This window comes from Lepisma saccharinum, chromosome 17 (genome assembly GCF_977018435.1).
Source record: "Lepisma saccharinum chromosome 17, izLepSacc3.1, whole genome shotgun sequence".
Classification (NCBI taxonomy): Eukaryota; Metazoa; Arthropoda; class Insecta; order Zygentoma; family Lepismatidae; genus Lepisma; species Lepisma saccharinum.
In genome coordinates, this window is record NC_139245.1 from 12490598 (window position 1) to 12562686 (window position 72089).

Below are 72089 nucleotides of genomic sequence, written 5' to 3' on the forward strand. Positions count from 1 at the left end.
CCAATAAACACGTGAGAGGAACGGAATTGCGTGGAGTGGGGGAGAGCGACTGCAGTTGCCAGCCTTCCCAGCAGCGTGCCCTTCTTCGCTCTGGCCAATAGATTTCCCTCGCTTCTCTGACGCTATGCGCTGCCTTGCTCCATAGTTAGCCTGGAAGGGTATACATGGTAACTTTGTTAAGGAAGTACAAACTGTTTAAAATGAGTACGAAACGATGGGATCCCATGCAGTTGACACGTTCTTTAGTCAAAAGTACATGATTTAACTAAAAGAGTAAATAATAAGTTCACATGAAAGACTTGAAAGCATTCGCGTGATGCCTCTCAGGGTATGGGGTAATATCTCTCTGTTAGTTCGTCAAATAACATCAAAGTTAAGTTTGCACTAAGAAAAAGGAAGTCTATTTTACTTCTTTGCAAACTAAATACTTATATGCCTAACGTATAATCCATTTCACTCAAAGAAATTAAACTTCTTATAATTCAACTTGATCACTCTATTCAAAAACCGAGCCCGAACTTCTCAAAGTCAAGACAAATTCTTCTTCTTCTTCTTCTTTTGTCCCTGTCAGCATTATCTTGTCGACTTTGGACATCGTTATTGTTTTTTTTTATTTCTTTTAATGTTTTCTTCTAAAGTTGGCAGTTAGTCTCACAAATTAATCGGAATCACAAATATATAACAATTATGATAAATAATTCACTTTTTTTGTCCATTTTGCTGTTTCTTAAAAATCACTTTATATTTCAAGTCTACATTTTCGAGAATATGCATACAGCATCCATATTAATGAAGGGGATAAATCTGTTAAAATGGATGATAGTGATATTGGAAATGGAATTTTTAAACGTTGAAAACCTTTGTAGAGTATGATTTGTTGATCTGAATAGATTGGACATTCTAGAATTAAATGTTGAGCATCAGGATTATTATTGCCACATTTACAATTTTCTTGAGTTTTAATTTTTATTTTTGCTAAATGTGCTGGTGTACGTACGTGTCCTGTTCTTAATCTATTAATAAAAACTATGACTTGCCGTGGGAGTGTGTATGAATTAAACCAAGGGACTTTAGATTTAAATTCTGCAATCCATCTATATGTGTTGCCCACAAACTTAAATTGATCTTTGCACCATTCATTCCATTGTTCCATAAGTTTGATTTTTACTCGTGGTAATAAATCAGTATACATTAACCTATTGAAACTTATGAGTTGTAAATCTCTGGCCTGTTTAGCGTATATGTCCACTCTATCATTTCCTACATTAGTATCATGTGCTTTGACATAACTGAATTGTATGTCAATGTTTCTTTTGCAAGCAAGTTGAATTTGTTGAATAATTAAAATAATAAGATATGATTGGTGACATAATTTGGGATAGGATGTAGATAATGCTTGAAGAACACTCAGCGAATCTGTAAGGAGAAGGATTTTTTTAAAGTCTTCCGCTATTCCATATTGTAAGGCTTTGTATAGGGCGTAACTTTCCGCAGTAAAAATAGATGAATCTATAGGTAATCTAAATTGTTGATAAATGTTTTTCTCTGGGATGTAATAGGCACATCCTACACTATTGTTATTCTTAGAACCATCGGTGTAAATCATTACATGCATTGGCCATTTTTCTATGTACAATGCATGTAAACCTAGATCTCTGAAGTGGATTGAACATTGAATATATAATGGAATATCTAGTTGATAGATCAAAGGATGTAAGAGAGTGAAAGTATTAGATCGAAGTTCTGGAAATAAGTAATGACAGTATACAAGGAAATATGAGGTGGTATGAGGATTTATTACATCGGCTTCAGCCCATTGTTTTTGTATTTCAAACAATTTATTAAATGGATGAGGATGATTTTCCCATGATTTAAGGAGGAATTTTATTGTTAATTGAATCCGCCTGTGACTCAAAGAAGTCTCTTTACTCTCCATATAAACACTTACATTGGGGCTTGATTGCATAAGACCTAGACAAATTCTCAATGCTTTTCTTTGTAATATATCTATTTTGTCGAGTAGATTGGATTTTGCTCCCCCGTAGCTGAAAGCTGCATAGTCGAAAAATGAGCGAAAGCAATTTCTATAAAAGAGAAGTAAAATTTTTGGGTGGCCTCCCCATTTTGTTGTTGTCATGCTACGAATTATGTTTAAAAACTTTTGACCTTTGTTTAACAAATATAAAATGTGTGTATTCCATGTAAAACGTCTATCAAAATGTACACCTAAATATTTGTGAGAATCTGTCACTGGGATGTCAGAAATTTGTAAAATATTATTGGGATAACTATCTGTGCGTTTGTTATTAAAGCAAATGATTTTGGATTTATTTTCACTAAGGGTTAATCCTGCATTATGAAACCATTCTCTAATGGTGTTAATTAATCTCTGTGTTTTAATTATACCTTGGGTTGCATCATCTGTAGTACAGTAAAAACAGAAATCATCTGCGTATTGTACTATCTGGAACGGATAAAGAGGTAAGGAGTGAATTTCATTTGTGTAAATATTAAATAATAAAGGACTTAAAGGTGCACCTTGGGGAATTCCTATGCTAGTGAAACGAGGGTCACTAATTGTTTCTGAGAACCATCCATATATCTTTCTATTGGAATATAGGTTCCATATGATTAACGATAATTGAGGATGAATGAAAAGATTTTCTAATTTGTTACAAAGCATATGTAAATTGATAGAATCATATGCTTTTTCCACATCTATAAAAAGACTATAACAGTGTGAACGACTAATTTTGCTATTTTGAATTGCAGTGCTTAGGATAGCTATTGCATCTTGACTGCCATAATTGATTCTAAAGCCAAGTTGAGTAGGATAAAAGAAACGTTGACGTTCTAGTGTCCAGGTAATTCTGAGGTATATCGTTCGTTCGAATATTTTTTCCAAAACTGAAATTAACATTATGGGTCTGTAAGATGTAGCACAATGTGGTGATTTATTTGCTTTTAAAACTGGGAGAACTATATAATCTTTCCACTCCCTCGGTACTATACCGGTACGGAATCAGGGGATGCTCGTTGCTATGTGAAGTACGTATGCATTACGACATCTGGGAGGATCGGGTTTGACGGTGCTCGTTGCTATGTGCAATAAGTTTGGTGCGGGGTACATTTAGCTACTAACACGTCGCGAAAATCGGAACAAGTAGGCTATTGATTTTGTATCGTTCGATTTATTTTTATTGTATTTTTGTACTTGTAGACTGCAATCATGTCTACTTGTGCTGTAGCAAGCTATGATAACTATAACCAGAAAACTAAAGGAACTGACTAAAATATCATAGATTTCCAGTCAATAATTGCGTAAGTAAACAGTGGATTCATGCTTGTAGACGAAATGTAAAAAATGCAAGTGTGCAGTGCCAATTATTGTGAAGAAGACTAAGTGCGAGATCTAAAAGCAGAATTTCTGTATTTTCCACCAAAGAACGTGCCGAAGCCAACTGCAGTGCCATCTCTAAAATTATACCCTATTTAAGAAATTTACCTACTTTAGTACCAAAAAATCGAGGAAGACGTGCCCTAAACAAGCTAAAGACTATGCTGCCAGAAAAGAGAAAAATATATAGACGAAGGTATATACACAAACTGCAAGCAATGTTTCGTAGTTGGACAACATATTCGATCGTTTACAAAGGAGAAACACACGTCTGCATTCAGAAGCAAATAAATTAAAGATTACAAACAACCTCTATCAACCTGCTTTAACTGAATAAAGAAGTTCAAAATCTACAACGTAACCTAACCGACAGTACCACAAGAAAAGTCATCAATATCTTGAAAATGTGTTCAACTAGTGCGAAGTACGTAGTGAGCGTAACTGATTTGTTATGTACATTTTATGTAAGTCGGATTTATAATTACTAACAAATTCATTTATTTAACACAAACTGATGTTGATTGTGATTTGTATGTTCATTTTATTGTGAAAAACGTTGTCGAAAATGTGCATTTCGAAGATCGCGTACTAACTTCCACGCTATTGGAAATTAAATTCACTTAGTACATCTTCAATTCGATTTACATAGAGTTGTATGCACGATGGTAAATATTGCATGAGTGAATATTACACCCATCATTGAAATTTTTGCAACTTTGTTCAATTTTGGTATTTCACAAATACATTGTAAATAATTTTGTACCCTTGTACTCAATATAAACCAATGGATGTTACATTATTTCTTTGTAGTACATTTCTGTCAAAAAGAGCAAGATCTAAGATTAGTGTAATGCAAGTTATTTCGTTAATGTAAAGTACAAATGTGTGTCGCATATCAGCCTTGGAGTATATTTTCCGGTTATACAACTCAGACACACATGGAAATGGAAATGAAAAATCTGCGGACAAAGTCCTTTAACGAATAATAATTCGTACACTTGCACAGTCAATCATTGTGAGTTTATGTAACTTTTCTCCTTTATTGTTTAATTAAACTAAGAACTAAGATATTTTCATCGATATTCTCAAAGCGTTTCATTTACCGTGTGATCATAAATCTATTTCTATAGGCTTGAATTTAATAGGTTAAGACATTTAAGTTTGATGTTCCTAGCACTCATCAAGTATTTAGAGTAGGTTAAGTTAGTTAAATTAGTACTTGTACACTTTGGCTCGTCTTCTGCACGCGTTTGTATGTAAAGTTCTTAATACGAAACAATACTTTTCAGAACTATGACAACGATAACTTGCAGCCAAATTTGAACCAGAGAAATTTAAAATATCTGCAAATTACAAACTGGAATTGCGTTTTCAAAGTCTGAAACTACTATCTTACAAACTATTTCGTCATTCTTCCTCCACATAAAACTTTCCAAAAAAAATTTGCTTGTTGAACTTTGATCCGTAAATTATTGTACAGTAAGTAAATAAATATATGAAGAAGGTTGAGGATTCTTTCGAATTCAGAGTAAGTTTCAAATGCAGAGTAAAATTTTATCTAGATTGTATATTGCATCTTTCACTTGATGATTTGAAAAATAAAGTTACATATTGGAGAACGGCAAAGATTGGATTTTAAGTATATCAGTATAATGTTAATACTTTCTGATGTTATGTAAAATTTGAAATGTTCTTGGAAATGATTGCAACATTCTGAATGAATAAGAAGGAACGATTCAGTCAGAAAACTAAATACGTATTAGGCTTTTGTACTACGTTGTGTTAAATGTTGTAAATTGATTATACCGGACTATTATCGGATTAAAAATTAGGGATATTCAAGTTTTGGACTGAATTAAAAGTTAACCAGTAGAACCACATAAAAACGAGTTACATCAAAATTCAGCTTATTCAATTCTGTGTCAATCTATGGTTACCAATTTTTGTTTGATTATGCCTTCTATTTTTATCGTCGTGAGAACAAAATAGGATTTTTTTTTAGTTTGGCAAACTATCGCTCTCTTTGAAATTCTATAAATAAAGAACGGTTCTTTTTTATTTATAGATTATATATTATATAATTTATTTATTTATTATCCAAACTCTAATATCCATAATTTATAATCCGACAGTACTCTTGTGACGTTCTGTGAGGTCCGTAGTACCTCAGAGGCCTCTGACGATCTCCGTGGGGGAGTTGTTAGAACAGCGCACTACGACGCCAGGGGTCCCGGGTTCGAATCCAATCGGGTAAGACATTGATTTGTCCGTAATGAGAAAATTGAGAATTTAGTAAATGTGAAAGTATATGTGGAAACAAAGATTGATTGATTGATTTGCCTTACTTTACTTCCCTTCTTGTGCCAGTTCTGGCTAATTTGCGAAGATAGGATTGAGTGATGAAATTATGCAATTGATGAATGAACACTCACAAACATCCATGCCCAGGCCAGGATTCTAACCCGGACCCCTGGCGTTGAAGCGCGATGTGCTAACCACTACGCCAAGGAGGCCTCTTGTGGAAACAAAGAAAGAGAACGACCGGGGGGGGGGGGGACTACCTCTTATGGGTTTTCCTTTCATATTTAAAAAAAGACAGAAAAGCAAAAATTAACGAAATCTGTCAATCAATTCTTTCTTTGTAACTCTTTCACTATGCAATTCTTCTTTAGCAACGTTTTTTATTAAAATCATAATACGATTTATGAAATGATGAAATCTGTAATGCTAATGAGAACACGTACAACCTTCTTTTCTTTGTAATATATCGATCAGGTTTCAGAAACATGAATTTTTACAATATTTTTGCATGCGCAATTTTCCCTCTTTTAAAAGTAACATGTTTTAATCATTAAAGGAATACCTCAATACCATCCCGAAGTATGATAATTAATATTTACCCCTCAAAGTAATGAAACACTTTTCCTCTCTGAAACTCGCATAGAAATGATAACGGCCGTTTGCTTCGGCCAAGCCCCGAACGAACATAACCGAAGGGGCACCGAGCATAACCGATCCTCCCACATGACGTCACGCGCTCGTGCATGATCGGCAATTTTCGGATGGCGCTACCTTATATATTAAATTACCTTGGTACGGAATATGTTATTGTAAAAACATCTCTAATATAAAAGACAAACCACAGATTAACAAAACGAACTCGTAATTGCCATGACAACAGCTCTTAACAAGATAAGTATATACAGGTTAGTCACTATCCTGACATTATCAGTGATAGGTAAATTACAGAAATTAAGATTAAAGAACAATAAACATTTGTACAAGGGAAAAGATAATTAATAACAATAAATATTAGTGCAATGGGAAAGGACATGTCACAGTGACGGCGATTAGGGGGGGCGAGGGGAAGAAGTTACCCCCACCACTTTTGCCCCCGCACTACGCTAAACCTTACCTACAAAGTGAAATATACTATCCTTGCCCCCCGCCGGTTTTGGAACCCAATCTCTGCCACTGACTCCATGCATTATTCTTCTTGTGGTATACAAGCAGAACTACAGTAGAGTCAAGCTAGGAACCGGTGTGCAATCACAGCGCAGAGCAGTTATTTTGACAAAATCCTGTTTCCCTAATGGCTGCTTCGGGGAGAAGGGCTTTTATTGTTGCCACTTCTTCCCCAAGCACTAGGCCTAATTGGTTGTTTGACCGTGAGTTCCATCGTAGGTAAACGCGGGAACAGAGGGTCACTGGTAAATAGGCGGGTCCCGCGCCGGGAGATACTCGTACCGCGATTTCACTATGAATCAAAGTTGAAAATATACGCAGATCAGGAATGGGTCTACGCTAAAATGCAGTAAACTTGTGAAACCCTACATGCAGTAATGTAGTATAGATAAAAAATGTTTACATTTGACTCCCTCGTATATATTTCTAAAGACTGCCAGGTCTCGTGTCGATAACATCTCTAATATAAATATTACACTTCCTTTGCACAATTCTAACTCCGGTCTGGTCCAGCTGTGGTGTGTTTATCGATGAGCGAATGCTCGTGAGCGTGTAAGCAATTGCACAAGTGATTCATATGTCATAATCGTTTGCAGATCATTCTAATCATTTATTGCTTTAGTGGCCCACTTAAGGAGAGCGGGGACAACTGTCGTTTAACCTTTGAAGTTGGATTCCATCTCTCGATATTCCTCGAGCGTTTGAGGAACGCCAGCACATTCACTGGTCGTCGGCAGCTGTCTGGATAAATTTGTTCAAAGGCGGGGAAAGCTGTTTTGGAATATCCGTGTTCTATACCGTGTACGCTTTTAGAAGGAACACGAGTTCAGCCAATACGCAGCCAGTGCTATTGCGCTGTTGCCAAACTTACTAACTGCTAGCGGAAGGGAAAGAGAGAATTCGCTGTGTCCAATATTCAACTATATTTTTTATATAATGCATACACAGTATATATGAGTACAGGGGTGCCCATCCACCCCAAGGCCAATGGCGCAATCCCCCCCAAAATCATGTCATGCGTCCCCTCCCCCAAATTATATTATTCGCGCACTCAAACCATATGGTAATCCCACAAAGTAAAGCTCAGGGAGATAATATAATACGGTTCCTCTTTGAAAGAACTCATCCCCCCCCCCCCGTTTTCTTGGGGTAAATATAATTATTTTAGTAACCCACAACAAAAATTACGTGGATTTTATCTTCAGTGCAAATTTAACTTGTTAAAGTAAAATTTTTCTGTGACGTGAAGTTAGAAAGCGGATTCGATATATTTTTGTTCCAAATGATGCACCTGGTTTAAAATAAGCAGTATACCAACAGAAAGCATTAAGTGTTATTAATGAATATCGAGAATATCGCTTATGTCTTGTAATGCACCTATAGTATAAAACTTCACATTCACCTCAGCATAGCGCCAAAGAAACACGCATTCCTGCGAGCGAAGCGAGCAAGAAAATCTTTATATCCATCTCTTTGGAGGTTTTCAAAAATATTAATTTAATAGGGTGTCAATACTTTCTTAGGATCCCGAGATAATTAATTAGTCTTTCCCAGCTTCTCTTTTGGCACGTTCGGGGTCTAAACGTCGCTAAATACAGTCTGCAAAATTTAATGTTCGAGCTCTCTCTCCACTACAGAAATTCCTTGACGACCTAAGATTTAACATTTTATCAAAAGCTTCCTATCTCCCCCTTTAAATTTAATACTCAATCCTACCACCATAATTTCCAAGCAACAATTTTAGATTACTGTTGATATTGAAGAGTGGATATTGCCTCCTCCAAAAAATTAATTCTCAAGTCTCCACACAAGAATTTCCGCAACAGTCTAAGACAATAGTAATACCCAAGAATTGGATACCCCCTCAATTTAATGCTCAATCCCCCTCTAACTAAAATAGCCTCCATAAACTAAGACCTAGAGTTGGATACTGTACCCCCCAACGTTCAATTCAGAATCCCCCCCCAGAACCACGTGTAAAATAAGGCCTAATATTTTGGAGATGGATATTTCCCCCACCCCCTCCCTTCGATAACCCCCCCAAACACTTTCTTTTCTTCATCTAATGGATTAAATATGGTGCATTTAATAAGGTGTAAAGGTTTTACATATATTTTGGAAAAATATATAAATGTTGAATTTTATATTACTTAAAGGGAAAAAATCCTCCCAAAAAAATTTCGATGGCGAATCCTGCGCCATAATCCCCCACCGTGGGCACCCCTGTATGAGTACAGTTAAATAATATAGTTAATATTTCCACACAGGATTATAATATCATATCACTGCAGCATATAAGAACTCAAATTGACTCGCACGCCACAACAATGAAGGGTTATTGTGTATACAGGGTGATTCTAAAGGTATAGTACAAACGAAAACCACAGATACCTCCCATGAAATAGAGACGAAAGTTCCCCTTCCACTTTGCCGAGAGATGCCTCCGTGAGGAGCTAGACAACGCCGAAAACGTGTGAAAATGAACTTCACACCTCTGTACAGCCAGTACCAGTGAAGATAGAAAGGCGGAACAAACGAAGTCAAAAGAAACACCAAAGTCGGCCATCCGAAAAACACTAGGCGGCAGCTGCGCAACGCATGCGCGTGGGGTTCCACAAAGGAAATAGGAGTGTCCCGCAAGACAAGTGAAGGGAAAGAGTAGCGATCGACAACGGTAGGGACAAAAGAAGCAATGAAGCATGAAGTAACAATTGCACAGCGGGAAACAAACACATGCAGCGCGTGGGGAGTCCCCAAACACAGTGGGGAGACACCGCAGCAAGAACAAAGCACGGTTCAACAAAAGAGAAAGAGGACCGGACGGGGAATGGTACCTGTCAAGGAGACAACAAATGCGGGACGAGGGATTCCCCGTAGCAGCACCGAGGGGATGTCACACAGAGGTCGTGCGCCAGCAGGACAAACACAGCAACTATGGGCACAGGAGGTTTATTGCCACGCAAAGGTGCACTTACAGATAGGAATAGTGCGTAGTACGTAGTCGTACCCCGGACTGACGTTGTTACAAAAGTTGCTCAAATTGACGACCACCACATTCAATGCAGGCATTGCAGCGTCGCAGGAAATTCTGGCGAACCCTATCAAAAATCCCTGGCATGGTACACACCTCGGCCGATGCTGCAAGTATCCGCGCTACCAATGTTTCCTTGTCAGGCACCGGGGTCTCGTAGACGAGTGTTTTCACATGGCCCCACAAGAAGAAATCCATTGGTGTGAGGTCAGGCGAACGGGCGGGCCAGGGGACGGGGCCCTCTCTGCCGATCCAGCGCTGTGGGTAGGTACGGTGCAAAAGGGTTCGCACTGTGCCATCAAAATGTGCAGGCGCTCCATCCAATTGAAAGCACATACGATGTCGCACGTTGAAGGGTACATCTTCTAGCAGCTCTGGAAGGACTGATGCAAGAAAGGTGCGATAGAGGCGGCCATTTAAACGTGGTGGCAGCAGGTATGGACCGATAATCTGTTCATCGATGATACCTGCCCAGATATTCACTGCAAACTGGGTCTGATGGTGCACCTCGACTGCTGCATGTGAATTTTCATAATGGCTGTTTCGGCACTTGAAGATGCCCTCACGGGTGAATGTTGCCTCGTCCGTGAAAAGCACATGGCGCAAAAAACGGGGATCGTCGGTACAAAACTGCAACAGTCGTTGACAGAATTCCACACGTCGTGGGTAATCCCCAGCCTGCAACGCGTGGACTCGCTGTGGATGATAGGGATACAGCAGATCATCATGAAGGACACGCCACACTGTCGACTGTGATACTCCCACTGCACGTGCAATGCTACGGGTGCTAGTGGACGGTGTGTCGTCCACGCGAGCAAGTACGTCCTCCTCGACCGCCGCGGTGCGCACATGTCTTGGGTGACCGACATGATGGCCTGCACGTAACACACCCGATTCACCAAGGGTACGGTCCACGTTCGAAAACAACATGCTGTCGGGTTGTCGCCTCTCCGGATACCGTCCGCGATAAAGGCGTGCAGCTGCTCGGCCATTGCCATCTGCAAGGCCGTAGACAAAATGCATGTCCCTCAGTTCTACAAATGTGTAGCGTTCCATGGTACGGTGAGGATAGTGACAATTATTGAATACTGTACTGCAGTGCACAGGTGGCACACACACACACACTGGTCACAACGGCTTCGAAACAACGTACTCAATTGTCGTACGTCAAGCACACCACCACCGCACCGGCTCTTTCACTGACACGCTCCCTGACGCTGCACTTCCAATCAGCCCACACGTCCGCACGGCGCTGTTTTACAATCAGCTGACGTTCCTGAGCCACCCGTGCCTGTACTCTTCACTACCTGACCACTGCCGTCAGGTGGGGCCATGTACTCTGGGGCCTTGTCATCGTGGAACACATGTAGCGTCCTTCATTCTTGCCCCATTTACCCACAACACGTACTTCGTCCGTCTTGCTCGAGCCGACGGGGAGCACTACGTACGATCGTGTGGTGTTTGTGTATACCAATGTGGGGTAACCCAGCAGTTGAACAGACGTGCATACCCCCACGTAGCTTCATTACACGATTGTCCCACGCAGTTTATCTGTCCAGCCTTGCTCGGCCCGGTCTCACACCCACGCGGCAGTGTGCGGCTGCGGTGGTGTGAGGCCACGCTTGGTTTCGGAGCGGAAGGCTGCGGCCGAGGAGGGACTCGAGTTGTTCGGCTGGGGTTGCGCTCGGAAGCAAGCAGCCGCGTCAGGTCTGGGAACGGTGGAACTGGTGATCGGGATGGAAACATTCCGACCTCGTCCATTAGTGTCGTCCACCGTACGGAGTGGTGGGGTCCGTACGACACTCCAGCAGCCTTTCGCCCGATCCCACCCAGCGATGTGCCTCCGGCTTCATTTCTAAGAGGCTCATTGGGCCCCATCACGACGTTTGTTACAACGTCAGTACGGGGTGCGTGGTCCTATCTGTACGTGCACCTTTCATTAGCAATAACCTCCTGTGCCCGTAGTTGCTGTGTTTGTCCTGCTGGCGCACGACCTCTGTGTGACATCCCCTCGGTGCTGCTACGGGAAATCCCTCGTCCCGCATTTGTTGTCTCCTTGGCAGGTACCATTCCCCGTCCGGTCCTCTTTCTCTTGTGTTGCATCGTGCTTTGTTCTTGCTGCGGTGTCTCCCCACTGTGTTTTGGGGACTCCCCTTGCGCTGCACCGCCAGCGCCGCCATTTCTGCCCCGAACCATGTACGCGTCTGTTGCCTGTCGAGTGTCACGGACCACTTTGCTTGCATTCTCGGTGTGTTTTTACATCCTACGTCGTCCTCCCGTGGTTCTGCAACCCCGCACTACTTTTCTCGACTGCACTGCTTCAGTCATGGTGTTTGTTTCCCGCTGTGCAATTGTTACTTCATGCTTCATAGCTTCTTTTGTCCCTACCGTTGTCGATCGCTACTCTTTCCCTTCACTTGTCTTGCGGGACACTCCTATTTCCTTTGTGGAACCCCACGCGCATGCGTTGCGCAGCTGCCGCCTAGTGTTTTTCGGATGGCCGACTTTGGTGTTTCTTTTGACTTCGTTTGTTCCGCCTTTCTATCTTCACTGGTACTGGCTGTACAGAGGTGTGAAGTTCATTTTCACACGTTTTCGGCGTTGTCTAGCTCCTCACGGAGGCATCTCTCGGCAAAGTGGAAGGGGAACTTTCGTCTCTATTTCATGGGAGGTATCTGTGGTTTTCGTTTGTACTATACCTTTAGAATCACCCTGTATTGAGATGAATTTAACACCCATAGTTTTCCCAAAACACAACTCAGCTGCTTTAACACAGTGGCAACAGAGGGAAGGACAATGAAAGGGTAATTGTCTGTGTGTGTTGAGACGTGTTGTTTCTCAGTGTTTCTTCAAGAAACTATGACTCCGGCTGTAGACGACGGAATTTTATGGGACTTGGACAGCCAGGTTCAAAATGTCTTACCCCATCTTTTGATGAACCATAAACTTAAAGTGGCGAATTTTATGAAAACTTCTTGCGCACAAGAAAAATACAGAACCCTGCGTATAACTTTCGCGCCGAAGTTTCCTAACTGTACAACGTTGCACTCCTGCCATTGGCTAATCACCACGGACAGGCTATGTTTGGCCCCGCCTGATATCGCTTCTAAAACCGTACGCCGTATAGCTGAGGTTTAAGTTGAGTTCTTTTGAATGTTAAAAGGGACATACTCTGAATGGAACAAAGTCCAGGGAGTAGCGGTTTTTTGTAGCGGTTTATTATTTTGTTTCGTGTAGAGTATTTAGTTGGGATAGTTTAGTTAAAGCACAGCACACTTTGTTCTATTCTGAGATAGGTCTTTTGGGGGAAACGTGAATATTAAAATTAGATATTTAATTGAAATTGCTATAATCTCTTTTCATTAACTTAAGTGTTACGAAGTCTTAGTTAGAAATACATCTTAATTTAAAGATTTAATTGTATAATTTAATTTCTGTAAAATTGTTTTTTGGTTACTTATTGAATATAGATTGGGGTTTATATTCTTATTATTATCATCATTTATGTAGTCTGAAGCCCTTCAGGCATGTTGTTCAATAAAACTTTTACTATCAAGCCTTATGTATAATTCCTCTAAACCTACAATTTTGCGGCTTAAGCCTTCCACTGCCCCTTTTAATGAATATTTCTGCTAGGTTAATGTACCGACTTTAGTTGCAAGCCTTGGATCCTAATGAAGGACAATATTTCTTAGTGAATAATTTTAAAGGACGTGTAATACGAAGCTGGTCATAAAGTATAGTCAATGAATTTAGTAGTGCTGCGTAATATATACCGCGCAATGTCGATGATGCACTCATTTTAACGTTTTGTAAAATTAATTAGAAAAGTTTTCACTTTCACTATATCTCTTGTCTAGTCTTTCGGCGGGCGACCTACATGCTGGCGAGGGAGGGGAGCGGGGAATACGCCGCAGACCAATCAGACAACAGCGGTGGCGGCGAGAGTTACGACGTGGCGGAAGGAAGTACTACGCGCACCTCGTTCTACAGGCTGCTGCGTTTCTTATCGCGCTGGATCGCCCTTGCCAGCATGTAGGGCGGCCGCCGAAAGACAGGACAAGAACATTAAGAAAAAATGATTGATTTGTTTTATTTTACTTCCCTTCTTGTGCCACTTTTGGCTACTTTGCGAAGATGGAGCTGAGTGATGATATGATGAAATTGATGAATGGACACTCACAAACATCTATGCCCAGGCCAGAATTCGAACCCGGGACCCCTGGCGTCGTAGCGCGATGTGAAGAGCATTAAGAAGAAATAATTATTAATTACACGAAGTAATGGGAACGTGTACATCAGGGTGCGAAATCCCGGGGGGAATTCCCCCACACCAACGATCTTGTCCTAAAATTTCCCCCCCACCAAGCCTTTCCGGGGGGGAGAGTTTTTGTTCTAACAACAAACGATAAGCAATTAGTTTTGAAGTCAAATATACTTTACTGGAATAATATCGAAAACACACAAAGAACGAACAACAAAGAGCCTCATCTCTAAGGACACTGAAACCAGCAATCCTCAGAACATAGAAATTATTCCGACTTATTTCTTCTCCATTTCTCATCGGCTTTCGTCAGTTACCGCAAAGTATATAAATATATTAATAGTACAAAGCACGTAATAGCATTTAGATGTGAATTTTATATAGGAAACTATTATCTTCTTTTAATGTCTCTTAATTTTTGCCTCTCCCCCCTTAGTCACGCAAATTATTGTTCATAGCATTATTAAAAGGCCAGTTGATTTAATCTATTGTATACCTATTTCATAATATAATTTAATAATTGACACACATTTAATGACATTATAGTGTGTGTGTGTGTGTGTGTGTGTGTAGTGGGTGAGTGGGTGTCTGTCTGCTCCTTCTCCCCCACCAATCCGCAGTAATTTCGCACCCTGGTCTACATAAAAATAGAATCGAATAATGTTGGTCGAACTGCACCTTGGGCAAAAACTCTGTATAAAGAAGAAAGTCAGACGGCTGTACAGTGGAATGCATAAGTATTGCCAAGTAAATTGTCCATCACCATGTTTATTCGTTTCGTTTTACGCAATGGGAGCCTCAATAATTAAAACTAAACATAAAAAATGCTATAGACAACTTCTGTGCTATCATACGTAATGCTTATAACTAGAGCCCGGAAGTTTGGCAAAATGCCTCTTTTTATCTACTGCATATATTGATAATTTTTTTCCGGATATACGTTTCTTATGTTGTTTCGAATGTTTTGGAAGCCTTTTCATTTTGCCTATTTGGGACCCCACTGCCTATTTTTAATTATAATGCCTTTTTTGCCTTTTTCAATGAAATTTGACATTTTTTAAAAAAAATGTGTATATATATTATTTTTCTCCCAAAAAACGTTGTTGGCATTTATTTTTCTTCCGTTTATTATGTGAATAATTTTCGCCTTATTTAAGTAATATTGAACTCACGCATTGCTGAAAATTTAAGGAAGTTGCATCTGAGCTTAGTTTACCTCCGCAACCAGTCTTGACCAGATGTGGAACCTGGATATCTGCAGCTATATATTATGCTAACAACCTTGAAAAAATTAGTGAGGTGATAGATGCTCTTCCAGAAAATGAAGCGGCTTCAATTCGTGAAGTGAAAAAACTCCTGTGCTATTCAAGTTTATTTTTGCACATTATGGTGCATTGCCAGAGACAATTACAATTATAGCATTCATGAAAATCTACGAGGAATCTATGCAGCAGATGATGGAAGTGCCAGGAGAAAAGGGGTCAGCTGTTGCGGAAAAGTGCAAACGGGTAGTGAGTGCAAATGAGGACTTGAAACAATTGAAAACAATTTGTGATATTCTAAAAGGTGAAAATGCTGTTACCAAAATGAGTCCAGCTACATTAGCTTGTTATATATATGCTCCAATAATTCTTTTGTATTATTGAAATGTTAAAGTATATTTTTTATTTTATATTTTTCTGTCGAAATAGAAAGATCATTTTCTATTATGAAAAACATTCTCTCTGACAGACGACTATCAACGAATGTTTAGAACTTAAAAAGCACCTTGTAGTTATGTGCAATCAAGACGGAGAAAATTGAAATGCGCCCCTGTGCATAGCACCACGCCATGAAGGCGTATAGGGGGTGTGGGGGTAACGCCCCACACTTTCTTGATCCGGTCGTGAGTGGGGGTGATGTGATCAGCATCACGCCCCTGACCGCCTTTACCCCCCAGGGTTTCCCCCAGGTACCCATGTTATTCGACGCTGGGTGGGCGCCGGGGCCGCTTTCACCGTTAGAAAAGTTCCCGGATTTGAACCGGCCGGGGATCGAACCCGGGACCTTTAGCATGGAATGCTCTTCCCAATTTAGATTTTAACATTTTGCCAGAAATTATAGATAAAAGTAAGCGACTTCTAAATGTGCCTTTTTTCGGTTTATTTTGCCTTTTTTTCATTTTAGTGCCTATTTACCACATTATAAATGCCTTTTTGCCTGCCTATTTTAACGAAAATAAACGGGCTCTACTTATAATCCTTAAAAAGAAGTAGGATGCATGAGAAAAACTCATGAAAGTTGTCATGAACAGTTTAAAGTGGGATCCGAACCACTGAGCAATGTACACTTCTCCAAAAAAAAGTTATCTAGCCACCCTAAAATATTTCTATGTCCAGAAATTGTTAATGTGGCAGCTTAGCTCACGAGCATAAACAGAAAGTACCCGACTTTACAACAGGTTCCTTTACTAGACGAAAAAAAACAGTGGTGAAAGATTTAAATGTTTGCTTGTAACATAAAGTCCGAAAATATACTCACTGGACAATTCTATTATTTTCTTCACAAAGTAATATGAACTGTGATAAATATGTAACGAAAGTATTGTTTGTCAGAATGCAATAGAAAGTATTTGGTCAAACATTGAATGCGATCACAACGCTACCTATGGTTTCTGTGCCTTTCACGTGCTATAAAGTAGTCTGCCATCGTTCAAATAACGGTTTGGAATCTTAATCTTTGTGACTGCCGGAAAAATGACATGAATAGAAATAGAAGCAAAGTAAAGCTGTAATGCATTACTTTTAGATGTGAAGTAACTTTGAGTAACGTACGCAACTCTGCCTTATGGTAGAAATGAAGGACATGAAGTCCATCAGCCAACCAGCTTTGACTTATGGTGTTTTTCTCTCTTTAATATCTTCAAAGTTACGTTACTTTTCCAACACCCTGTAGCTATGCATGTCAGTTCTGCATAAACAGATATACCCGGAACTGATTTGCAGGATTTCGAACTGCTTAAATGGCCGAACCTCGGAAACGCCAGCTCCAGCCGAAAGCGAGCGGTGGCGTGTTCGCGTGCGAGAAGACAAGTTGTCACTGCTGTTTCCTCTCGCCGTTCCAATTTTAGAACGCCGGAATTGCTCGAAGATTTGCAATCAGCGAATTTGCATTACATTGAGTCGGGATTACTTTACAAGGATGTAGGCAACGATTCCTATTTAATCCACTGCTCGAATTTATGCAGACGTTTTTACTGACAGCAAGATGGATGGAGAACATCCAAGGATTCCAACATTATTTCAGTCTAAACGATGCTTTCCAGCACTCTAACACAGTATCCTGCATTAGAAATGTTGTACAGGGTGTTCCTAAATAAATGTTCACATTAATCACCGCCATTACTTTGTCCCTTAGCTATTTAAATGCGAACTATGCCATATCCTATATCTTTTTTATTGTTATTTAGCGTCACTTTTCTGCCACTTTTGGCTAATCGTGACAATGAGGATGAGTGAAGATATGATGAATGGACGCTCACAAAGAACACCTAGGAACCCGTAGAGCTTCGTAGAGCGACGTGCTAACCACTCCGTCATGGAGGTCGGCAATGGTTCTTTATTAGCATGGAGTGTTTATTGGACATTATTCATTGTCTAGTGCTTAACTATACTTATTCTAACATTACATTTCGAAAGAGCTCCACTTCTCTAGTCTTCAGGTGAACGAATTTCTTTTTTGCCGGTGCTGGGAATCGAACCTACGACAGATCTGTGATTTTACTACAAATCCTGTGAGCTAACAAACTACACCACGTGTGTACTCTGTATATACCTATTCTGATGTACCACATTGTATAATTTGAAGTTTATACACTTTAATATAATGTGTTGCCTGAGTTAATATGTTTGTATCAATTGACACATTTTGAGTTCCGTGTGTATTCTCGATCTCAGCTATAATGAAGGTGACGTGATCAGCATCACGCTTCGGTCGCCTTTACCCCTACACCTATGACAGGTATAATTGATTAGAGGCTGGATGAGCCCTACAGCCTCTTCTCCGCAAGGACATCGTCAGAAAATTCGCATTTGCGACTACCCTCCTCAGGAACTGAACTCAGTTCTCCCGTTTGGCAGTCAGGCGCCCTACCGACTAGGCCATCGCTGCTCTTATGCAGGACATGACAAATTTCATTTAGTTATTTGACGTTGCTTTTCCGCCTCTTTATGTTCAACGCGACAAAAAAGGATGAAAGACTAAATTGGTTAATTTTAGTTCGGTCTGCACGGTACTGTTAGTGACATTACAATAATATTGTTCAAAAGTTCATCCTATTTCTACATAACTAAAGAATAAACAACCTCATTTCATCAATTTCATACAACAACTTTTTTTCGCATTCTACGAGATTTGGCAACAACGTATGCCGAGAAGCAACCTATAACGGAAACGCAAACAGCTTCTTAAATTAATTCATTTCTGTTCATGAAATATTAAAATATTTCTTATGTACGCAATCCTTTTCTTACGCTTGACGTGTTCGGAAGTGAACAAAATGCATGGATGACCTCCTTGTGGGTTTCAAAAAGGCCGAACTTCAAAACAACGTGCATATTAAACTTGACTTCTCTTCAGCGGATCTAAATAATCTTTCCTAATTTCTACAGTTCGAGTTTCCTTCCTGTACACTCCTGTTCAGATAAATGGCGCACTCTAATAATATTAAATGTGCTTCTTTTTTTGCACACGAAGTGCGAGTTCAATAAGTCAAGGTCACTTTCAACTAATATTCCATCTGCTATTGATCGCAAATATGATGGAATTTATCGTCGCTCGTTTCATATGGTGCGTCAATGTGTAATGGATATTTCAAAGTATAGCCTATACTCAGAGGCGAAGCGTGACATTTTTACGTAGTCATCGCAAGACTTGCCAAACGTCAGGGTCAATCTTTCAACCCGGGAAGGAGGAGGGAGCATTCCTACATTGATAATGATGATAACAACAACAAGTGTCCGTACATGACGTGTGAAGTAGAGATGGCTAAATATATTCTTAATTTTTAAAAAAAAATGGAAAAATTGTTAAACGTCTCTCTCCGAAATTCGGATTGCTTCCGAAATCCGGGTAGTAGAATTTTTGAATCGAGATTTTTAGTTTTTCCGGAATCCTGATATTTTTGGCCATCCCTGGTGTGAAAGTAAGATATGTCAGGGAAAAGGTTGTGTTTGAGTAAGTATGTCTATCACCACGAGAACGAAAATCTTGATCAATCTTGTCATTTGTAAGCATAGTAAACACAAAACAGCTGAAAGAACTTCGTGTTTTTGTATACCAAGAACATTTTTCTCCAAAAAAACGATATTTGAACCGCAGGATCCAAAAAAATTAAAAGAAGAATACTATGAAGAAAATAGAATGGATCCAGAACTGCTCTTTTTTCAGTTCTTTCTAGCACTAACCGTGTGAAAATTTATGCTTTTGCTTACTTATATATTTTTCTATGCACCATTACTTTCATCATGTATTCTGTGTTAAGTTGCGTTGCGATGCTCTTTTCTCTTAAAAAAACAAGAGCGTTGCATGCTTTACAGTGCTGGACATTCTGAGAAGTTTCATCTTGATGTCACAGAAACCCTGCCGTGGTTGTAAACAAGGAGGCTGAAAGAAAAGGTCTCCCATGACCAGACCTTCAAAAGCGGGGGAAAAGCGGTCGAAGGACATTGGATTCGCAGACCTGCTGCGATGAGCTGGCCCGCCTGACACCATTGCACTCGACGGAAACGCAGCGGGACGGTTGGGCACGGGAGGAGGGGGGTGTAGAACTGGGCTCTCCTTTCGATGCGCTAAACTTAGCGAATCTCTTGCGTATTTCTAGCTGTTTAATGGTGTTACTTGACTAATTTCGCTCAAATATGCGAATATTCTGACTTATGTTTTCTTCTTCCCTAAAATATTTAAAAAGCAATATGTTTATTATTTTGCTTTGTCATCGCCGCATCTCCCGATGACCGGACGCCTCGCCTCTACCTATACTGAACTATTTCGAAACGCGTCTGAAAATTAATATGTGGCAGGAAAAATAAACAAAAATAACAGTCTTTCTTTAGGAATGTTTTGCATTTGTTTCTATTAAGCTACATCTTGCGATGAAAAATCCAATGATATAGAATAAACCAAAACCACGTGATATCTTTGTTTGGACTCAATCGTGCCGAGTTGTCTGCTGTTGACGTCACCACTATACTCTATCCCGGGAATCTCTGGAGCAAGGTCGCGCAGAAGGATTGGAGGGATGCAAACAGCTAGGAGCTGCAGTCGTTTCCCCCCTCCACGCCATCCTGTTCCCTCGTACGTGTTCATTAGTCGAGCCCTCTCGACTTGCGCAGAGACTTGCTCTCGTTGGCTCGTTCCAGAGATTCCCCGGACAGAGTATAATAAATTATGGTCCCCAAACAGCTAAAAACTAGAGAAACTAAGACGTCTTTGTAAGATGATCTGAATTGCAAGAGAAATAGTAGAAAATTGTAAGATTACATTAGTGTATATTCATTCTTATCTCTTCAAATTTTATTCTTTTCTGATAAAAAGATTACATTAGTGTACATATATTCATTCTTATCTCTTCAAATCTTAACTTTTTTCTGATAAAAAGATTACATTAGTGTATATTCATTCTTATCTCTTCAAATCTTAACTTTGTTTTCTGATAAAAAGATTACATTAGTGTATATTCATTCTTATCTCTTCAAATTTTAACTATTTGTTCTGATAAAAAGATTACATTAGTGTATATTCATTCTTATCTCTTCAAATCTTAACTTTTTTTCTGATAAAAAGATTACATTAGTGTATTAGCAAAATTAACGAAATTGAAACAAACAGCAAATATAAAAATATCAGAGATTTATATAAAGGTGTAAATGAGTTTAGAAAGGGGTGGCAACCTAAAGTAAACTTGATACAAGATAAAGACGGTGATTTTCTAGCTGAACCAAGCGATATTCTAAATAGATGGAAGAACTACTTTAATGACCTTTTAAATGTCCATGTAGGAGATAAATCATAAGTAAATGAAGTCCACACAGCAGAACCTTTAGTTCCAGAACCTAACTTGACTGAAGTTAAAGATGCTATTAAAAGGCTAAAGAATAACAAAGCACCTGGCATTGATTTAATACCAGCTGAGTTAATTAAATATGGTGGAAATTCATTAATATGTCAAATTCATAAATTAATTTGTTTAATATGGAATAAAGAAGAAATCCCTCAACAGTGGAAAGAATCCATAATTGTTCCTGTGTTTAAAAAAGGTGATAAAATGAACTGCAATAATTACCGTGGAATTTCCATACTCTCAACAACATATAAAATATTATCTAACATTCTTTTAACAAGACTAACCCCATATGCTAATGAAATTATAGGTGATTATCAATGTGGATTTAAACGTAACAGATCAACTACAGATCAAATTTTTCACATCAGACAGACACTTGAAAAAAAGTGGGAATATAATCAAAATGTCCATCAGCTATTCATTGATTTCAAAAAAGCATATGATTCGGTTAAAAGAGATAAATTATATAATATATTAGTAGAGTTTGGAATACCTAAGAAGCTTGTTAGTATGATAAAAATATGCACCAGTGAAACAGAAAGTAAAATTCGTGTGGGTATTAATATGTCTGACAAATTTACAATTCATGATGGGTTAAAACAAGGAGATGCATTATCTCCATTGCTCTTTAATTTTGCCTTAGAATATGCTGTTAGGAAGGTAAAATAAACTAAAGAAGGACTAAAATTAAATGGTGTGACTCAGTTGTTAGCATATGCAGATGATGTAGACTTACTGGGGGATGATGTGAATACAATTAAGATTAATGCTAAAATATTTTTCAAAACTGCTAAAGAGATAGGTTTGGAAGTTAACAAAGAGAAAACTAAATATATGCTTACAGGCCGAAACCAAGTGTTAGGTAATAATCAAAATCTAATTATTGATAACAACTCGTTTGAACCAGTTTCCAAATTCAAATACTTAGGAGTAATGTTAACAAATGAAAATTATATTAAAGAGGAAATAAAAAGTAGGCTTAATTCAGGAAATGCATGTTACTTCTCTCTTCATAAACTTTTATCTTCTCGTTTAATATCTAAGAAACTAAAAGTTAAAATATACAAAACAGTAATTTTGCCTGTAGTATTATATGGATGTGAAACTTGGTCCCTTACATTGAAAGAGGAACATAAATTGAGAGTATTTGAAAATAAGATCCTTAGGAAAATCTTTGGACCTAAAAGGGATGAGGAGACAGGTGAGTGGAGAAGGTTACATAATTTAGAACTACATAATTTGTATTCATATCCAGATATTATTAGAATAATTAAATCAAGAAGACTTAGGTGGGCAGGCCATGTGGCACGAATGGGAGAGGAAAGAGGAGTTTACAGGATTCTTGTTGGGAAACCTGATGGTAAGAGACCTGTAGGAAGGCCAAGACGAAGATGGAGGGACAACGTTGAGATGGACCTAAGGGAAATTGGTAGGGATGGAAAAGAGTATATAGAACTTGCTCAAGATAGGGACAGATGGAAGGCCTGTGTTGCTGCAGCCATGAACCTTCGGGTTTAAGAAGGCTAGGGAGTTAGTTAGTTAGTTAGTATATTCATTCTTATCTCTTCAAATTTTAACTTTTTTCTGATAAAAAGATTACATTAGTGTAGATTCATTCTTATCTCTTCAAATCTTAACTTTTTTTCTGATAAAAACACTATTATTTTGGGGTTGTTGATCTGAAAAGTAACAACCCATTAGGCACAATATTTAACTCCAAAGTTGGGATCAGCTATAGAATGGTCATCTGAATATATTTAATTCACTTGAGATCAACAACAGGAAATTATCTGGCGATACAATTGCACTGTAGTGAACGTTCATAAGTCCCCACCTCCTCGATTTTACCCATCTATTCTGTGCGCAGCTGATCGCTCTCTCTCTCTCTCTCTCTCTCTCTCTCTCTCTCTCTCTCTCTCTCCCCTTCCCTCTCTGACGCCAATTTTGCTCAGCATGAATCAGTGAAATTACTTCTATTCTTAACTTCGTCTGTGGTTTCTCGACAGGAAGTCGACAGAATTTTCATTTGGACTAGAGGCATTAAAGGGCAATGACTCAGGACTAAAGTATTTTCTTTATCAAAAATGTTGAGTAAGAGCATTACTCTAAATGTCCTTTACACTAGTAGGTTGATTTTGAATTGATTGTTAAGTCCATTTTATGCACAGGAAGGCTAAGCGGCACTGGACCTACAGCTTAAAGTGGGACCCGAACCAGTCAGTGGCGTATGCTGAGTCTAGGGCCTGGGCTATCTTACTATGACACCTGGTCCTAGGCTATGGAGAAAGGGAGAAGACTAGACTCATTCTTGACGTCTTCAAGCAAGCCCCGTTGCAAACTTATAAAAAATCAGGTTGCCAACTCCTAAGAATTCAGGTTGCCAACTCCTAAGAATTCAGGGTTGCCAACTCTTAAGAATTCAGGGTTGCCAACTCTTAAGAATTCAGGGTTTCCAACTCTTAAGAATTCAGGGTTGCCAACTCTTTAAGAATTCAGGGTTGCCAACTAAGAGATTTCTCTTCAGTGTTTTACTTTCTAGGTTTCAGGCTTTGCAGATAGCCTAGCTAGCCTAGAATATACGCTCCTGGAACCAGTGTAATGTGCCTCAACCGGGAATCAAACCCGGGACCCTTGATTACAAGGCGACAACGTTATAACTACGCCATCGGGGAGGTCCCTTTTACACTAGTAGGATTCACTGTGTATGTTCTAACTTTTTTATTATATTCCTCTCCTCTTAATAAAGGGAAGTCTAGCAGTCTGGCTACCACGCGGGAGGCCCGGGTTCGATTCCAAAGATGGGTTTTTAAAGGTTGGAATTTTACGGTATTATCACTGAATAAAAGCTCCTCTGTGGTTCACCCAGCCTCAATAAAATGGGTACCTGGATGGGGAGTAAAATGGCCGGAGCGTGGTGCTGATCACAGATGGCAGAGATCGAGAAAGTGTAGGGACCTACATCCACATCCCAGTTATGTATTTATGCAACGGTGTAATGTGTGCGGGGAACTTTACCTTATATTGTTTGAATTGAATTATTGTTTTAAGTCCACTTTATGCACAGACAGGCTAATCGGCTAATAGGGACTGGACCTACAGTTTAAAATGGGATCCGAACCACTGTACCATGTGCCTCCACCGGGTATCGAACCCGGGACCCCTTCATTACAAGGCCACGACGTAACCACTACGCCATCGGAGGAGGCGATCGACCTTACATTGTACAGTGGGATCCATGAGTATTATCGTGCAAATTGTCCATCACCATGTTCGTGCACTTTATTTGACCCAATAAGAGCTTCAAGAATTAAATGAAAACTTAAAACAAACTGTTTACAACTTCTGCACCAACGTACATAAAAATCCATCGCTTAAAAAAACAAAGGATGTATGAGAAAAATTAACGAAATTAGTCATGGACAATTTGCACGGTATTACTCATGGATCCCACTGTACTAATGGTGAAATCCCAACTATTTTTCATGTACTTTTAACATGAATGATCGGAAAATATCAACTAAATTACTAAAGGGCATAAAAATAAAATATAAAAAATAGGCGCATAAAATATAAAACTGTAATAAGTTTAAAATGCGTGTGTTTGCACTTTGCTTCTGTCCAGAGAAGCTTTAAAATCGTAAAAGGCCATGCTTGGCTGCATAAAACTGACATAAATTTTGAGATCAGCATTGGCTCGAGTGATGTAGTTAATTAATATATTTAATTCATTTTACTTATCATTTGGCTTTAAAATCTTGAAATGCGATGAGAGCACCTTTCGATGAAACATTCCCAATTCGAACATTGTTCGAAAAAATCTCGTAACAACCAACATAATTTCAGCGACTTACACAATGAGATACACTCGTGCATAAATTATTAACAATACAATCTAATCTAAGAATTTACAGAGCAAGCAGTTGTGAAACAACTCAGCAAAATCAAGCGTGAAAAGAAACGAATGACGTAACTGTAGAGATAAAACAAAATATATATTTAATTCTACACCATACACTACACTGTGCTTAAATAAGAAAAATAGTGCAATAAATGTACAATTACGAGTGCGAAATTTATTACATACATTACAAATAAAATTGTGCAAAAAAAAATGAAAGCTAGTGCCAACGTGCAGTCATCATAGAAAAATAACGCTCAGGAGCTGTAAAGAAAGAAAAAAAATGTCAGAAAACAAAAGAGTCTGCACTAGAGGAAGGAAATTGATACAAACACTAGTCACAAGCTAATAAGTGTGCACATCAGCTAGAGTAGCAACTAAATTTACATCAAAGAGTTTCAGGAAAGTACATGCGAAAACAAGCAATTTCGAGCATTACACAACCTATTGATATAAGTTAAAAAAGCTTAAATCATACGATTTATAAGCGCTTGCAGGTTTTCGTAGGGAAACACTTTGGTTAAGTTATCAAAGAGGTTGAAATTCATTTGATTCTACCCTTACTAAAGTTTTGAAGAGACCTTTGTGTGCACGTATAACACACACATAACGTGGCATTTGAAAAATTTCTAGTTGGGGATAATTCCAGCAAATAATTCTGAATCATAAGTGCATTATATTATATCGCCGGCTGAATTCTGTTTTGTCATATAACCACTTTTCATTGGACATAAGTTCATGACGTAATCATGTTCCGTACATGTTAATGTCACGTGTTCCAAAGCGACGTATCTCTGTCAAGTGATGTGAATAGTGTTGCCCACGGGACGAGACGGGACAGGCTTTTAAAAATTCGAGACGAGACGAGATTGACCATGTGTCATAAGACAAACGAATATTTTCGAGACGAGACAGCATTTCCACGAGACTCCACGAGACGAGACAGGCCAAAGTCTCGTCTCGTGGGCAACACTAGATGTGAATTATCAACAATAATATTTTTTGCGAAATTTTTGTAGTGTATTCAAAATCCACATACGTAAAACTTCAATCAGCTGTCCTCAAAAGTTAGTGCAGATGGACATACGACAACATAGTATTTAGCCGGCGATGTAGAGAGATTCTCAATTATATTTGTCCCTTCATCCATTTCACCAAATCATTATTCATCTTCATCAATGATTAAAAAGACACGTAACATTACAGAAATAGAAAGCCATAAATATATACACACACGTACAGATGAGCCCCTCGATGGCATAGTGGCTATCGTTGCGCCTCGTAATCAAGGGGTCCTGTGTTTAGATTCTCAGTGAGGGTACACTGCACAGCTGTTCCGAGCGCACCTTAACTGTAGGTCCAGCCTCGATTGACCTATCTGAACATAAAGCAGACTTAAAACAAACTTTCTATTACCTTCAATTAAAGTCGAATTTATACAAGTTACGATAATTGTGGAATTTTTATCGCTTCTGCACGGCAATAGCAACAACTGATTTAAAATATACATAAGAAATAATTGAGAAAATTATTATGAATGGACGACTGGAAGACATTTATGCTGAATACAAAACGTGAGAATATGGTTTCAAAATTAGCCGCGAAGTTAATAACACTAACTGATAAGCGCATTAGATTCGCTTGTTTATGCATGAACTTCAAAGGCATTATCAACTGCTTTATTCATGCTTTGCGCACAAAATACACAATGCTTCGAAACTTAACATGCCGAAAAACATACACAGTTGATTATTATATCGTATTGTTACACTGTCAAAGGCAGTGGCGGCGATTAGCGGGGCGGGGGGGGGGGGAGGGCTGGCGCATTTTCTTTTTCCAGTCAACTTGTGATTGCGGTTTTATTTCTTGCTCTCTGATTGGCTGTTGGAAAGTTACGGTGCTGTGATTGGGAGAATGTCTTGTTTGCGCTGTACTTTACGTTAAGTTAGGTTTGGTTAGGTTAGATTAGATTAGATTAGAAAGCAGCAAATTTGCGCTAAAAGTAGGAAATAAGACATTCTCACAATCACAGCACCGTAACTTTCTAACAGCCAATCAGAGAATAAGAAATGAAACCGCATTCAAAAGTTGACTGGAAAAAGGAAATTCGCAGACGGCTGTCGCCCTTTTCTGCCCCGCACTATGGCCTCTTAATGGTAAGCCTTGTCTACCAAGAGAAAGTAAACGGTCCTTGCCCCCAAACCCCAGTGTTAGCACCCAATCGCCGCCATTGGTCAGAGCTGATTGGTCAATACCAAAATCGAAGCCGTATAATCTGAGTTATAATAGAGTCAATAGCGGACAAGATGTCAAAACCAGTATAAAATAAACATTTCATGATGTGTCAGTAAAGTCACTTACTATTTGACATTCTCACGATTCACATCACATGCACAATTAATGTTAATTGACAATAACGATTTCTAAGACTTCGGGTTGGAGTCCAGAATTGAGTTAACTTGGTGTTTTAAGTTTACTTTATGCACAGTAAGGCTAATTGGGACTGTACCTACAGTTTAAAGTGGGATCTGAACCGGGTATCGAATCCGGGACCCCTTCATTACAACGCGTCAATGCTACCACTGGGCCATCGGGGAGGCAAAAGAGTCCTGTATTGAGTATTCCTTTGTACATGTCCCTTCACAATAACAACCATTCATCCCCATAGTCGCGATTAGCAAGGAATGTAAAAAAAATAATACACGTTCCCGACGCCTATGGTTGACAGTTATGATTCAAGGTTGAGAATGTTTACATACCACATGACAATATGTACTGCTGAATAAATATTTACTCATAATTAAAAGACTAATATTGCTGGAAGTGGAAACCAACTAAAAAACTTCGCCTAAATATGACCAGGGAGTGTACATAAAGAAAATATACCCTCTTTTTACGTTTTTACGTGAAGAACAGTGCTGAATTTGGATTTTGTTGCATTGACATTTCTTTGTTGAGTTGCTTTCCTGGTTTATATTCGGTAAACGCGAAGATGAGAACGAACGATGGTTAGATTAAATTAATGAAGGTTCACCTATGACACCAGAACTCGGTAGTTTATCCAAGATTTTCTACTTTGGGATTAAGGTCGTTTTTAGTGGGGAGCAAAGGTAAATTTAGTGCCAAAATGACCACAACTTGGACCTTTTTGAAATATTTGAGTATGAGTGCTGGTGGTGTATGATTAACCCAAACTTCGGGGGTGAAGCCACTTAACTCGCTCGGCTAAACAGATTGTCTCAGCGCGTGAATTGCAAAATGAAACACAACAGCGTCAAATCTTTCGTTCAGTGCTTGCTTATTGAACAAAATCGGGACTCGGACGTGAAACCTTTCGATACGAGGTAGTAAGTCAAACGTACGGGGTCAGGATTTGTCCAGACCTTCCATCTCGGGTGCGAGGAAAGTGTAAATTTGGCCTTAAAATTACCATAAAGTGGGCCTTTGTGGAAATTTAATGCTGGAAGAAAATTGGATGGTAAATCACTGCTACGGGATTTTTGAGGAGAGAATATTAACAGCGCTAAACCACAACAAAAGTCCACATATAGTGCAGTTGTAGGGGGTGAAGATGAAAGAGGATTCCAGGACCTATTACACGGAGGCCTTAGTTTCTACTCACACTTTGAAGAGTGAAACCTTATTTAGTTTTCATACACATCATCGGTATTAGGCCTAATTGTTTACAATTTTCAACTCAGCATTTAAATTGTTATTAAGAATACTTCACCGATAATTCAATATACACATAATACGAAAATCAACGGTTAATTAACGAACTTCTCAAGTGGAGAAGGATTAACTTTTTAGCAGTAACCCGTTGGACATCGAATGTTCACGCCGTGTCAGGAAGTGAATGCTGATTTAAAATGCTACAGATAAAATGGGATTTGATGATCGCCATTCACTCTTCTGTTAATTAACTATTTAACTTTAATCTCTCCTGGTATATTAATTGACGATTTATTGTTATTTATAGTTTCAGCTATTTCGGGGGCCACCACCCCTTTGTCTTACCCCCCCTTAATCCTCATAATGTAGAGCAGCACACTGTTTGAAAGTAATTATTACGAAATGTCGTAGACAAAGAAACAAAAACAACAGAACTGAACATTACATTGGAACTTGCAAATGAATTTCCCCAATAAAATGTGAAATGAGGAAGGTAAGCGGTGGGTGAAAATTATTTCGATTGTTTCGCAAATTGTCACGTTAATTTAGTATTTCTCCCACTACGCGTCGCACCACTTCTCACGTGATCCCACATGTACGTTTGAAAAGTGTTGGTTACGGTCACAAATGCTGTAGTTATTAAACTGCATCTATTCAGGGAATACTAGCATAAAAAACTGGACACACAAAAAGGGCGAAAGTAAACATTTAAAAAGAACTGTCAAATTAAGTTATAAATAAAAACTACGATGCACTATAACTGCTTAAAACAGAATGCAAGAGAGTTTTCTATTGGAGGAGGGGGAAACAAACGAAAAAAATGAATAGATAATAATCGTGCTACGGGACACACAGGACATGAAGTTCGGTGCATCATACCGATAGCTCCTTCCATAGAACTCCCTTGCTGGTTGACATCTGTGTCGACTTCCAGCTTACCATACACGTCGTCTGCTTCCATGCCGGTCGTTGCTCCATAATTTCGGAAACCTCCAGTATCTTCCGATTTTGTCACCTTAAACCGTTCGGACATCTCGTAAGCTGTTGTTGCTTTACAGACGATAACAAAATACTTCCTACAAGACACACAATTTCCTCAGTTCACCTGCCGGCTTCGCTCACAAATCACAGTTTCCCCTCACCTAGCACTGCGCGATTCTCCCTCTGAGCGCCTTTGTTTTCGTCTGCCTGGCACAGACTTGCTATGGCGTCACAAACTCTTGTTCCATCGTTGCCAACCTCTACTATTTTATTCTAAAGTAACAATATTTTACGTGATTGTATTTTATAATGCGTCAATAATTTAACCGGGAGAGGTCGCGCTCATTTTACAATTTTATGCGGTCGCGGTGAGTGACTGTGACCCGCAAATTTAAACTTTCTTCTTTTCAATATTTAATTTTTTTTGTCCTGTTATTTATTTTACATCATTAGGCAAATAAATAAACGTACATATTTATTTTTACTAACATTTTTGTGTTCTTCATAACATTTGTAAATACATGTTGCATAAATACAACATTTCTGCGTGTGTGTCAAATAATAAGTATATCTTTAGTAACAACCTTTCCTGCCGACACGTGAACGCAAACAGAATTTCACCTGCTGGACTGTGGAGGGCAGAAGGAGATAAGAAGCTGCTAAGAGTATGAGTGTATGACCCACTTGCCTCGAACCCTAACGAATTGGTAAAGAAACAAAAGTTAGGTGTGGGTCATGGTGACCCGCCAGGGTTAATAATGTGTAAAATGGGAAGAAACAATTACAGGCAGTGGCGTGCCCTGGATTTTGGAAGGGGAGGAGTTGTAGGTACTTTTTTAAAGTAATCAGCACTCATCTTTTTTTAGAAATACTGGACCGAAAGGGGGGGTTATAACCCCCACCAACCCCCTCCCCCCTTGGACACGCCATTGATTACAGGGACATCACCAATAAATTTAAGAAATAAAATTTTATACGTACTTATTTCGGTTTGGAATTCGTGCCCAATCTTTTCACCTAATTATCAACATCGGTACTGATACTCCTCATTGAACAGATTCTCTCGACTTCTACCATGAAGATGAGAGTGACGTTATTATTCCAGACCTCGTCTGATCAAAAGAATATATAGCATACCACTCAAGTGTCACAAAATAGCAACCAGCTTAATTGTTGTCTCTTTAAACAGCTCCGAAAAGTGATTTATCAAAAAGTTTCATCTGTACAATATTTTGCAAAACGTCTGTATGAAAAGTACAATACAATTCTACCTAGCTCCTCAGAGGTATGTAGACCTCCGTGGCGTAGTTAGCACAGCATGCTACGACGGGGATACCGGGTTCGAATCCGGCTTGTGTATGGGTATTCTATGGCCGTGTCCGAAAGGTGCAAGATCGTACTTCAAGCGAGGATCCTCCGAGTATGGTCTTGAAGTGCGGTCTTCAAGTAGTGGACTGGAAGTGTTGTCTCTCGAATTGCACTTCGACTTCAGCGCCAAATACGATCAGTAGATAGAACTGAGGACACGTTGTTTCCCTCGCGTTTTAAAGACTTGTTTATAACCATAGAAATCACATCGCATTTTCAAATGTTCGTACACATACATTTCCACACATTACAAGAACTTTAACCAACAACTTGCTGACCCATAACGCATATTTAACCCGTGTTGCTGGCTTTCTATCTCCGCGATTTAAAACAAATGAGAAACGAGTGTAGATATCACGTGACCTAGTCACCAAGCATCTGTGCTGAGAGCTGCGTACTTGCGTGCTTCTGTTCTTGGCGCTTTCGAACTGTGACGTCACTTCCGTCAAAACCATACTTCAAAGTATGTACTTTGCACCTTTCGGACAGAGCCTATGTGTGTTTGTTTCTTCCTCAGTTTCATACTCTCAACATCTTCACCGTCGCGCGATTAGCCAAGAGTGGTAGAAAAGCGACGCAAACAAAAATCAAATCACACATACACTGAAGAAACTGAATAACAGCAAAATCTTTGACATGTCCTTTCACAAGTACGTGTATTTTATATAGCAGTATTTTGCGGGAGGGGCCCAAAATTTGTAGATCCGGCACTGTACATTAGATTTAGCTTTGTATCATTAATACCAGGAGCTTATATTTGAGGCTAGTTAGGCTATCTGCGAAGCCTAAAGCCTAGAAAGTAAATTACTGAAGATAATGGCGATTCTGAAATTGGCAACCTGAATTCCTAGGAGTAGGCAACCTGAATTCTTAGAAGTTGCCAACCTGAATTTTTATAAGTTGGCAACCTGAATTTTTATAAGTTTGCAACCTGACTACCTTTGGGATGGCAACGTGGCTGCCTCGAAGACGTAAAGAATCAGCCTCTTAGTCTTCTCCCTGCGTCCATAGCCTAGGATCAGCCATTAATTGGTTACATTATAAGTAGGATGCTTATTTTCTATATTTTAATTTTTCTACTGCAACAGTTGTTTTCAGAAAAGTCCAGTCAAATTAGAGTTTAACCTGGACATTCAAAAAAACTATACTTGCTGGAGCATGTAGTACTACTTGAGGTGTATTTCACACAAAAGGTCCCAAAGAATCCCGTTGCGGGTTTCGGATATATGACGTCATCAATATGGCCGCCGTCAGAATTTATAATGCAACCTTTAAACGCGTATAACTAATCACAGGCTAGAGATTAAACTTTCGTTTTTGCACCAAATAAAATAAAATCGATTGGGCAATTTATCGAACAAAGTGTATTATACGTACTGGACACATTGTCTGAAATATATTGACAAAAATGGAGAAAATTAGATTTTTCATTAAATGTTTTAACGTGTTTTTTTCGTAAATTACTTAATAATTATAAAATACTAAAGTACTATTAAAGATTTTGATACTATAATTGAAGAGCGTTTTAAGGAATTTACAACGGTACGTGGCTTTTTCATCTACCATTACCCATAAGGGAGTTATTTGATTTAATGTAGCGGTTGTCTGCTGTGTTATTTTCTTCGTAGGTCATCTATTTTTGGCTTTGACTTTGACTTGAACTTAACCATTTCTTAACCATTTCTCTTTGACTGGAAACTGCATATTTCCAATGACTTCCCATTTTTCGCTATCTTCTTTTAATAACTCAGTTGGTCTATGATATCGGACTTTTTAATCACCTTGTACATATATAGATTGTCAGAAGGCAACTAGTATTATTTCATAGACTCAGTCTGCCACTAATTTTGGTGCCACCGTTGAATTCTGGAACCTCCAAAACATTCAAACCTGATCATAATATATTTCCCTTTGTAGATAAGGTTTAGCATAGTGCGGGGGCAAAAGTGGGGCAAAGTGTGGGGGGGGGGGTTAAAGTCCTTAAAACACTCTACAATTATAATGTCAAAATGTTCAATAGTGTGTTATAATTATTAAGTAATTTACGAAAAAAACGTTAAAACAGGTAATGAAAAATCTAATTTTCTCCATTTTTGTCAATATATTTCAGACAATGTGTCCAATACGTATAATATACTTTTTCGATAAATTGCCCAATCGATTTCCTTTTATTTGGTGCAAAACCGAGGGTTTTTATCTCTCTCCTGTGACAAGTTATACGTGTTTCAAGATTATACTACAATTTCTGACGGCGGCGATATTGATGACGCCATTTCCGAAACCCGCAAAGCGATTCCTTGGGACTTCTTGTGTAAAATACACCTCAAGTAGTAATACATGCTCCAGCAAGTACCGTTTAATTTTTTGAATGTCCAGGTTTGCCTCCAATCCAAAAATGCCTAATTTGACTGTACTAAAAGTGTATTTTAAAGCAGTGGCGGCCTGCGGCTACTATGATGGGTAGTGCCAACGTGATCGAGATTTTTTTTAAAAAAAAAAAAACTCTGCAATGCCATCTCCCCCGCCCCTTCTTGTAGTTGCGCCACTGGTCAAGATATTTAACTTTTAATTTATCCTCGTTTGGTAACGTGGAAAACAGTGTGTGTAATAAGTAACAACACACTAATCCGATTAATCTTCACTCACTAACCTATATTTTATACACTACAGGATACTTCCCTAAAAACACAATTACAGAAGGAATCCTCTCATCTTCTCCTACCCCACAACTGGACGTCGAAAATATCCTAGACATTTGTTCTAAAAGAAATATCAAGGAAACTCGCATCACCATAGGATTTTTTACTTTATAAAAAATATAAAAGTCTGGATAGCCCTTCGGACACATGTCCATGCGCACGCCTATGGGATGTTTGGGGATGGTCGTATCTCCCATCTAGCAAAATTTTCGCAAAGCAGCTCCCCAGATGACCCATTGTCACCATATTGAACCATAAGGCACCTTCCCAGCTAACCCCAAGGCGCGACCAAACATCTCCCAGCAAACATTTTCCCCTTCAAGCGCTGATATCATCTGATTATTTATCATCGACGTCGCGATTGCCTAGAGAGAAAGAAAACCGACGCGAAATAAAATACAAAAATACTTATGGGCGAAATAAAATAGAATGAATCAAGCAATCCAGCGTACGCTTGCTTTAAATATATTTTACAGTACCTTACAACACATACAATTTTAGCTGGTCAAGTAAATGTTTTTTTTTTAACATTGCCAGTTGGCCATACTGCTGATTTGATGTGCAAAGCTGTTGACACAATATCGATTAATGGCATGTGTTTCTTCGCAGGATTTGTTTATCCTTGTTTGCGTACATTGCGTTTTATTGAATCAGTAATTAATGCTAATGTCTCCGTGTTTAAAACAGGGTAGAATTTGGAACTGAAGATCAGTAAAGGATTATAATCGTATATCTTGTTGCATACGGCAAGATATTTGGTTCCCTGGTCAGTCTGCTAGAAAAGTACCTACGAAAGTATTGAGTATTTTTTCCTTTTGGGTTTTGTTATATGGCTCTGGCAGTAGTGTATACTGTCATAGTGTTGTCTGTGGTTGTGTATGAACATGCATGATTTGGAAAGAAAGAATTGTCATACATGTGTGTGTTGTGTATGTCTTCAAAATATAGGACCTTAACATTTATGTGAACCTTTGTAAGTATGTGCTAAGAAAAGAAATATTCGAAATTTTCACCTTATGTTGTAATAGATGTGTTACATTAATGTGCACTGTTTATGTATTGTTACACTGACTACATCTCTCAACAACAGCCTTTTGATAATTATCATAATCCATCCTCATTAATATGATTAACATTGAACAAGATATTTGCAAACTTTTAAATTCTACTTTTAACTTGAAATATTTTGGTAACAGTTCGTTATATCGGAGACACTTTTCTTCAAATTTACAGGAGAAACTACTTACAGAAATCAGTTTCTGTAGCATTGTCGAAGTTCTTCGAGGTATTTTCTTTCATCTTTCAATCTATTTCAGCCGGAAATCAATTCCCGTTGCTTCAATTTAAGCGAAAACTTAACCACGCCGTTTTTAACTGTTTGCCTAACCTAACTGAACCTAACCTTCTGTGAATGGTCCGTGGGGCTATCCGGGAATGGTTTTTGGGGCTATTCGTGGATGGTTATACGATCCCAAATTGTTTTGGGGGCTATGCGTGAATGGTTTTTGGGGCTATCCGTGAATGGTTTGTGGGGCTTGCACCATGACGTGCGTTCCGCAACACTTCGAGAAATGGCTTATTTTAGTGTAAAAAATGTTTCTAATCATGTGAAAACCTTAATGGCACCTTCAAATATGTTCCGCAATACACAATTGGTAAGTACGAACCATACAAAACACAAAATATCCGATTTTAAAGTGTCTCCGATATAACGAACTGATACCAATATTTTGCCATCTGAAATGTCCAGGATAAGTCTGAGATACACCTAACTCTGTAATAATAATGCGTAATAATAAAAACATGAACAAGCAGTATTGAACAGATGATTTGGTGTACACAAACACGACCATGAAATGCAGAAGGTCAGTACTGATATTCAGTGCTTGATGTGCCCCTCTTCCAGGTCAGATATTTGGTACAGTGTGAATTAAAAGTCAGTTCATTTTTTACTGGTGAAAATGAATTTTCTTCAAGTAATTTAAGTATTTTTGAACAAGTGTCAAGATTTGTTTAGAGATAATTTTTCACCCAATGTTCTTGTAAAAGCTATTTTCTGGTGGTATTCCCTATTGTAGAATTTACAATAATCTGTTATGTTCTGTAAACTAAGATAAGTTCCAGACAAGTGATAATTTGTAGCTAGCTGTTATTAATATTGTAAAATTTAATTATGTTTTTCAGGTTAATGCAAGGTGTCGAAAATGGACTGGATACACTGTAACATCTGCTACTTGCAACCTGGTGATGTTAAAGATCGAAAATTTGAACTTACAAATTGTGGCCACATATATTGCAACATGTGTGTTGCTGAGGGTAAGTTTTTTTTCTTTTGCAAGCATGCTGTGTTTTAACTTACTCATGATTTATGAACAATAAAAAAAGTGTGTGCACGTGTGCATGCAAGCACTCTTATTGAAAACATAATACTGACAGCACACTATTGCTAGAGCCATATAACAATAAGGAAGGAAGAGTAACTTGTATATTTTTAAACTTTCATGGGTACTTTTATAACGGTCTGAGCAGAGGATGAAATGTGTTGTTGTATGCGTATAGAGAAAGAGAGTGTGTGTTATGTTTTACGCAATAATTTACAAAAAAATATATAAGATGAGAGGAAGATAGTAAGGAAAGTAGTGAATATTTTGTATCTATACCTATCAAAGATGCCCGAAATGCAATAGGTTACTAGGGCAGGTGCTCTAGTAATGATTTGGGTATATACATATTATGGGCTCCTGCATAGCCATATTGTTAACACTCTTGCCTTCAGTGCAAGTGGTACCAGGTTTGATTCCCAGTGGGAAATTTCAGCATTGGCCCAGTGTTATGAGGACAGTCGGGGAGGTATACTCTGTCTCTGGAGCAAGCACATAGTGGCAGAGAAGGGTGGGAATTGAGTGAGCAGAGGGAAGCAGTACACACCGCTGCAACGACTGGTATCGGCAGTCACTTCTCCCCTACAAGAAATTCCACTCTCTCTCACATGTTCATTGGTGGAGCCATCTTGCGTTATTACTTGTGCAGATACTTGTTTTCGTTTGCCTGCTCCAGAGATAACTGGGACAGAGTATACTTGCAAAGAAGAAGTTGCAGGCTCCAGTCTCGAAAGCCAGAAAATAACTGAGATGGGGCTAGATGCGCTGACCACGTGTCATTCAATGAAAAAGCCGCTCTGCCCCTTAGAGGGCTGTTGCACCATGGAGTTTGTTTATTTTTTTTTAGTACATATTACAGAATTTATGTTAATATACTGTATGTAGTAACTACATTAAATTAAGAACTCGTAGCAATTTCAACCACATGTCTAAATACACCTTTGTACATTTTCAGGTACAAAAGAAAAGTGTAAGGTATGCAACACTAGGAACTGCACAACAATTCTGCTCACTTCCCAGGTACAGTATTTGAACTTGACAGTTTTTACACTCATAAATAAATAGAATAAATGATATTTTGTGTCTGTGTGTGGGTGTGTAAATCCACGATTGGTGTTAATGTATTGAAGAACAAGATGCACTCACTTATTAATAGTTTATACAACACTTCAAAAGTGTATAAAATCTATAGTGCAAAAAAAATTGCCACCCCTTAATGTCAACTTATATACTCATATGTTGTATATGTAAAACATTTATTAGACTGGAAAATCAGAATTGAAACTCTGGGAAAATATTTCTTAATTGATCATTTTTTCTCAGGATACTAATCAGGTGGGTCTGGATGTATTTTGAGAGCTAATGTTACTCTGTTTTCTCAGTTCTAACTGATTTTAGGGTTTAATATTCACATATAAAACATTGAGTTTTATGTTTTATTCCTGCTAGATAATCAAAGGGGGAAAAATCTTAAGTTGACAGCAGTAAAGCTTAAAAATGCATTTTACCTTAATTCTTAAAAAATCTAGATAATATACCTTGAAAGGCCATTAGTTTTGTTAAGATAATGAGCTCACAAGTTGAAACCCCATAGCAGGCCATCTTGATTGATTTTTTTTTTTTGCCTGTTTTTCTCTAGTCATATCCGGTAAATAGTGGCATGGTACCTTTAATAAGGATATTAAAGTAATAAGTGATGTGAAATTAAATCAATCAAGCAAGCATTAAGGTAATTTCTCTTCCCTGTTTTTTTTTATGTGAGAAAGAAAATTTAATGTTGTGTGTATTTTTGCTTCCAGATGAAGCCGGATGTTCAGCAATTTTTCACAGATCCTCAGGACACACTAAAAAAGATGTTTCTAGTTATGGATTTCCAAAGAGGCCACAGGCACAGGCTAACCTCACATAATAGAGAAGTGGTACTAAGTTTCATCTGATTATGTCACCGTACCTTTTTTGATGTACTTATTTTATATTTAATTTGGCAAAGTGGTTAACAGTGATAAGAGAAGTTATACTATACTCTTATAAACACTCTGGCTCTGATACAAATGTCTTTATGCTTCTATATTATTCAGTGGCAAAGCGTGACATTTTTACGTAGTCATCGCAAGATTTGCCAAACGTCAGGGTCGATCTTCCAACAGAAAAGGGGGGGGGGGGCACAATATTTCTCTGCAATAAATGCCAAGGTCATTGCCAATTCAATGTAAATGTTCATACCACAGACCTTACGACTACAAAGTTCACATAATTCTATCCCATATATATTAAATGTGATTAATTTGTATTTCTGTAATTAAATATAACAAATTGACATGCACAAATTCCAAAGTAAAATAGGCGTGTCATTAATATAAAACGTCGTATCTTACTTGTATATAAACTCGAGCCTCCTTGTTATCGTGGCGAATTTGTGAATGACTGTCGTAGAATTCTTCATTTTCTCTTACAGACTACAAGAGTTCTTTCTCGATGGGCAATACACAACACTACGGTACAATACAAAACAAAACCACCTCATGTTCCATGCAAGGTTCGTTGACTTGACTGGTCTTTCCTTGGTTGTAAACCTGTGACAACATAGGGATGAAATGTCACTGGAGAATGTTTAGTTTTAGCAAGAAAGACATTTTTTTGTGTTCTTTCCTTCCTCTTACATTCGTGCATTTCTGTTTTTTTTTAAAGATTCATAACAGAAGTACATTACGATAGATAAGGCATTTTTAAAATAAAAAAATATATGAAATGTGTATTTTAATGATATCACAAAAACGTAAATGCTACAGCATAGCTTGTTATTTTATTTTATTATTTATTTTCTTTGCTATTTTTAAACTATTGTATTTTCTTGCTGATATTGTTTTTATGAAATGTTACTTTATATAGTGTTAATAACTTTAATAATACTGCTAATAACATTAAAAATGATAAACTTGGAAGAAAATACTTTGGAGACCGCACTACTTAAAATGAGCAATACCAAAAAGCAACAATTCTCATTTTCTCTTTCTCTCCGAGTCGAAACTGAAATGCAAACACCTCAATTGTCGCGTTGAAAGGTAAGAACCTTGTTGTTTTGATAATGAAAAGCAGATTTCATATCGTTCAATATGTGCTTTTCCTCTTAACAAGTGGAACTAGCAGACATTTGAAGTGGGCGGGGGAGGGGCATTACAGTACTTTTTTTAGTAGTCATTCCTGATTTTGCCATCTTTTCCTGCTTTTGACGGTTTTATTTTTATTTTTAATGAATATTGAGCGTAATCAGGGATTATGACCCCCAATAACCCCCCTTGAACACGACACTGGACACTCGGAAGAATCTTGATGACTCCAAAGAAACCATGTCGAGGTTGTAAACATGGGAATGGGGCTGAAAAAAATGCCTGTTATGACCCAGGACCTTGCCGTAGGGTCTCGCTGCCTGTTCGGAAGCATTCGCCCCTTCTCGGCACCGGCTGAGACCAGAGGGATTCGCACCATTCTGTGCGATGATCTAGGCTGTTTAACACTATTGCCTTGGCAGGACGGTTGATACTGGGCCCTCATTTCGATGCGCTAAACTTTAGCGAATCTCTTGCGTATTTCTAGTTGTTTCATTCTGTCGCTTGGCTTATTTTGCACAAATATGCGAATATTCTGACTTATTTTTTTACTTCTTCTCTAAAATTTTTAAAATGCAACATTTTTATTATTTTGCTTGGTCATCGCCGCATCTCCCGATGACTGAACGCCCTTGCCTCTGATATTATTATTTGTATGCTTGGTATTATAATTTTATGTTTCGACTGGATCGTGACATTGAGCATAAATCAGGGGTTCCCAAACTTATTCGTTTCACGACACCCTTAGTCTTTCCAGATTTTTTTCCCGCAGCTTTCAAGTCAGAATGTAGGCCTATGTAACATTTGCAAAGCTCTATTAGTGTAGGTAGGTTGCTTGCCTTAAGTTAAAAATAAACATATTTCAAATTCAGAAACATTTTATGTATAAAAAGTACTACATAAGCACATACTTGGAACAATCATACCATTGATTAAATTTACAAGGTGCTGAGGTGCACATTGTGAAATACTGGCATAAATTATAAATTAGATGGAGGAACAACCAATGAAACATGTGTGTCATACCTAAAGTTCAAATGTAGAACCTTTGCTCTTTTAGCACACACATTAAAGATGTCCTTCATTACTATAATATATCAAAAAACTATTGGCATGCATATTTCGTTTTTGACATAAACACTAAAAGTTAGATAATGTTAATTTTTCATGTTTTTGAAAGGTTTTCCCATCATGTTTTTTCATGAAATGATGCGAAATGAGCAAAAACTCTTAAAACACAAAATTTAGAGTTTATTTACAGACGCAACACTTTCTGAGGTCTGAATTATCCTGCGAGTTATGCAAATCATGGAAAATTGATTAATTCTGCTGTCAATATTTGGGAAGCAAAAATGGACTCCTTTACACATGAATAAATTTAATACTCCGATAACTGCATAAATTTACAATCTGAATGGAAATTCTTCTTTCATGTGTAAGTGTAGCATTAAAATCAAAGTTAGGGCTATATTATCCATTTTAACATCAAAATAATATTTCTTTTTCACCTTTTTTTCCAAAATGTGCCCAGTTTTCGTACCGAAGTCGATCTTTTATTCACCACAAATATGGGGTTCTACAAATAAACATTTTATTGATTGATTATTCATAATTTACTGGTGGCATTTTCCTACAAATAGTTTGTAACTGAGTATGCAATCTACTATTTGGTTATGACTAGAAGCTTGGTCAACCTGCCGTATTTGTGTAAAAGTTCTCGCATATGCACGTATACACTACGGAGTTAGCAGCGATACTGTAACATTGTAAGAGGAGGCTTATTCAGTCGCAGTCATACAGTGGGAAAACACTTGTTATCTGATTAGTTTGTAACGGTGCAGCATGAGAAAAGAAATAGGTGGTTCCATGCAAAGGAGGGTAGTACATTTTAACTCTCAATGCAAACTGTTCCCCCACTGCTACTCTGCTGTTTACTGGCTTTGAGGTGCACTAGCAAAAGTGACTGACTCCCTGCCGTTACTGACCTCACCTAAATGTAACCCACATGTTATTACAAGCATAAAAACACAGTTTTTCGTTGTGACGTTTCAGGAGAACACACACTCCCTTCATCACATCATTGAGGATAAGCTTTTAAAAAGAGTGATGGAAAACATAGATTTGAATGTCTGCAGAAGAACACTGTAATAGATTAAATAATGAAAATGGTAACATTGACCCACTATGGAGTTTTCTTTTTCACAAATGAAGTAAGCCACCATCTTTAAAATTTAATGTAACGGAAAACATCAAGAAACTCTGTGAAAGCAATGATGATTTTGAATTGCCTGATGATATTTGGGATTCATAATTTTAAAAAGTAACAATAAATAAATAAAATAATAAATATAAAAAAATTGATCAACATTTTTTTATTTGAAATAAATATAAAACAGATTGCTTGTTAAGTTGCTATATTACAACAGTGTAACAATGTGAAACGTCACAACGAAAAACTGTTTTTATGCGTGTAATAACTGTTGTAATTGTAATTCTACATACAGGAAAAAAATATTACTTCAATTGCAAAAAAAGTAACTGTTACAGTTGCAGCCACTTACTTTTGAAAGTAACTAGAGTTAGCATTGTTCAAAAAGTAACTGGCTTTCCCGATGGCTAGTGATAATGTCATCGCCTAGTAATCAAGAGGTCCCAGATTTTATACCTGGTGGAGGCACATAGTGGTTCAGGTCGCACTTTAAACTGTAGGTCCAGTCCAAATTAGCTTCTAATACGAAAGCCATCAAATTGCAACCACATTAGTTAAAGAGGAAAATTAATTTGCGTTTTATCATTTAATGTTCCCCATTTTGAAACACAACAGATAAAGTTTGTATCAATAGCAATGTTATGCCAATCCATCTGGACAACAAATTTCACATAGTTATTTTCCAATTGTATGTTGTATAAGTATTGTATCTTTTTATGCAGAATGATCACATAAAGATAGGTTCTGCTGTACTCCAAACTTCCGCACTTGATTTTATAAATCCATTATCAACCTGTTGAAGTAATTCTTCTGATTAAGATTAATATTTTGTGGTTAAGTAACTTTGTCCGCACTAGAGCATTATGTCCTTTGTTTTCGCTTCCAGGTCAAACAGTTCCAAGCTGCCAGACAGGAACTGGCAAAGCAAAATAACCAAATTGAGGAAATGAAAACAAAAATAAGAGAACTTGAGAGGTGGGTAAATTTGGCTTTATAGAAAACTGCATGTATTGTAAATCATATTTTAGTTAATTTTCGTAAGTGCTAACCAAGGCAGAAGAAGTAAGAGTTTGTAATTTACGAACAGTTGAGATCTATGTGTATGTGGTGAATTGTAGGAAGCCAGAGGTAATTTCAAAATTTGAAGCATTTGACTTGTTAAAAAAGTTGGTTGTTCATTAAGTCCTTGCATGAAGATTGTGAACTTTGTTAAAGCATTGATAAAGTTTATTTTGTGCGAATCGTGAAAATCATTCTGGCACAAAATGCACGGGCTAGAAGGCAGGTTTCTTCCATGAAAATCACCTGTCGTGCAACTGCTCTGTAAATGTGATTAAAATGAACGATGGCGTTAATTGCTGCCAGAAGAACAGGCCGTCCCATAAACAAAACACCTTGATTGGCTCTTGCACACAGTGTATTTCTAAAATTGCTGATTTCACCAAGCTCAGGAGAGTAGTTGTTTTCATTCGAATCTCTGATTCTATTACAACTTGGAAATAGGGGTAGAAAAATACAGGGTGCCAGTCATCATTGCACCTAAAAATTTTCACCTTGTGACTTTATTTTTAAATTTGGTTGTAATAAAATATATATTATTTTGAGTTTGCTTACAGAAATTTCCATTACATTTCTCTTAAAAATTACGTATGGTGTGCATTTTTTAATGTATGTGTATTTTCTGTATCACGTGTAAAATTACATCATAATAATAAACATGCCATTAATTTTTTTTTCTAATTTTTGCTAGCGGAATTTTAAAATCTGCAGCGGTATGGTAGAGTCAGCCATATATTAGAATGCATTGATTGCATAGTTATTCATGCTGTTACCAGTTGAGTCTTCTGTGGGAAGACCACATGGGCATAAGAGTCAGTTGAGTCTTCTGTGGGAAGACCACATGGGCATAAGAGTCAGTTGAGTCTTTTGTGGCAAGACCACACGGGCATAAGTCAGTTGAGTCTTATGTGGCAAGACCACACGGGCATAAGAGTCAGTTGAGTCTTCTGTGGCAAGACCACACGGACATAAGAGTCAGTTGAGTCTTCTGTGGCAAGACAACAGGGGCATAAGAGTCAGTTGAGTCTTCTGTGGGAAGACCACATGGGCATAAGAGTCAGTTGAGTCTTCTGTGGGAAGACCACATGGGCATAAGAGTCAGTTGAGTCTTCTGTGGCAAGACCACACAGGCATAAGAGTCAGCTGAGTCTTCTGTGGCAAGACCACACGGGCATAAGAGTCAGTTGAGTCTTCTGTGGCAAGACCATATGGGCATAAGAGTCAGTTGAGTCTTCTGTGGGAAGACCACATGGGCATAAGAGTCAGTTGAGTCTTATGTGGCAAGACCACATGGGCTTAAGAGTCAGTTGAGTCTTCTGTGGCAAGACCACATGGGCATAAGAGTCAGTTGAGTCTTCTGTGGCAAGACCACACAGGCATAAGAGTCAGTTGAGTCTTATGTGGCAAGACCACATGGGCATAAGAGTCAGTTGAGTCTTCTGTGGCAAGACCACATGGGCATAAGAGTCAGTTGAGTCTTCTGTGGGAAGACCACATGGGCATAAGAGTCAGTTGAGTCTTATGTGGCAAGACCACAGGGGCTTAAGAGTCGGTTGAGTCTTCTGTGGGAAGACCACATGGGCATAAGAGTCAGTTGAATCTTCTGTGGGAAGACCACATGGGCATAAGAGTCAGTTGAGTCTTCTGTGGGAAGACCACATGGGCATAAGAGTCAGTAGAGTCTTATGTGGCAAGACCACAGGGGCTTAAGAGTCGGTTGAGTCTTCTGTGGGAAGACCACATGGGCATAAGAGTCAGTTGAGTCTTCTGTGGGAAGACCACATGGGCATAAGAGTCAGTTGAGTCTTCTGTGGCAAGACCACATGGGCATAAGAGTCAGTTGAGTCTTATGTGGCAAGACCACACAGGCATAAGAGTCAGTTGAGTCTTCTGTGGCAAGACCACATGGGCATAAGAGTCAGTTGAGTCTTCTGTGGGAAGACCACACGGGCATAAGAGTCAGTTGAGTCTTCTGTGGGAAGACCACATGGGCATAAGAGTCATTTGAGTCTTCTGTGGGAAGACCACATGGGCATAAGAGTCATTTGAGTCTTCTGTGGGAAGACCACACGGGCATAAGAGTCAGTTGAGTCTTCTGTGGGAAGACCAAACGGGCATAAGAGTCAGTTGAGTCTTCTGTGGGAAGACCACATGGGCATAAGAGTCAGTTGAGTGTTCTGTGGGAAGACCACATGGGCATAAGAGTCAGTTGAGTCTTCTGTGGGAAGACCACACGGGCATAAGAGTCAGTTGAGTCTTCTGTGGAAAGACCACACGGGCATAAGAGTCAGTTGAGTCTTCTGTGGAAAGACCACACGGGCATAAGAGTCAGTTGAGTCTTCTGTGGGAAGACCACACGGGCATAAGAGTCAGTTGAGTCTTCTGTGGCAAGACCACATGGGCATAAGAGTCAGTTGAGTCTTCTGTGGGAAGACCACATGGGCATAAGAGTTAATTACTTTGAATCCAATCTTGTATTAATTAATAAATGAAATGTTTTAAGATCATATTTCACAGCTTATCTTGAATTCATGGTTTTCTTAGCCTGTATTTGGAGGAGGGGGGGAACTAGCTGCCGAGAAAAAGGAACTGGTGCCTGAATTAATTTTGTCTACCCCTGCATGGGAACTTGCCCAATGTTTGTGAAGTCTGTGAAGAATCCTCGTTAAACTTGTCATTCTTTGTCAGTAACAAACCAGCGTCAGACTGCATCACAAGTTTCACTTCATAGATAGAATATGTGGGTTCCTGCCAAGAACATACACAGGATTTTTTCCAGGGAGTGGCAAGCAAGGCCACTATCTGAAATGTAGATCTGCAATCTCTATTTCCAGAAGGGTAGTGGTGAAAAGCAAGGTATGCATGAATACAAGAATAACTGGAAATAAGGTGCTAGGGCAGCCACAAACAGATGGAAATTACAGAAGTTTTGGAGGAATCATATTCTGAATGTCTGTCCTACATATATAACTGTATTATAAATAAATAACCCGTGGCGCAACAGCCCTTGAGGGCCAGGGCCTATCTACCAACTGCCGGCCTCAATCCCACATCCCTCAGCAGAGGTGATAGATCATGCAACCAGTTAGGGGGTGACATGTGGTCAGTACGATGAACCCCCAGTTGTTGTAGGTTTCTGTGGCCAGGTTACTCGACTGATTCGTAGCTCCCAGATTTCCTCACTGGGTAGAAACCAGTCGAGAAAAGTTGTTATGCTTCCCCCGAGAGTCTTGAGCCTGCATGCATCCTGTAGCCCAAAGCCTGATGCCTTAGATCAACAAGGCCACGTTGCATAACTATACTACTCAGAGAAATTCTTAAAACATCACATTTTATGTAAATATGTTTAACATGAAATTCATGTACATTGTTCCTAATATCATAATTCCCAGACATGTTTAATTTTTGCTTGGCTCCAAGCAACGGGAAGCAGCATGTATTTACATAAAAATGCAGGTAATATGGATAAGGAACAAACTTTCAGTGTTGTCAAAGCATCAGAGGACTGTTGGGAAACTATGAAAAAGAAGAATCAGCTTCTGGTTTAGAAAATCAAATTATAATTGTAAATAGATCTTGCACCGACTATATTTAACCCAATAAAACCAGCCTCGCACACATTAACTCTCAAAGGGGTGTTGTAATTAGTTTATATTATAATTAAGGCTGATTGGAATTTATTTCCCAAAATCAACTGATCCTTTTTCTGGCATTTTGATTGTTTGCCAGGTGACACTTTCACAGAGTCTAAATATGCGGGAAGTTATACAAAATTGAGTTTCCGCTGACTTTGCACCAACATTATGTGAAAACACTATATTTTGTGATTCCCAGAAATTTCTATACTAAGATATACATACAAAAACACAACCTCACATGGCTAGTCACTTTACTCTGTGTAAACAGAAACCAGAAGGAATCGTCGCAGAAAAAATAAAATAATAACCGCTAAAAATAACTGTGTTAGATTATTTTGCATTTTGTGATTACATCTGTATTGGTGGGAAACAGTAAGATTATTGTCTCATCCTTACTTATAATGTGTCAAAATAACACAAAGATCTAAATACGTTTGTGTTGATTTATGGAGTGCAGATAGAGCATTAACTGTTTTTATTTTTTATATTTTTCAATATCGAAATTAAAGTTTTCAGGTATCAGAAACCTTAAATAAAATATATGCTAACACTTGCTCACACGAACATTTTCCAGGGATTTGGAGCACCTGAAGATAGTTTCTTCATCAACAAGTAACACAAGTCCTGGATCCTTCACTCGTCCTTCACCTCCACCTACCTGGTCCTGTTCTCCAAATTCAAGCCAAGCTAACCTTCTCCAAAAGATGCACATATCGTCACAGGTGAATTATTGATTAATGACATGCTCCACATACAGGTGGAATTGTAGCAATTTGGATTTCAATACATTTTTTCTTGGTGCCTAAGTAATTTGGTAAATATTTTTCATAAAGTAATTAACTGTGTTCTTTCAAACCTAAGACTGATCCAGTACGCTGATTAACTTGTTATCAATGCAACAATTTGAGCATTTTAACATCTTTATTATTTAAGAGCAGTGTTCTGAAATCTTTGTAAGTTCATATAATATATGATAAACTTACTATTAAAGAAAGTGTTGTTCGTTGAGGAGAATCATTTTTTCCCACAGTTGTGGGGTACAATTGGTGTGAAGACTTGAGAAAAGTATTAACAATTAAAATCCAATATGTTGGCCTTAAAACTAATTGGGCAATTTCTGCTTTCGGAGATTTGATGTATCACTTTTACAGTTCATACTTTGACTTGTTCGGAAAGTTTTGCATTGTTGAAAGTAATGGATTAGGTGAAAAAGCACAGTTAATCAGTATTTTAATGTAAAATGTAAGTGTAAAATTATGATAGATTAATGGTATTCAAAAATAAACAAGCCTTTTTTCCTGTGATTATGGAAGATGGGGAAGCAAGGTTGCATGAACATATATACCGTATTTACTCGTGTATTATGTACGGAATATTTTTTTCATGTTTACGGAACCCTATCATGTTAAATATCGTTGTAAAGCTTGAATTCTGTAGTTTCTGAATATGGCAACAGTATTCCATTCATGTTGGCGACACTAATGTGAATGCAGTTGAAATAAACTCGTCACAAAATGAAGGAACGTTCTGATTTTTGTAATACTTTGGATGAAAGAAAAGATAAGGAGAAAGAAAATAATAATTAAAATGTATTACTGGTCAAATAATATGAGATATATATGGTGTGTGTAAATGACTTAATAGAAGAAATCTTTTCAGGTAACTGCTAGTTTGACAGTCCTGAATGGGCCTCTTATAAATGTTATGTCAGTCATGGAAGAAGTATATATTTTGAAGGGTTTTTTTTTAGAAAAAGTAAAAAGAAAATGAGCAAAACCATGCATAAAAGTTAAAGACTATTTTCCACGATTTTTCACTTTGTAATATAATGCCATTCCTTGAACCTGGAGTATACTGCGCATTATACAAGAGATAACATTTTTTTGTCACTTTTCCCCATCAAAAACCAGGGTGCGCATTATACATGCGTAAATATGGTATTAAGATTGGGATTGGGTTGACTGTATACAGTAGTATCCCGATTTAACTTTCCTGAATCTTTAATTTTGCTGGCCTATGTGGTGGAATGATCATTTTAATGTGCTACGAAGCCAGAGATCTCACGTTTGAATTCCTTTTTCCCTACCAATTCGTCCTCGTTGTCATGATTAGCCCAAGAGGTCGAAAAGTAAAGTACCAGAATAGAAAGAAGGAACATTCAATCTTCATGGCCCCAATAAAGCAACCCGTTAACAAAATTTTCCTCCATTTTAAAAATTTTCATGTTAGTCCCCTGAAAAACAAAGTCAAGGTTCCACATTTTACGATGAAGCAAACAAACGCATTGTACAAGTAATGTATAAATTTTGAGAAGACGAGTAGAATACAAAATCAAGAACCTGCCCATAAGCAAACTTTAGACTGAACTCTCACAGTACTTAAGTCAATTAATTCATAAAAATTCTGATTATGCAAATGTGTTTCCATTAGCAGCCACGTTCAACGTTTTCCCAGTCAGATGGTTGGGTGACTCCAAATAGGCTAACTCTGAAGCGAACTCCACCGAACAGCAGTTTGCTAAACAGACAAGTAAGGCATGAAGTGCCTCTGTCTAACCGCGGACGCTACTCCGTGTCCCCAGGAACGCTTTACAGGAATATAACTCCACCGGGGGCCCAGAATCACAGGAATGCAACTCCACCAGGATCCCAGAATCATGTAATTTCTCCAAGACACCACAGTCGTTTGACTCCGCCAAGAGCAGCAATGACTGCCTACAGGTATTGTATATCTTTTTACATATTTATACATGATGTATGTTGAATTATTTTTGTTAAGGATATTTTTGATTATTTTCGAAATCACTTTGACAGTTACAACACTTGTGCACGGGAAGTTATCTTTTAATGCATGGGGATGTATGATAGATGAAATTAGTGAAGTGACACTCACAAAGAAACAGCAATGTCTGCATAAGATACACTAATAACTAGGGCTAGGATTTTTACGACTTAGCATATTTTTTTTGGTAAGGGTGATGTGTTCCCTAAATACTATATAGAAATTCATATTGTGAAGAAACTAATTGAATTAAGGTGCTTTTTATGGGCATATTTTGGCATATTTGGCCATTTCTACGTGATAAAGCATATTTTGATGGATTTTCGGTTATATTCAGCATATTTTCGCTTTTTCAAGAAATATAGTCATTTTCCAAGTGGACTCTGTTTTTTTTTTTTTTTTTTTTTTTTTTTGGACTGCAGCAAAATCGTTTTAATTTTTAATTGAAAATTTACAGAAAGTATTCATTGTGCATTTCAGCTCATCACGGCCCATAAAGTGAACTAAAAATAGTATGTATATGGAAATATTTCAGCGTAACAGTCTAGTTATAAGGGCATATTTTTCAAATCATAGTGCATATTTTGTAAAATTTTAGGTCATAAGAGCATATTTTATTTTGAATATTTTGGTGATTTTTAAGTCATAAAAATCCTAGCCTTAGTAATAACCATTTTTTTTTCCTGGTGGTACACAGTACCAGCACCTTTGTATAGGTGAGAATAAAACTAATAATTTAATTTCATGAAAACTATATATGTGAAGTACATGGATGCGCACGATCATTTTTGAACATACCACAATACCTGGTGTAGTTCTTAGGATGAACGCAATAACAATCTAACTTGAAGAGTACCCGAACCTTACTTCCCAGAAAAAAAGCACTGTTAATAACATACCTTCGAACACCATTTTAATATGACATTAATAATAAAAACATACATATGTGAAATGTTCACCTAGGCAGTTTCAGCCCACAATCATCTATTTAATTTTCATATATCACTGTAATGGTTAAGATAGACTAAACTACAGTATTGGCCAAATTATTGGACTCATTAGTTTAAAAAAAGGAACATTTTGAGCCCATTTTAATCATTGTTTGTGTACAATTCCTTCACACGCTTTTTTTCTAAACTTCACACCATGTGGTTTATGAAATTCCATGTTGCTCCAAAGCTACAAATAAAGAACACCATTACTACAACCAGAATTAATATTATTTCCTTTGTTATAACAAAAAAATAGCATAAATAACACAGTGAACAATGTACATATTGTTCCAGGCATTTTTGCGAATATGCAAAGAATGGTGCTGCCTTCTATTCTTGGGACACAGTAAAAGAAAGAACTGTGGGAAGCAAGATTATATCGAAGCAGACAAACACTTTAAATATATGTAGTTAGAACACTTTCAAAACAAGGAAATGTGCTTCTTTTTTATTTACTATGTGCAAATTATTCACAAGATTAACAATATAAATTACAATTTTACTTACTTTTTTTTTTTGCGAGTATGATACGTTTTCTTCGAAAGAGGAAGATTTTGAACTGGATATGACATAATCAGGAGGGGAGGGAGGGGAAATGATGAACAAAAGACATCCGGTGCGACTGCTTCCACATTCACAAGGGAAGCTCGTTGCAGACAACTTGACTGTGAAATAGTGAACGGTTTTTAGAATTTTAAAGGTTTTTACAGTTTTTTTTAAAAAATTGATACAGGAGGACAAATTAGTTTGTATAATAGGTTTTAACTTAGGTAAACGATGGCTTTAAAGCACGTAAAGTGTCAGTGTGTAATCGATCTTTCTATACTTTTTCCCCGCTCACATTTCACCTAACCCTTGATCCTGTTGACTATGGAAGAAGTATTCTGACAAAGCTATGACTTTATGAATTGCTTATAACACCGAAACCTGAAGGAGAGAGAAGTTATCTCTCGAAACGTTGTAATTGAAGAAAACTTATCATACACGCAAAAAAAAATGTAAGTAAAATTGTAATTTATATTGTGCTTCTTTTTACAAGGAGTCCTATAATTTGGCCAATACTGTACATTTTAACATGGAGATAATGACTATGTTCACTCAAAGTTTCAATTTCACTGTGTTTTTCTCTTCACGATCCATATTTGAGAGCCCACCACCACAGACAAATTATGGTTATATTTGTATTATTGGGCTTCGAGTGTGTGTTGTTCATTTTGCCAGGTAGAGTGTTATTCACTCGAACGAAGAGCTCTGAATTCCGTATGCTATCTAGCATCATCCATGCAAACTATCGGGTGTCAAGCTAAATCCTCTTCCTGCAGCAATGTAATCCTTACACATTTCATTTCACATGTGAATATTTTAATCATGTGCATTTTCATTTTCCAGATTGTATCCCGAGTATTCATCTCAACCGAGTACCCCTGGTACCCCAGCGACTCCTACATTTGAAGGAAGAGTTACACCTAACATGCCATGTCCAGCTTCCATGTCACCTCGGATGTAAGTATTTTGGAATTACAGTGGATTCTCGATTTTACCTTCTTTAGGGGGCCAAGTTGAAAAAGCTTAAAATGCAGGAAAATTTTGTAACATTTTGCTATGTTGGGATCATCAAGATTGAATGTACAAAGGCTGTCGCAGAGAAGGTGAGACAGATTTTTTCCTGACTTGGCAACACTGCCTATGGTTTCGGCACTAGTCGCGTCGTGTAGGATGACTCATTCTGTTTCCGTAGCAAGTTGTCACATGTTGCGAAACCACGTTAGTGAGCAGCTGTGTTGATTTACGTGGAACGTGTTTCGTTTACCCCTCCAGGTTTCTGTGTATAACATTGCTTTTCGCGATGAGTATTCAAGATGAACAGCGACATGCCATAAAATTTTGTTGGCGTTTAGGGAAAAGTGCTGCACAAACATATGCAATGTTTCAACAGGCACAACCCGATCAAGACAGACTGACTAGAGCCACAGTATTACCAAGGAGTCATTGAGACTCTGCGCCAGCACGTAGCAAAAAAGAGGCCGCATTTGAAGAACTCCGTCAGATTGCACCACGATAACGCACGCCTGCATACCACGCGGGCTTTTCAGGATTACGCGACAAAGAGAAAAATAGAAATTATCCTGCATCCAGCATACATCCCGGACCTTGCACCCTGAGTCTTTTGGCTATTTCCACTTTTAAAGGTCACTTTACGTGGTCGTCATTTCATGACGAACAAAGAAGTGATCACCGCAGCGCAAGTTTTCTTCAGTTCGCTACCTGACGACGAATTTTCAAAGATAATCACACAGTGGTAGCAGCGTATGGACGCTTGCTTAGCTGTCAATGGTGCCTATTTTGAAAAAAAAGATGTACGTCTACTTGATATGGCTGATTCTGAATAAAAATTTTGTGGTTTGTAATTTTTTTGTTTCATTTTAATGATTCTTGGAGGGGTCCATGTACATGCTTGTCTTTTAACTGCTACGCAGTCACGACTTTTTGACATATTGTGCTCATTTTGGTCTCAATCGGCAGTTAATGAACCAAATTTTCACCCTAGTACATTTGCTAGCCAATGGAGGTCGCTGTTTTCCTATACAAGAATTAGTCTCACCTTCTCTGCGACAGCGTTTGTATAATGTGGGAAAATGTAAAATCAGGGTTCCACTGTGTGTGTATATAGTTGGGATGCATCGATATGAAATTTTTATCTCTACTAATCAAGTACCAATGTAACATTGACTGGTAATCAACATTTTACCAATCTCATAAAATTACCAACACAATTACTGTAATGAAATGATAAATAGTGTATACATATACTGTGTGTTATGTACACTTTAAACATTGTATCTCCTTTTACACAATGTTTCAACAATACCAAACAGTCTTCATCAGGTGATTTCATAAGGTTTGTAGTTTTTAATCAGCTGTTACTGTCTGATACTGTTGGAATATTGTGAAAAGAAAATATTAAATAGTGCTTGTCACAGATATGAGCAAAATAAATTGTGTGTGTGTGTACGTACATTGATTTTTATTTTCGTTACAAATTTCATAATTTATTCAGTAAGTTTGAAACTTCCAAAGAATTGTAATCATGAAGCCACTCTAAATAGTTATAAATGTGTGTGTATAAGGATGGGACAGATTGATCACTACTGTATTCCTGTATCGGTATTGACTGTAATAGCCACATTGGTTTATCAGTAAAATTGTCAAAAATGTTACAAAGCTTCATAATAACCTTGTAGTTTAATGCATATTTCTGCAATTTTTTAAAAATGAATATAAAGTTGCAATACTCGTCCCCCTAATTTTGCAAAGAAAATGTCAAAAATGTGCAATTTCTTTTTCCACAACAAAACCTGTTGCAGTCACTAGCTACATACCATTGTTAAGGAGGCGAATGAACCATTTGAGTTCATTGTGGAACGTTTGTAATTTACATTAGATTGGTAGGATATCACTTAGCTATCAGCAGGGACTGTGTGAATTTTGTGAATAATTAAAATTATATTTTTTTAAATTCATTTTGCCATTACATGTCTAGACATATTCACTAAACTGAAGAATTTGTTCCTGAATTTTCACACAATTGTGCTCATTTTGTGCATTAAGCTTCTCTATATCGTTAGGATAAGTCGAAGCATATGTGTGTGTGTTGGGGGGGGGGATAAAGGAATGGACCATATTAGTGTGAGGTCACGCTTGAAGACTGAGTCTAAAGAAACCAGCACATGTTTTTTTCGTATTGAAATTCATAATTTTACCATTGGGAAGGGTAACTTTAAGAATCGTGACAGCAGTTATGAAACAAAATTGTGATGTGTATCATACATCAATGTAAAGATGAGATTTCGGAGAATATGTCGATTTATTACACATACCTTAAAGATGAGAATAAAAAGAATAAATTAATTAGCAAATCATTTAATGTAAATCCTCGTACCAGCTTCCAACCCGAAATGGCAGTGTCGTGGTAGTCGCATGAGGCTCCTGAATTCCAATCATCCCTAGCGGCAGCGTCACTCTTGTTGGCTACAAGTCAAACTCGGCTGTCTTTCCATTTTTCCAGTTATTCTTTATCTTATGCTCTTTAAGATATATATGTAATATATCAACGTATTCTTCGAAATCTTATCTTTACATTCATGTTCGGTACACATCACAATTTTGTTTCATAACTGCTGTCACGATTCTTAAATTTACCCTTTGCAATAGTAAACTCAATGGATTTGAAGAGTGGGGGAAAAAAACCTATGCTGTTTTATTAAATTAGACACACACGGGAGATTTACTACGTAGATGTTTCAGCGAAAAATGCAGGCTCAACCAGGACTCAAACCCGAGCCTCTGGCATACCGTGCCATTGCTCTACCACTGTGTGTGCCTAATTTAATGGAATTGACATCTCTACACTGGGATAAACCAGGCAATGTCTACGTCTACAGTGTTTCAAAGGCAACAGATTCCGTTGCGGTAGCACTGGCAGAGACGATTCCACACAGTTAAAACGGCACCAGCTAAAAATCAGGCGAGGCCAGGCCAGCTCGGTAGCTCAGAGGTAGAGCAATGGCTCGGTATGCCAGAGACCTGGGTTCGGGTCCTGGTCGAGCCTGCATTTCTTGCTGAAAAATCTACATCCTGTTTTGTTTGGACTCAAATCGTGCACTGTCGTCAGCTGTGATGTCACCACTAATATGGTCCATTGCCATATGTAGACAGATAGTTTATCACAAAAGATTGTGTGACCGGTTCAGCAAATGATGCAGCAGGCCAATTCCTTGATGAAAGTACTTTTCAAGAAAGATGAACCTTGTTCAGTACCAAAATTTATTTAGTCTTACGTTCAATGCTACTGGCTTGGTATCCATGTGGGCTTAGTTTTGTTGGTGCCATAGTTGTCTGAACTGTATCAAAAAAACTGCCTGTGCTTAACTGGTTTCATTCCTTTTCCTTGTCCCAATTTGGCAACAGCATTCTACACATTTGGGTAGAAATGATTACATATTAATTTTATTTGCATATGATTTTAATGAAAATTTCACAAGTTTTTGTCTAGCATTTTAAGTTGCATTTTTTAATATTTTATGTGCAACATTTTTCAGGTCCGTAGTTATCGATATTAGTAAATTAGTGGTACTTGATTGGTATTGGCAAAAATTTAATATTGGTTCATACCTAATACATATCAAGTTATTTTAGTGAGTCATTAGAAAGCCATCCAGAGTTTCTTCATATTACAGGATGTTTAGATTTTACAATGCCATTTACTGTATATTTATCTACTTACGGTACAAATTCGAATTTAGAGAAACTATTAAGTCTCAACAAATTTATGAAGATGTAAAGAAAAAGTTTGAAATTATCAAAATTTTCTCTTGTATGTTAATTTTTGAAAATGATAAGTTCATTTTTAATGGTATTTTATCATCTTTTCTCCCCACAGTAGTCCAAAGAGAGTTTTAACTCCTCCATCACCCAGTAGTGGGCATTTGTCAAAATCTAGAAGCCAGTCGTCATTGAGCCTTCTCTCTCATGTTGTTCCACCAATGAAAGCAGGTATAGTATGGAGGCATTTCATCTTAGTGTCAATGGTGTTTATTGTCTGATAACAGAGCTCTTGTGAAAAAGAATGAATATTGAAAAACATATTTATATTCTAATTTTAATTTTAGTAGGAGTAAGTTAAAACAGACAGATCTCTCAATGGTATATAGTAACGCAAACCTAGAACAATGGAAATATTTACTCTTTGTAGTGATCATAGAATATTATATGTCCCCATAAAGTATTTTTTATCTCTATAGTATACCTGATGGTTCAACATACTGATGACAGAAATGATGCATGGAATGATTTAGTGGAGTTTTCACTATATGCATATGTTACTATTAATCAGTTACTTTTATATGCACAAAAATTAGCAAAATAAATATGAACATGTAGTTACGAATGCAGTTCTACTGCTGTCCGATGGAATCCAAAGAAAAGGTGAAAATGTCGCACAAATGAGACTGGTCCTTGAAGCATGGATAGCCTCTCCGGGCAGGGCTTTTCAATCATGCACTTTACAAGCTTGCTGCAATGTACAAAAAACAGAGCTTGAGAACTAATTGTCATAGGGAGGTGAAATCTTTCTTTTTTTTTCTGGAATGACAAGGCTTTTAGCATAGGTGAAATTTATATATTGCATGTCCCAATAAGGAAAGTTAAAAAAAAGAACATCAATTTTTTTTTAAAAAAAAATGGTATTTTGCATACCCCTGGTCACCATAATAGACCAAAGTGAATTAAAATTCTAGTATGTAGCAGTGGTATCTTACTACAACCATGCATGGCTTTTCTTTGAAAATAGGCAGATACTTCTTGAGTTAAAAACTAATAACAATGTATAAGAACAGCAGTGCTTGAGGAGTTATATCAAGTTCTATAAGATCTAGCCCATTAATACCCAGAGTAAACACAAAGGACTTTTTGAAACACTGCTTGTTAATTATAGTAACAATAGTTTGGTAATTTGAGAATATCATACCTTCATGTGTGTCCCGCACCTTGCCAATGCAGTCTAAGGATCATGCTTTAGCCTCTGGTTACGGGACGCAAGCAGGTCTGAGTCTCCTTGGTGAAACTTAACAACTTTTCTCCTGAGATTTCGGCTAATGTACGGGACTGGGGGCCATCCACCATAGTGAGGAAAGTAGGGAGCTATGAATGAGTAGCGTAACCCAGTCGTAGAAACCTACTAGAATGACTGGGGGTTAGCCGTGCTAACCACATGTCACCCCATAACTGGTTGGATGATCTGACACGTCAGCAGGTGGTAGTGAGTCCAGCAGTCGTAGGTAGGCCCTGTCCCTCACAGCCTGTTGCACCACAGGTTATTATTTTATAACTTCATATGTGTAGAAATAAACAGAAAAGACAGAACTGAAATATATATAGTTTTCAAGCAATGGCATGTTAATTGCTGCCATGTATGCTGGGAAACTCCACCCGTCCACTAAAGGTTAATGATGCAAAAATGAAACATTTACAATTTTGTTTTCATGTGAGTGCATTGGACAGAATGTGTGGTGATGTGCAAATTATAATTACTTACCTAAATATTCCTTTGTGTATACTGTGTCTTCATGCACTGAAGTTCTCAAATGTAATAACTTAAAACATTGCATTTAAAATAGCAGTGACCAATTCATACATAATTTCTGGAAGTAAGTCAACATATCTTCAATTTAGTTATTATTTTTATGAATACAAGAACAAAATTCACGTGTACTGTTTTCTAACTACTGTTCCAAGGCAAAACTCAGTAGAGCCATTAGATATTAATTAATTTTTCATGTTAGGAATTAAATGTTAACCATATAAACTTCCTATTGAATTGATATGTTGGGGCTGTTTTTACCCACTGTACCCCCTCGAGAATTATGTTGAATTTTCTTTTAATCGACAGATTTCAATGTTTTACGTAATGTAAAAGTGGTTCCAGCTTTAGGAAAGCACAAATAACGGAGATATTTGATGCCAAAGAATGGCTCACGTAAGTTAAAACTTGCAATTACAGAGTATTTTCCCTGCTTTTTGTTAGTAAAAACTGTTTATATGCACACTAAAATAGCGTGAAAGAGCACGTTGAAAATGACTATCAGTACCAATCCTAACCTAACTACGTAAAATTATAGCTGCTGTTGTGGAAAGTCATTTTGGGTGCTATATTCACTTGCGCAAAGCCTTCGGGCTGTTCTGCTACATGCTAAGGTAACAAACGTACTTTACTTCACAATAACACATTTCCGAGAGCTAAAATCAACTGAAAACGTTCATAAACAACAAAATCTTCATAAACCATGCAAAATTTTTCACTTTCTCCAGGGGGTACAGAGGGTCAAGGGTACCAATATGTTTTTGATATTTGTAAATTTAATATTAGTACTAAATTGGTATCTTTAAAAATATTTATGCCATAACTTTCTTTTCCAGCACGGCCAAATATTTAACTGTGAGAATTATGGCTTCATCGGAAGTATTTTATGTTACACAAAATAACATTTGGAAATCACAACTGTGATTATATGAACTGTGATGTGTACAAAATATGAACACTTTTGTTTCTTACTATTACATTGTTATTATATGTGAATTAGCTTCTTTTTTCTTTACCATTCGCACACAAACAAGATTGTGTAATGGTTCAGAATACACATCACTTGAATATGTAAGTGCTCTGTAAACTAAGTCAAGGCATGTAAAGTGATATGTACATAATGTTTCCTGTATATTTATAGGTGAAAAGGTATTAATGTGTGTTGGAAATTGTTATAACTGCATCAAACTGCTACATTATTACATCTATGTAACACTGACATCAAAAGGTAACTTATGTTTAAAACAACATATGATGTATGTAGACTTTCTACACATGTATATTTTCAAAGCGAAAACACTCAAACTTTCATAATTGGACTAGGATCATTTCTAGAACTTATTATTATTTAATGTCTTTTGTCAAGTGCATAAAAATATGATGCATGCCTATCTTTTTCTGTATGATTAGTGAGTATTACAATTTCCAAAGTTCATTGCTTTGTGGCAATGTGTCCATAATCTAATCTGTTCTTCATCTTTTTTTTTCATAATCATGTATATATCATGAAGAAAGATTATTTGTCACATTAAATAATTTGTGGCACTTCTATTGGAAAATATGAACAGTGCATATAACAGTATTGATGCTCATTTAGATGTTGGCATTTACTGTGCTCTGAGCCATTATCACATGCAATTTTTGTAACGGTCATTGTGTACATAGTTCATAGCTCTCAAAGTAGCTAGTATTGTCATATATGGTTTTTACTGTAAGATAAGTAAGTTGCAATTTTTATTATATGCTTAGAAATAAAATCGCATATGATCTTGTAGGTTTGTCTTTTCCTCAACCTTTAACAGATAGGATTATTTGCTATAAATGTAAGTGTGTGTATGTGGTATGGAGAACAATTAATCAGTACTCTTGCTATATCGGTATTGACTGATATAGGTACAGTGGGATCCATGAGTATTACTGTGCAAATTGTCCATCAGCATGTTCGTGCACTTCAAGAATTAAAAGAAAACTCAAAACAAGCTGTTGACAACATCAATAATATGCACCAGCGTACATAAAAATTAGGGCTGAGCTGATACCGACAGCATCAGCATCGGTGAATATCGGTTGATTTTCTTTTACCGATACCAAAGATTTTCAGTGGCTAGAAAAGTGGGCAAAGGCAACAGCTCGTCTCAACATTTGTCCTTTTTAAAAGTTCGTTCACCCTTCCTTGTGACAGATTGGGAGACCAGCACAGAAAGTTCCATAGATTTTCTAGAAACACTGGATAAAACCACACCCTCATGGGAAGCAGATGACAAGATCAAAGGCATGGATAAGTGAAAGCTACGACACAAAGGTTTGAATCCTGGCTTTGGAATGGATGTTTGCGAGTCTCCATCAATTTCATCACTCATCCCCATCTTCGCGTATTAGCCAAAAGTGGCACAAAAAGCGAAATAAAATAAAGCAAATCAATCATTCCCGCCGAGATTAGATTGGAAACATACAGCTTTGAATGCCAGTACTAAGGAAGATAAGCTAATCAGGACTGGACCTACATTTTAAAGTGCGACCTGAACCACTATGTGCCTCCACTGAGTATCGAACCCGGACTCTATTGATTACAAGGCGTACCACTACTTACAATAATGTACATAAAATATTTATCAGGAACTTTACTTTTCATCTAATGGACGTATCATCATTCTTTTTGTTATTCAATAAATATTCAATTTTTAATTCTTTGACATTAATTTCCTTGCCAGGACAGTTGTTTTTACACAAATCTACACGTAAAATAGATGATGAAAATTTGCTGTTTTTCTCTGATTTTATAGCGTGTTTTTACTATTTATGTAATAACAATATTTTTGTAGTCAAGAAACAAAGAACCAAATAGGTATTACCGTTGTCTTTCCTCAGTTTCTTGGTCTGTGGTTACATACAACAATACTCCATACGCATCGGAGAAATTAAGTACTAATTAATTAATTAATTTACATATTACAAATCGACCAATAATTATATTAATGTATTTCTGAAACACTTGGCTCGGACTGGCTCCCCAAATTATATATTTCAAAATACGTGCCTAGTGATGTGACGAGTTAGTATGACTCTGTAACTAGACTTTGTTATTTTATACTGGAATTATACAAGTATTGGTATCGGCTTGGCTCTAATAAAAACCCATCGCTTAAAAACAAATAGGATGTAAGAGAAAAATTAATGAAAATAGCCATGCGCAATTCACATGGTAATACTCATGGATCGCACTGTACATTGGTTTATCAGTAAAATTGTCATGTACATTGTAAACCATTTCAAGATGGAGGTTTTCAAATGTGAAAACATGTACCCCCCCCCCCCAAAAAAAAATCCAGAGGACAACTCTTTACCATAAGTACAGTCAATATGTGAATTAACGTGGGAGAGGGGGCAGGAATTTCTCTTTCGCAAAAATTTTTATCCCTCCCGGGGATGTTTTTATAACCCCCTGAAAGAAAATGAAATTGTAAACGCACAGTATACTATTTCTTAACAAACAAAGTGAAAAATCATTCCAGTCCATTAGTGATCTGGTCATCCAAGATTTCCCTGCCGAATTAAGGAACACCAATCTGAAACTGACCACCTTATCGAGTCGAGAAAGCAACTGCTTATATTTTATATGTATTAAAGTTTTCACAAGAAATTTGTAGGTACGTTGTATGTACATTAAGTTTGAACTTGACAATAGACATTTGGTAAAGTTTTCGTGTTACAAGTTCGATAACTCTTTGCGTATGAGTTTAGGTTTTTCTTAAAATGCAAATAAACTAAGTGTTTCTAAAATAAAATGTAATGACTTGGGCTAGGATGACTTCAAAATTGCCAAAAAATGACCTTTAAAAAATGCATTTATGACGTAATACATGCAAGAAAATGCTCTATAAACTTTAAAAAATTACCTAAAAATTCTGAATTTTTGAAAAAGAGAAATTCAAATTACAAATTAATGTTACTGTATCTATCACATGTTCATTGTGTATGGCAGTACAAGTAACAAAGTTCACTTTTGTCATCTTTTACACTTCATGTACTGAGTTTCAGTCGTTGGGGTATCTGACTACCATGCAAGAGACCCGGGTTCGATCCTCAGCAGGAAAGAACCGGGACTTTTCCACCTGTTCAAGCAGTTCCAGCACCCACCCAGCATCGTATAAAGTGAGTACCTGGAGGAAACTCTGGGGGGTAAAGGCAGCCAGGGGCATGGTGCTGATCACATCACCTCCATCTTCGTCCATGATCAAGAAAGTGTGTGGCCCTAACTCCACTGCATAAATTATCTAACAGATTTAACATCACTGGGAACACGTTAAAATTAGTGAAAGACTATCTAAGAAATAGACAACAACGCATTATACTTCCTGGAACTCATTCTAACCGGCTTCCTGTTATATCTGGTGTGCCGCAAGGAAGCATTCTTGGTCCTTTGTTATTTGTATTACGAGGTGCGGCAATTAAATAACGAGACTGTGCACCTCCTGTCGCGTAGGATAGTGGGGGGAGGTAGCTATTGATGTGTTGTTGATATTGAACCTTCATGCGCACCCACTGCTTGTTTCATGATTCTGAAAGCTTTTCTTTTCTTTGCAGGCTTGCTTGAAGAGGACAGTGTTCTGTAGTAGTGCCGGAATCATGGTGGACAATAAAGTTGAGCAGCGCATTAACATCAAATTTCTGATGAAATTTTAAAAAACACCGACGGAATGTTGTGCAATGTTAAAAGAGGTGTATGGTGATAATGCTATGTCACGTGCGCGAGTGTTCGAATGGCACAAACGATTTTCAGAAGGGAGGGAGGAGGTTGAAGATGATGAACGTCCCGGCCGCCCTGTGAGTTCAAGAAAGGACGACAATGTTCAAAAAAATCATGAACTTGTGCGGAAAGACAGACATCTGAGCATTCGGATGCTCGCAGACATGATGAACATTAACAAAGAGACAGTAAGACAAATTTTGCATGAGAATTTAAACATGACAAAAGCGTGTGCAAAAATTGTTCCGAAAAACCTCTCTCAGGACCAAAAAGACAATCGAAAGACCATTTGCTGTGACATCATGGAACGACTCAAAGCAGACCCAGAATTGCTAACACGTGTCATCACATGTGATGAAACATGGATTTTCCAATATGATCCCGAGACCAAGCGTCAATCCATGCACTGGAAGACTCCCACATCGCCAAGAATGAAAAAAGCACGAATGAGCAAGTCGAAACTGAAGGCAATGCTCATCGTTTTTTTCGATATCAGGGGTATCATCATGACTGAATGGGTGCCTCAGGGTCAAACGGTGAATCAGACCTACTACAAAGAAGTCCTAAGCAAACTGAGGGAAAGAATAAGGAAGAAGAGACCAGATTTGTGGAAGAACGATGCATGGATCCTCCACCAGGACAATGCACCTGCCCATAATGCCCTTTCTGTGAAGCAGTTTTTAGCCGCCAAGCGCATTCCTGTGCTCGACCATCCTCCGTATTCCCCAGACCTGGCCCCCTGTGACTTTTATCTCTTCCCAAAAGTGAAAAGTGCATTGAAGGGAACACATTTTCACTCCGTGGAAGAGGTGAAACGAAAAACGGCAGAGTTGTTGAACAGTGTGACATCTGATGACCTACAGCATTGCTTTGAACAATGGAAGACACATATGCAGCGGTGTATTGATAGGGGAGGGGAGTATATTGAAGGGGATACCAGTCAATTGTAACTTTCTTGCAATACATCACAGTTATGACACCAGTCTCGTTATTTAATTGCCACACCTCGTATATCTGGATGATCTCACATACCTCTTTAATTCCCCTATCTCAAGCACAATTCTAATGTTTGCCGATGATTGCAAGATTATGAGAGAAATAAAACAGCCATCAGACATGCAAATTCTCCAAAATGGCATTAACAGATTCTCTGAATGGTGTAAGCAATGGAAACTGTCCACAAACCCTTCTAAATGCTCTTACATAACAATTTCATTGAAACAAAACATTCTTGAAGGCAATTATACACTCACCGACCTCCCTCTAGCAAAAGAAGCACAACACCGAGATCTAGGTATCCTCATAGATTCAAAACTAAATTTCGATAATCACATAACAATCACAAAAAAGGCAATGTGTATGCTAGGCCTACTTTACAGATTCACCGAAAGCACTTTCCATTTACTTCAAGACATTTGTGTCCCCCATTCTAGAATATTGTTCACCAATCTGGAACATGGCTGCCCATTCTCATACCTCCAAGATCGACAGTGTTCTCAGCTTTTTCCTCTCCATTGTTCGATATAGAGTACCTGACCTGAGACACCTGTCTAAGAGAGATCTGCTTGTAAATCTGCAAATTAATACTCCAGAAACTCGTAGATACATTGCAGATATGAAATTGCTGTATAAGATCATAAATGGAAACTTAAGATGCAGCATCTCACTCAGAGTGACTAGACATAAAACATGGAGCAAGGAAACTTTCCACACTACAACTCTCAGGCTCTCACTCATACAACGATCACTATTCCATAGGCTACCGAATCAATTCAATATAATCTCAAACCAAATAGATATATTCACCTCATATTCATTTTTTATCAGCAACATAGAAAAAATTGTACATAAGTAATGCTTTTTGTGAAACTGATCTATTTACCTTGGTACTTTTTTGGCTTATTTTATTTTTGTTTATTTTATGTTATCCTTTCTTTTGTGTTTTTAATTTTAGTCTATTGTTTTACTGTTGTTTCTTTCTGGTTTAAAATGGCTTCTGCTGTACTGGAAATTTAAATAAATAAATAAAATCCCCTATACGCCTTCATGGTGTGGTGCAAAGCACAGGGGAGCACTTTACTTTTTATTTTTATATATACTAGCTGATTGACCAGCATTTCCCGGGTATTTATTTATCCCAATCTTTTATTAGACACAAAAAAAATGAATTCTAACTTTACTATATAGAAGATTAAGTAAAAATATCTATTGTAGTTTTCATGTTCAGAAGACACAATGGGCTCTTATGGACAATGCTTTTCTTATGGGAAAATACGAGCGCGCTGTTGTGAAATTTCTCGATTTACAAATTTAGCTTACGTAAAATCGGTACCTGCAGTTTTTCAGGAAATTTTGCAGAGAATACGATGGTGAACACAGAAAACTGGTAACTTGCTTACATATTTTTAGATAAATTAAAAATGGAAATTTTCCGTGAAAACAAAATTTTTACATTATTTTCATTCCTAACGTTGAAACATGCCGTAAAATTGAAGCATTCATTATGAAAAAAATTGACACGTGTTTTTAAATTGTCATAGGTGATGGTGGTGCTCAGAATTTATCAATACTTTAAAGCATATTCGCATTAAAAAATATTCAAATAAGGTATGTGGAGATTTTTTTATATTCGTGCAGTAGAAAATGTCGTTGCTGGCCATTTTTTGTTCTGTAATTCCAAGTAAAAACTTCCAGCGACAAAGTTGTGGAGAAAATAATGAAATTATTTTTTATAACCACTCAAAGGTTCCCAGAAATATTACTTCCATGCATTTGGAGTTTCTTTTTAACCCAAACCGAGCGCGAAGTAAGAAGACGTCTGGCCATCTTGAGCTGACTCACCGCAGCATTCCGGCTAATCACCACCAAGTTTTCGAGTTGTTATTTTATTTCCATCCAGTAAAAAATATGAACTTCATGCAGTTTGTTTAAATAGAATTGCAATTACTAAAATTTAATAATTGACAATTATTTCCAATGCTGCTGTTGTGAGCAACATTAGTACTGTCGCAAATACACATTGTTTTTGTTTACGTTACTGTCGACATTAATTCTGAAATGAAGATCACCTTTCAGTTTCCAACGTACACATAAATTCATAGACACCATATTAACCCTTGAAAGGCTTTCCAACACGTGACAAAACATATCATTTTATATATACAGAATATGTAACACCTTCATTGTAAAGGAAGCTCATTTCCCGGTGACATGAGCTAGCGCTGTATTGGCAACACTGTGCTGTTTCTCCATAAGCGCCGTTGTGTCTTCTGAACGTGAAAACGACTATAGGAATCCTTTTGTGGAAATGAAAATTAGAAAAACAATAAACAAGGGCAAAACGGGTTACAAAACATTTTCATTCACCTTCTAAATGAAAATTACAACATACTGAACCTCAGTCGTATGACCAAAGGGGGTTGGTTGGTGGTCTAACACCCCTCCTTTGTCAGAGTATTCCTAAATTAAGAACGTCAAAGGCTGGAAAAGATGGCATAATGTGGGTCGACTATTAATACAAGTAAATGTAACCCCTGTCCTTTCGAAAATTATCATCATGCCACTGCTGAACTCAATTTCTGTCAAAATCAGTGTTATCGAGTGGTGACCATATTTGATGATGCCATAGTGGGAAAACCTACCAGGTATCGGATATCCACCCAAGCCAAAAATACTTCCTAAGGCACCTGCTAAAAATTGACGAAAGAAATCTCTATACTCAAACTTTCCTACCGAACCATATAGCTAGGGACAGAACTCTTAGCTCTCATATCTCATCCACTTTATATACTAATAAGCTAGTCAGGACTGGACCTATAATCTACAGTGGGATCCGAACCATGTGCCTCCACCAGCTATCGAATCCAGAACACATTGACAGAATTCATCGTCATTTGTGCTTTTATGTCCCAGTACTTCAAATCTGTAATCTTCAGCTCTATATATTCTAACACCACCACACTGATTACAAGGTGGCGATGGTACCACTACATAAATCAGGGAGGCCTAGATTATTAATACGCGTATCAATAAAAACTATATAAAAAGTTAATCGAAAAAGTTATCTGGTCCTGTTAGGGAATATAGCAGGGGCGCAGACTTGTCAAAATTATTGGGGGAGGGGCTCTGATCACTGAAAAAAAATAATGAATGACTCATTCTCTCCCTTTTTGAAGTTTTGGCCTCAGAGTTCGGAATCTCATAAAAGCCCACGAATTCCTCAAAAATATCAAAATTTTTATTCAGTTCTAATGCAGAATATTAATTGTCCACGGACGGATATGTCACAAGTTTCGTCAACCATAATAGCAAAATGTTCCGGACTTTTAATATCTGCTACCACGGAGCGCAAAACACATCTCCCTAATATATCAATGATCTCGTTCTGAATGTCATGTGAGAGCCATTTGTAGCCCAAACGTCCCATCCACTACCCTAGTTCATGCACACCGTCTCCTGAAACTCTTTTTAGTAAAAATTTTAACAATACTCATAATTACATACTTAGTATATAGTAATAAGTCATGTGTTTTGCTGTCTCTGGTCATACCCCCCCCCCCCCCCCCGCAAAGTTGATGGTTTAGCGGTCTCAGACCCCCAAATTGATAGTCTAGAACATTTCAAATGTGTATTTAAAGTTAAGTTCATGTGGCACAATTCAGAGTAAACTTTACAAGAGATGCAAAATAATACATTAGATCCTCCTAAGCAAAATTATTTGGGGGCCCTGCCCCCACATCGTTAACATTTGGGGGGCTCGAGCCCCCCCAAGCCCCATGAAGTCGGCGCCTATGGAATATAGCCTAGTTAATCTGCCACTGGCTAGTAGGATAAATATAAAAATTCTCACAGGGAGGCATTGTGACTGAATCGTGTGCTCAAGAAATGTGTGCTTGATGGGTTAGGAAATTTCTAATCAAGAATAATTTTATGAAAAATGTGTCTGTCACATTACATATTTTGTCAGCATGTCCTAATATTCATGCTATTTTCTGTGAATAATTGTGTCCTACATTCTTACTTAAAATCCTACATGTAGGGTCAGTATCAAGGATGCATGCAGAGAGGGGTGGGGGGGCATTTGTCCCCCTGAGATATGTGGGAACACTTCATATAATTCAAATTTTAAAACTGTAGCGTGAAAACATGGATGAGGAGTGTCATGAAAGACAGCAGATTAAGTGCCTGTGCAAATTATATAAGTACTGGGGTTGCTATATGAGAATTCTCTTAACTGGGGGAAAGCATCACCCCACAGTTTCCTCACTTTAAGCCAGGCGTGGATCCATGGGGAGGGTGATAGGGGGCGATCGCCCCTCGCAACTACCAGGTCTTTTAAACATATATGATACCTAATATTCTTGAGGACAAATTGTCCACCTTTTATCACATAGTTTAACAGAATCGAGAATAGTTTTTAAAGTTTGATTTAACACCACTTTATGATCATGATACGATAATCGCAACTGGACCTACTGTTTAAATTTGGATCCAAACCACTGTGCAATATGCCTCAAAGGGGGCTTGAAACCAAGACTCCTCTTGAGAGAATAGGTTTCTGTTTGCTTATGTGCTTTGTTCCTATCTAATCATTCAGTTTACCGTGGCGATGAAAGGAATTATGAAACAACATACAATAATAGCCTTCTATTCAGAGCCTCTATGATGGCATAATGGTAATGTCATCACATTGTAATCAAGGGGTTGGGTTCGATATGCATTGACACAAACCCCGGGCATGCTGGTCCGGTTTCCACTTTCACTTGAAACTGCAAGTCACGCTTCAATTAGCCTATTTGTATATAAATTTCAATTCAACAACAATTTATTTCAGCTCTAGACCACTATTTTTGCAGAACAAAACACTAATTTGTGAAAGTTTACTTGGTCCCTGTCCACAGTACTACTATGTATTGTTTTCACAAAACAGTGCAAGTGTAGGTTAGAATTGATTCTCGGTGAGGTGAAGTAACCAGTGATGTGCCGTAGACTATAAGTTTACGTCTACATGCGTTGTCTACACGTAATCTACGCGTAAATTACATTGGGTTGTAGTTTACATAGACTACGTAGACAATCTAAAGTGCATTAAAATTAATTTGCAAGGGTTTCATGAAAGGAAAGTGAAATTTTCAACTGTATTGGTTCGTAACGAAATGAAAAGAATCCTATTTACAACAAAATTTCTCTTCTCTTCTATTATCAACTATGGAAGAAGATAAATAGTATGCAAAAAAACAACAACAGATGGCAGTAGTGAGGCAAGAGTGGTCTTTTCCCCATGAAACATTAGAATACTTTCTATATTAGGTTTCTTCCGAGGTGAGAAATTGTTCAAATTTAGAAGAAAGAGTATGAAAAGTTCTCCTCACACATCAGCAACTGATACGCAGTATAATTTTCTTTTAATTCCAGGGCGCCCTTTGCTAAGTTATCACCTTTCGCCATGTTGTTTACATAGATTACGTCATCTACGTGTATAAAATAGTCTACGTGTAGAATGTAGACTATCGTTGTTTACGCGTAGACGCACATCACTGGAAGTAACTCACTGAAGTTCGCCCCTCCTAACTGCAACTTCTGGATCCGCCACTGCTGCCCCCCCTCCCGAGAAAGAATCCTGTGGCGGCCTTGGTCAGTACAGCCTCATTATTGTTCATAGGATCGGGTCAATCAAAACAAAGCGAGGGGGGGGGCGTTGGTACTGTCTAGGGATGGACGATATCGGAAATTTGATATCGCGAGAGATCGTCAAGAAAATATCGCCACAGACGATATGATACTTTTTCCGTATCGTGATATCGGCGATATATCGTCTCTACGATATACGTATATGGCCAAATATCGTGACGATGTATCGTCAACACGATATATATCGCCAAATATGGTGACGATATACCGCAGACACAATATATATATCGCCAAAATATCCTGACGATATATCGTCTAGTTGATATCGCCCGAACGATATTATTTCAATATCGCGATTGTCTGGACGATCCTAACCCTCAACATAGCGATGTCACTCCCCTAAATACCACATGTAAGTTTTGTATTTAGGACAAATGCTCAGTTTCATTACTAAGGAGGGCCTCCCCGATGGCGCAGTTGTAGCGTCCTCGCCTTGTAATCAAGGGGTCCCGGGTTCGATACCCGGTGAAAGGTGCATAGTGGTTCGTATCCGACTTTAAACTGTAGGTCATCCCAATTAGCCTTCCTGTGCATAAAGTGGACTCAAAATAACAATTCAATCATTATCAAGGGTTCTTTTTTCTCATCTGTTACGTTCATCCATTTGAGGGGGGCTGTTTTCTCTGTGGCCCCTTCTGACGTCGTCACTGCTTCGAAAGTTTTTAAAGATAAAAATCTTAATGGATCATGAAATTCCGTAGGGTTAATCTCAATAATTTCGAATTCGACGCAGTAGGGAAAATGTGAAGGAAGTTTGGGAAAACCGATAGTTTGATTTATTTTAAGTAAAAGCTTTTTTTCAACTGTCAAGCAGAACCAAAACATATATGTACCATAATCTATTCAAACCGCTTACAGTTGCTTTCGGAAAATAAACCTATAAAATGAACCCCAGAGAGAGATTTACAACCCTTTCGGCAATGTTGGCAACATAAGCATGCTTTATCGCAATTTGTAGAATATAAATCAACGCAAGATGGCAGTTTCATTGTGCTTTGCTTGTACTGAAAAATAAAACAGGTAATTCAGAAAATGGAAACGTCCATTACTATGTTCAGGATAGAAAAAACGTTAAGGTGAAAGTATTATATTTTGAAAATGACCCAAAATTATCGTTTCTCAATAGGATACGTTTGAAAGTTCAGAAAGCAACATACTGACTTCTGCCCTGAAGTCGACGCGCATATTGGCATTCCGTCAAATGCTATTGTTTTACATACTTGGATATCTTCTACAGGGACTGTTATTTAAGCGCCAATTTGGAGAGAGAATTCTTCTTGCGGGACAAGAACAACAGTGGAAACAGCTGTTCGTCAATTACGTGAGGTTTGTATGTGGGTCGATGCAGCTTAACGGATTCGTGAGGCAACGTTAGTTGAACTGCACACTGTCGCGGAAGAAGTTGGGACCGTTGACGAAAATTACGGAACAGGCATTGTCTACTTCGTAAGTATAAATACATTTCTTGAAGTTCATGTGGATGGAAACCATAAGTGAGTCAGGGAGGTGCGAGGAAAGGGGGAGAGGGGATTAAGAAGCTCCACACCCCCACATATCCTCTCAATACGTGGGTCTTAGGCAGGGGCGCCGACTTGTCAAAAATATTGGGGGGGCTCTGATCACTGAAATAAATTTAAGTTTTGGCCTCAGTGTTCAGAATTTCATAAAAGCCCATGAATTACTCAAAAATATCAAAATTTTTATTCACAGTTCGAATGCAGAATATTAATTGTCCACGGATGGATATGTCACAAGTTTCGTCAACCATAATAGCATAATATTCCCAACTTTTAATATCTGCTACCACGGAGCGCAAAACAGATCTCCCTAATATATCAATGATCTCGTTCTGAATGTCATGTGAGAGCCATTTGTAGCCCGAACGTCCCATCCACTACCCTAGTTCATGCACATAGTGTTTTGAAACTTTTTAGTAAAAAATTTAACAGTACTCATAATTACATACTTAGTAATAAGTCATGTGTTTTGCTGTTTCTGGTCATAGCTCTCGCAAAGTTGATGGTTTAGTGGTCTGAGCCCCCGAAAGTTGATGGTGTAGAACAGTAGCGAAGCGTAGTCTTACGAAGGAGGCAAGCAATGTTTCAGTACAACAAAACAAGTAGTACAACGACATGCCGAGGGGAAAGATTCAAGGTTTATAGCCTCATTTACCCAGTCGCTGGATTTGTCAAAATATCGTAATAAAATGACTGTACTAAAAATAAACCATATGATTCGCAAACATCACATTTACTTTTAAAAAAAATCCAGGTAACGTTATTCATATGATATTAAACGTTTTGCATATGCGAACTTTCCGCATACGACTAAAGGGAGACGGAATTTCTTACTTACTTATTAGTACCTTTATTTGTTCATTATTATTTAATATGGTCAAACGGTGACCAAACCGATTTAGATAAAAAAAAAATGGGAATCATTTGTTTATTTTACGCTGCATGATGTAATTTAGTATTTTTGGGCACCCTAAAAACCGCATTGGAGTAACTTAAACACTAAATAAAAAGTTAAACACAAACAATAAAAAAATCATTTCAAAGCAAAGAAACACATGCATAGACGATGTACTCACCACAATAAATTTCAAACTCTTGGTGTTGGTCGACCCCCTTCCACGATTTTCATTTTAACACTTATCTCTCTCGAGCTAAACGAAGCAATTTTCAATTGCTCAATAATACACCCGCACTTCACATCAACCGTTCCTAAATACGCGTTCATTCCGATAAATTCACAGCACAAAACACGAAGCAACAAACACTCACACTATCCCACGCGCTTTCCACAACTGCAAATACAAGCATCCACACAAGATCACTTTGAAAATCTCTGAAACAACAGAAAGTGATACCAACCCATTTCCTTAATTTTATCCGTCACAAAGGAAAGATATATCAGTTTGGAGATAAAAATTACGCGGAGGAATCAGAATCATTTCAGCAGAACGAGTATGTACATTAATATTTAAGTAATAAAGTGTCATTCAATGGCGTGCCCGGCGCGAAGGGGGGGGGGGATGGATGGTAGACATAACCCCCTTTTGGCCCAGTATATCTAAGAAAAAACGTCAAAGGAAGGAAAAGATGACAAAATGGGGACCGTAAAAAGACCCTGGGAACACCACTTGCGTCATAATAATAGAACTTAAAACATATTCGGGCCTCCCCGATGTTGCAGTGGTAGTGTCGTCGCCTTGTAATCAAGGGGTTCCGGGTTCGATACCCGGTGGAGGCACAAGTGTTTCAGATCCCATTTTAAACTGTAGGTCCAGTCCCGATTAGCCTTACTGTGCATAAAGTGGACTTAAAACAACAAATCAATCAATCAATCATTAAAACATATTCTTGTGCTCATAATATGCAGAATGTATACGATTTACTTCTATGCCATGTACAAATATCAGTAGATAGTTCTTTCTCAGATAGCTTTATTTTCACCCCAAGTTTTAT

General features: G+C 37.8%; 1 protein-coding gene and 1 long non-coding RNA gene across 5 annotated transcripts; one reads left to right on the plus strand and one right to left on the minus strand.

Moving 5' to 3' along the window:
• Nucleotides 1–25377: 25377 nt before the first annotated feature.
• LOC146001784 (uncharacterized) lies at nt 25378–30003 on the minus strand. The gene is made up of 2 exons (XR_014443599.1): nt 29709–30003; nt 25378–25421 (listed from the first exon to the last, which is right to left on the minus strand). It is a non-coding gene; the product is annotated as an uncharacterized LOC146001784 (long non-coding RNA).
• Nucleotides 30004–34458: 4455 nt separating this feature from the next.
• Nucleotides 34459–58639, plus strand: LOC146001520 (uncharacterized). Of its 4 annotated transcripts, none has more exons than XM_083138924.1 (10): nt 34459–34643; nt 36062–36193; nt 37214–37278; nt 38058–38177; nt 42461–42549; nt 46846–46993; nt 48702–48991; nt 51434–51547; nt 55485–55597; nt 58019–58639. In XM_083138924.1, the coding sequence occupies exons 2-10, from the start codon at nt 36082–36084 to the stop codon at nt 58033–58035; spliced, it is 1068 nt and encodes a 355-aa protein (XP_082995050.1). In that variant the 5' UTR covers nt 34459–34643; nt 36062–36081; the 3' UTR covers nt 58036–58639. The 4 variants fall into 4 exon arrangements, with proteins under 4 accessions (XP_082995050.1, XP_082995049.1, XP_082995051.1 ...); XM_083138923.1 differs by lacking the exon at nt 34459–34643 and adding an exon at nt 34758–34850; XM_083138925.1 differs by lacking the exon at nt 34459–34643 and adding an exon at nt 34758–34850 and having other exon boundaries at nt 48705–48991.
• Nucleotides 58640–72089: the final 13450 nt, after the last annotated feature.

Excerpts from the sequence above, each read along its gene's own strand:
- LOC146001520 (XM_083138924.1), top strand. The coding sequence starts at position 36,082 with ATGGACTGGATACACTGTAACATCTGCTACTTGCAACCTGGTGATGTT. Across the intron at positions 37,279-38,057 it reads CAATTCTGCTCACTTCCCAG|ATGAAGCCGGATGTTCAGCA; the intron begins GTACAGTATTTG and ends TTTTGCTTCCAG. Across the intron at positions 51,548-55,484 it reads GCTTCCATGTCACCTCGGAT|TAGTCCAAAGAGAGTTTTAA; the intron begins GTAAGTATTTTG and ends TTCTCCCCACAG.